The following is a 72089-nucleotide window of genomic DNA, read 5'->3' as shown; positions in this document are numbered from 1 at the left end:
TTCAGCTCAGTCACTTCTTGCTGATTGGCTAATGTCTAGTGAGTCTATGCAGTATCGTTGCATTACTGACGTGGTACCCATCTGATGAGCCAATACTTACCACAAGGACACCATATTCGTCGCATAACCGAGGCGATGCCCCATGGTAAGCACCGTTTTGTAGAACGGTTAACGCACATACCCACGTTATGTGGTTAGCTACCTTGCTATTGTTGTGCACCATGACATAGAGCACGCTACCACGCAACACATACACAATACAAGCACATGAGTCTTGTGGTCTGCTACTCTACAATTTCCGTTTAGAGCGCGCTCCCACACGACCCCCTCACTCCCTCCCATTTCTCGATGTACCTGCGAAGGTTCTCTCTCTCTCTCTCTCTCTCTCTCTCTCTCTCTCTCTCTCTCTCTCTCTCTCTCTCTCTCTCTCTACGAGTCTCGCGGGCCCACCTGGGTCCCCCTTTTTATTATATTGTTGGTCCATCGGGGTTCAATGTTTCCCTGGTGGGCCCACAAGGCTTTTCATTTTTCCTAGCGTGCCCACTAAGAAAATTCAAAAGCCCAACGGACTTTTCGTGAGTTATTACGTCCCCAGTCATCGGCTTAATTATGATTATGTAAAATGTAATTAGATAAATATGATAATAACACATTGTAATCACATAAAATTTTAGGTGATGACGTGATTATTAAATCCCTCGCTGGTGGGCCAACGCTTCCATGGCGGTGGGGGCAATTGCCATGAGGAAGATGGGCTCACTGTGGTCTACCAAATCTTGAAAAAGGGCACCACAAGTGTTCGAGATTCAGTTGCTCACCTTACTAGCTTTGGATGGGGCTGGCTCTTGGTTTTAGTTTGGTGTTGATTTGAGGTGCATCTGTTGAATGGTTTGAGCTTTGCACAAGGATTGTGTCATGTTGGTAAGATGATCCCTTTTTTGGAGTACCCATATGATTTCAGGCAATCATTTTGTCGATGACAATTTCAGGTGCTTTTGCTTCACCTTTGATTGTACAGTGGACATGTGAGGGTGGGGTGGCAGCTCCGCTAACATGGTGGCTTCTGCTTGAAAGTCGGGTTCAGTTGCATCTTTATTGTGTTTGCTAGTTGTAAGGGTGGCTCTATGTAAAGCCATACTCTAGTTCCTTGTTATGAGGGTGGCTTCCTTGTCAGGCGGACACTCATTTGCTTGTGTCATGGCGCGGTTTGAGAATGGTTATGATTATAATTCTTCTTTATTTAAATATATATATATGTTAACTCACTTTATGTGATGTGTGTATTGCAAAAAAAAAAAGCTTTAAGGGACACATCTTTATATTTATTTATTTATTTATTTTGAACGGGGGCTTTTTATACTGTTTTCACTTTTATCTACTACACGTGGAGCAATGTGGTGCAAGTATTCTCTGAAAGTTTACCTGAGCAATTGTTGATGAGTACCTAGCACCACTTTGTGTGGTGGTTTCCCTTTCCTGCAGGTAATGCGCAGCTAGATATACATGGACCACAAGCCACGCATCTGTTTAAAACAGTGTGCTATTCTCTTTTTGTGAGCTGTGGTGGCCCCGAAGCCTATTCCCTAGTCGCCCTAGAAACTAGGAAATGAAGCAGAGTGAGGGGCGTGTCATGACTGATATGCTCTTTCGCCAAAGCTGCGAGTCTGGTTCATTCAAGCTTAAGATATATACAGAGCGTGCCCAGGCGTTCTTCGTGTGTGTGTGTGTGTGTGTGTGTGTGTAATCGTGCCTCATGCAATGCATTTATCTTATATATCTCTGACCGTAGCCTGCAGAGGTGTTAACCATTTCAACTTTTTCACTCAAAAAAATGAGCCGCTTCAACTGCCGCCTTCAGTCCCGTAGCTCAGTTGGTTAGAGCGTTCGTCTTATGAGCCGAAGGTCGCGGGTTCGATCCCCGCCGGGACTACGTCTAGCATTGAAAGTAGCCCCCTTTGCCCTAGAGCTCAAAGTTGGTTTGGAACTTGCCTATCTCTTAGTTTTGTTATATATTTTGTTAGAGTGAAGAGACATCCTATGCGTAGGATGTCTCCAGGCACCAAATGAGGTGCAAAATGCTCAAGGATGTGAATCTTGACTCAAGCAACCATGTGACAAGACAAGCCAGCACACATGACAAGGCAGCAAATAAATTTTTTTACTCAAGCATGTAAAGATACTAGCAGCAACCACAAAAAAACCTTACATTTTGCTGGATCCCAACGATGTTCAACTCGTCAATCTCCCATATCCTGAAGATGAAGCTGGAAAAGGAAAACCAAAATATCCAAGGCTATTAATAACCGGAGACAAAAGATTTTTGAAGTTCCCTTTCTCAAATGACAATTCAAAGCCTAACAAAAGTACATTTGGTGCAAGGTTGAAGGGCATGTTCATGCATGCAAGGATGCAAATTGTGCATCCAACGAGCACGTGACAAGGCAGTCCACATGCGTCAATGCTCCATCTTAGGACATCATGAAAGGAAAAAAAACTGGAAATATATGTTAACGATGCTCCACATAAGAACATTGCAAAAGAGAAAAGCATGTCTTAGAACATCATGAAAGAGAAAAAACTGTAATAATATGTTAAACAACAATGCTCCACATAAGAACATCACAAAAGAGAATAGCCTGGACCAACTTTCGAGAAGGCTAGCACCAGCTTTAAAAGGTTATAAGCTGAATTTATCTCAAGGTTACAAAAGGTTTCCATACAATGTGGAAAAAGGGACTATAGCATGGGGTAAATATACAAAATTTATCGTCGAATCAGCATGGGATAGTCAAAGCAAAACAAGGGAATAGGACTACATGCAAACTCCTATTTTAGGTGTTAACTGGTTGTCCTAAACGATCCCTCCGTCTACTTTAAAGGGTACTGGAAGGTACTGTACTGAAGTTACAGCTCACTTTTGCACAGAATGTCCAAACGGTCTTCTTCATCTCCTCTGCAAAATCATAACAAAGACAAAAATACAACTCAATATTGTTGTGGAAAACACACGCTTTTGCAAAAAGTGTTCATGAACCAAACCCGATGTAAGAAAAGGTCAAAACACCTATGCTCATCCAGGATTCCAAGGAGACTCTGCATCTACCTTATTTCTTTAACGCTTTTATGTCCATAACCGTTTGCTCTCGGATGATCCATATCTATTTTGCACGCATCAAACTTCTCGTCTGCGTCCTGCATGCCGCAAGCGTTAAAGAAATTTAAGCCATTGTGTAAACCATAGTGGTACATAACAAAAAGTTAACCATAAGCTTAACCACTCTTTAATCACTCTAAAGAAGGATCTAAAAATTTAAGCCATTGTGTAAACCATAGTGGTACATAACAATAAGTTAACCATAAGCTATTTGATGGGTTGTCACTACTCTCTACTTCTTTAAACAGTCGCTCTTAGTATAAGTTGGCAAGGGACTTACCTCTATGCATGGCACAGATCTATTACATAGACTACAATATAACATAAAATTACTTGCACACCTCTGACATACTTCCTTGTACCGCTTGCTCTCCTCTTTGTTGCACCTTGTCATAGGGATATAGTCCCTACACTTCTTAACAAATGCTTTACTTATTGTGAAGATTAGTTCGAATTTTTTTGGGGCTAAAGGGCCTCTAAGGCTCTAAGCTATTGTCAATAAACAGGTCATATGCCCCCCCCCCCCCCCCCCCCCCCTCGCGTCCCCGCGCACGCACGCACACGCGCCCGCTGAGACTTTCCTCGAAGAGCCCTTGTCTAGCAATGTCCTCGTACATTCTCTCACCCATGTCCATGCCGATGACCTCGGAAGTGCAATATTTCACCCCACAACCTCCACCGTGGTCCGTTTGCCCTTATCATGGGGAATAACAACATTCAAAGCATTTAATTGGAGGCCGGAGGATGCTACTAAAGATGCAGTCTCCCCTGGCACCTACCAAACAAGTAAGACACCACCTGTCAACAACAAACCTGCCACTTTTGTTAACCTCCACCTTTTGGGAGAAGTTTGATGCACTATTTGGTCCTCATGTTAGCTACACGAGCAGCCAATAACAAAATTGCAGTTGTTGCTTGTTCTACCAACGTACAAGTATGAAACTCCTTTTAAGCAACCAAATTCACTAAACGTAGAAGTATATGTCCACTCTAAATTTGACAAGAAGAGGAAAAACAACAATTGCCCTAGCTTAGACACCATTTGTGTTAGCCTAGATGAGGCTGTATCAATTCCCCTAGCTTCAGCTATGTTGCTCATTAACTAATTGAACCTTCATAGTGAGGATCAAAGATTTACCCTCTTCAAACTTTTGAATGTCTTTGCCATGCACAACACTACTTCCATGATTCATTTGTAGCAGTCGTGTTGCACACATCTTAGAAAACATTAAGCCGATACACCTTGTATCTTGCATTTGTTGTTTCATCACAATTACGATGGGCATTGTCACTCCTTGCATCAGAAGGTGCAAGTACCTACATACAACCTTTGCCTCAAGAAGGCCAAGGATAGCCATCCACATGGACAATCTCATGGTTAGTGAGATCCTTGATCAACGATCACGCATGTGGATGTACTTTCACATTCTCACAATCAATACTGGATAATTGTAGCAACCCCAATCCATGCAAGTATGATGTCACCTCAATGGTATGCACATTCTGCAAAGGACACTGCTTTGCGAGAGAGATATTGGTCACCACCATGCTGCAAAGCTGAACACGCAATGAAGAGGCTAGAGAAGGTAATAGCAATGGCAACTGCAAGCGTAGAGAGCACAACAGCAAGTGAGATAGCAAGGAAAAAATGTGGAAATGCAAATAGATACCCAAGTTAAACCTAAATTTTAATTCACCTCCCAATCCTCCAGCAGAGTGGACATTAAATACATCATATAACCACCATTAACAATGGCTACAAATCTTTATGATTCAAAAAGGGACAGAGAATTTTTTTCATTGTGTGATACTTCCTCATTTGAATCCATTCATTGGGACTCGAAGAATGTTTCCTAATAGATCGGTCAATTTAAATGTATTCGGATCAACTCTTTCAAAAATCTAAAACAGACCAAACCATTTCAATTTTAACTTTCCCAAAAGAAATTCCATTTTGGCTTTAAATACTAGGACCAAATCTCCGTTCTTCAGCACTCTTTTCCGAGCATGCTTGTTTATTTGAGCTTTCCATCAAAATTTTAATTCTTGGCCCACATAAAAAGTCCATAACCTACTTTCTTCCAAATCAACAAAAATGTCCACTCAATAGCCAAGGAATCTTCCAAAAGAAATCTATATATCACGGTCATTTGGAATTTAGGCACCACATGCTTGATCAAGGTAATAGCTTACATGCCAAAGCTAACTTGAACGGTGTTAATTGTGTTGCCACTTTGAACACCATTTGGGAGGCCCACATGCATTGCACTTAGGGAGCTTCTCATCCCAATATTTCATATGCAAATTGACCAAACTTTTCAAGATCCACACAATCTGTTTATTAATTCTCCCAACCCATTTTTTTGTGGGTAGTACAGAGAAGATTTCTTGTGCAACACCCAATAAAATTATATATTTTCACAAGTGACCTTATTCAAGAAATGAGTATTTGAATCACTCATTGATTCAATCAAACATAGTATTTTAGTGAACACATCTATATACAAATAGCATGCCACTACCTCTACTTTATTAGAAGGTAAAGCTCATGCTTCTGTGCACTTTGTACAATACTCTATGGTCATCATAATATACATGTTTAAACCCCATTTTTAGAATTTAAACTCCAAAGATAACATCGGGTGGAGAGGATGTTGATCCGAATTCAAAGCTAGTTGGCCAACTCTTCGCAATACGTGCTTTTGTGCATCTCTCTTAATTGGCGACCACCATAACCCTACTTGTTGCACCTTGGCAGTTGTAACATTCTTCAAAAAATGACCACCCACACCACCTGAATGAGCTTCCTCTAGAGCAGCCTTAATTTCATGTGGCAACACACATCACCATCCACAACAACTACATGAGCTTCCTCTAGAATAGCCTTACTTTCATGTGGCAACACACGTCACAACAGCAATTTTGATACATCTCTATGGTATAGAACATTCGTAATCTCCTCGAAATTCCAATTTGAAGAGCTAATCGATGCCTTTGATCCAAAGCTAAAAATTATTCCATTGATGAAATCTGAGTACCTCATCGTACCAACTCCAAGGTATTGACAAGTTCAACCCATTTACATTGGTCATGCTCATCATGTACAGAGCAACATCAAAAAACTCATCATCCACGCCAATTGATGCTTCCCCACTTTCCAACAAGAACAAATAATCTGCTACAATATGTTCCACAGTAAGCCTATAGATGCATTCAAACTCAAATTCTTGTAATAGTAGCACCGAACAGGCTAATCGACATGTCGAATTCTACTATTGAACTAGGTACAATAATGCGGAATGATCAACATGAAAGTACCTACCTAATAAGTAATATATAAAAAAATTAACTAAGTAGATCATTTTGAATCCTTTACGCTTTGTCATTGTGTAATTCTTCACTATAGCGGACAATCATCTACTGACATAATATATTGGTCGAAACTATCTCCCTTCGAATTCCTGCATCACAAAATTGCCAATCACTACATCAAATGTGTCCACAAACACATGGAATTCTTTTCCCCAATCCAAAGGTGTGATTATTGGAGCTTTAGATAACTAAATTTTCCGAATGCCATAAGCTTTGTCACATTACAAGTCCATACATAATGTGACATTTTCAATGTGTGCCAGCCTATTCAATAAAATATCTATTTGAGTCAAAAACCCTAGATGTCTCCTATGTTATCACACTTGCCCAAGGAACTACAAACACTCCTTCGGTGACTTAAGCGATTTTCCAACATTACTCCCAAAACTTTATTCGCATCAACAGTAATCCCATTTGCAGACACAACATACCCAAGAAGTTTTCTACCTTTCACTGCAAAAGCACACAACCGCAGATTCAGATTGAAATTCACCTATCCACATGGCTGCAAATACATCCATAGATGACCCAAATGATGACCTTTTGTGCCAAATACTTGAAGATCACCAACATTACTATCAAAACTTTACTTCCATGAATAGTAATGTAATGGAATATGACTATGACATGGATAGTAGTGGAATTTAAATAACCATAGTGAACATTTCCTTTAAGAGGGTTCTTTAAGGAGCATAATAAGAGTAATTGATTAAAAGTAGCAAAATGAGCATTACACCTAATTAGCTTGGCATGAACAATACTTGTAGAAGAGAGAGAAAGGATTAGAGAAATTGACAATAGTTGAGGACCACATTTACTTGGAGCCGGTCCCCCCCTCCAAAAGGCTTTTGTATTATAAATTTCCCATGTAGAGATCCTTGAGACCTCGTTGGTGCAATGAAGATGGAAAGATTCATGCACCAAGACTATGTCCTTAACATTCTTACCAAAACATTAACTTGTCCCTGGCCTCAGTCCCAAGACCTCAAACACCTTCTTACCAAAACATTAACTTGTCCCTAGCCTCAGTCCTAAGACCTCAAACACCTTCAAAGGTGGAGAGCGATAATAGGGAATGAGGGTAGGGAAGAGGAAGAAGAAGTAACATATGAGAAATGCCTAGAATCCTCACTTGATATTACTCTTGTTGCTTAGCATAGCATAATAGCATAGTAATGGAGATGAAGGATATGGCAAGCATGCACTTTGGAGCATGGCTCTTGGTTGGATTTGCATTTCATAGCCAAGAGTTGTTGGTGTAGGTTCTCAACTTCTCAATCTTGGAGAAGGAGATGGTGTTATTGCACAACACACTATGAGAATGTGTGTGTGTGTGTGTGTGTGTGTGTGTGTGTGTGTGTGTGTGTGTGTGTGTGTGTGTGTGTGTGTGTGTGTGTGTGTGTGTGAGAGAGAGAGAGAGAGAGAGGGTATATAGGCAAGCACACCCTCTCCTTGCTTGGGTCAACCCCTCTTCTAGCTCTTCTTTGATGGTCATTGGACCTCCTCAAGCCTGGCCAATCACATACTTTGTGCATATCAAGCAATAAGGGTAGCATTAGGACAAGTGTCCTTCTTACTCCTTTGAGAGAGAGGGATTGAATAATTCTTAAAGAATTAATTAAATAAACTAAATTCCCATTGGACTCCTTTAGAGGTCAACCAATAGGCTTTAGGCACTACATGAGGGCAGCATGTGTAGGTGCTTGACATGTGTCCTTGTTTCCTCTTAGGTCTTGGGCTTGCCTTGAGTGAGTGTATGTGTGTGTTCTCTCTCATGCCCCTAGATTCAGGGCTCACCCCCCTTCTTGTAGCAATCGTGTTGACTTTGGAACACCTCACCTCTTGAGCACCTTAGTCATGAAGCCCCTCAAGCACCTTAATCATCAAGCATGACAAGCGCCTCAAGCACCTTAGTCAGCAAGCCTGACAAGCATCTCAAGCACCTTAGTCAGCAAGCATGACAAGCACCCCAAGCTCTCCTCTCCAAGATGAGGATGCTATCCTAGGGGCACCATGGTTCAACCGCATGGATGTCAGCATGAACTTCCTTGAAAGGAGAATTACTTCACTATAGGGAAAAGAGCATGTATATAGATGCTAGTGAGTCCGGTCGTACTATACCACTTGTAAATTGTCATAATAACTAATATCTAATTCTCCTAAACTATTTTCTCATGTTAAACTGATAATTTAATATGGGGAAGTGCCAAGGGAGAAAAGGCTAGAATATTGGTAGCTGGTAGACCGGCCACAGTAGGGATCCAAAGGAGGAAAAATAGGGATCCAAGGGGGGGGACATCTTCAAAAGAGCTATGTGCAACAATGGGCTCCAAAGACCTTAGGGTTCAACCCATTAAGACTTCCAAAATGCTAAGGTTCCAAAATTTAAAGGTTGTGTCCAAAGGTCAAAAGCCTAGGGAAATTGGATGCTTTGTGTGTGTCCCAAAAGTCTTTCTCAAGCCCTACAAAGGAGGGGGAGAGCCCAAGAAGCAGGGGATGAGAGAGAAACTCACACACACACACACACAAGCTTCCTTTGTACACAAGGGAAAAGAGGGACACATGTCAGCTCCCTAGCCCATATGCCCACAAGGTGTACTCAAATCCTATTGGATGGCCTTGGAGGTGGACCAATGAGAACTAGGCTAGAGTAAGTCTAGTTTAATTAATTTAAAAATACTTAATAAAAGAACCAATAAGTATTAAGCTCTCCAAAAGACTATTGGACAGTCTCCCAAGGGGTCCAATGAGCATTCAGCAGCCCAATGGCTTGCCAGATTCCTATTGGCCAGGAGACAAAGGGATCCAATGAGAGTTTAGTTGCATTAATTAATTAGAAAAATCTCTCACAAAAGGGAAAAGGGGGACACATGTCAGAAGGCTGTCACTTATGCTCCTGAAATCCTATTGGCTAAGCCTAGGGAGGTCCAATGGGGTGTCTGCATGAGCAAATAGCAAGAGGGGTCAACCAAGAGAGAGAGGGGGCTGATTTTTTGAAAGGTATTATTGACTTACACACACACACACACACACAATCTATGTGTGGAGCAAGAAAACTCTCTCTCTCTCTCTCCTTCTCAAGCTTTAATGGAAAGCTTACCACCTACTCCAAGCTTGTGAGAAAGGAGGCCTACACCAACAACTCTTGGCTTTGTGATGAAAATCCAACCAAGATCCAAGCTTCAATGCATGCTCATCTCCTCTACCATGCTAATTACTAAGCTAAGATTTAATAATATGAGTGATTATGTGAGGAGATGTACATCTTTCTCGTAAGAATACTCCTTCTTCCTCTCCATCTACTCTCATACCCCGCTAGCTCTCACCATCCTCAAAGGTGTGTGGGGTCTTGGGTTTGAGACCGTGAGGGAATTGATGTTGTGTTTGATAAGTGTTTGTTTAGTGCTTGAAGTTCCCATCTTCATTGTACTAGCTAGTATTGAAGGAACACAAAGAATTGTATTGTAAAATGTCTCTCTTGATGGGAGAAGCCATAATACAAAGCCTTTTGGAGGGGGGACCACATCCATGCAAATCCGGTCCTCAACTATTGTCAATTGTTTAATTTCTCTCTCTTTTGAAGTATTGTTCATGCTATCTAACTAGGTGTTATACTTTTTGTTGCTCTCTCCACCCAAGCACTCTTGTTATTCTCATTAGGAATCTATTCTAATGAAATGCTCACTATGTTCATGCTATTTTCCGCTACACACAAGTTAGTAGGCCATTAAATGTTACATAAATCCTGCTACTTTTGATAAACAATGAAAAGCTCAATTTTGCCACATGATTTTTGTCAAAGAGTCCATAAAAATTCCTATGTTTCTTCATATGTAAATGGTAGGAATCAAGAAGAGTTAGACTTGTCTAATGTTCTAAAAGGATTCCAAGATGTGTTCATCGATGATATCCCTATGGACCTACCTCCAAAACGAGGGGATGATGACCATCGTATTGAGCTCCTTCCTGGAAGCTCACCACCTAACAAGTCTCCTTATCGAGTCTCACAAGCTCAACAAGAGGAGATTATGAGGCAAGTACCGGAATTGGTAGACCAAGGGATGGTGAGGCCTAGTTCCTCTCCCTTTTGTTCTCCAGTCCTTTTAGTGCAAAAGAAAGATGGTACATACCGTATGTGTGTGGACTATCGAGCACTAAACCATATCACTATCAAAAACAGATTTCCCGTACCTCGGGTAGAAGATTTGTTTGATAAGCTACAAGGCTCTACCTACTTCAGTAGGATTGACCTTAAGAGTGGCTATCATCAAATAAGGATAGTGGATGAAGATACCTTAAAGACCATGTTTCGTACAACGTTTGGTCTTTATGAATATCTAGTCATTTCTTTTGGATTGAATAATGCACCAGCCATGTTCAATCGTTTAATGGAGAAAAATTTTAGACCCTACCGCAAATTCACTGGAGTGTTCTTTGATGATATCATCATCTACTCCAAGTCCTTGGAGGAACACAAGCAACATCTCCAAGTGATTTTTCAAGCATTGAGAGAGAACAAGCTTTCTATCAATTAAGAAAAAAAAAATTCTTCAAGAGATTCAATACTTAGGTCATATTATCCTTAAAGATGGTATCCGTATGGATCCATCAAAATTAGAGGTAATAAAATAATGGTCTAATCCAAGGAATCTATGTGAGCTAAGAAGCTTTATTGGTATGTGTGCATACTATAGACGCTTCATATAGCGAAATTCTCTCAAATAGTAGAACCATTATATGACTTAGCAAAGAAGAACGTTAAGTACTCATGGACTGCTAAAGTTCAAAACGCTTTTGACAAGCTCAAAGAGAAGCTTACCTTCCAACCAATCCTTATGCTTCCGAATCCTCAAATCCATTTGAGGTCCAATGTGATGCTTGTGGTGATTGCATTGGAGCTGGTTTTCTTCAAGAAGGGCATTCCATAGCATATGAGAGCTAAAGGCTCAACACGAATGAATGGGTCTTGGGCATTTATGAGAAAGAGCTTTTAGTTGTTCTACATGTCCTAGACACATGGAAGCACTATCTATCGGGGACTCCATTTATTTACGAATAGACCACCATGATTTCCAACAAACAGATGGGGTGGGAAAATTTTCTTTTGCAATTTTAATTTCATATTCTTCACATTGCTGGTAAACACAATCAAGTGACCGATGCACTTTCACGATGACCAAAAGTTAATGCAGTGCCTATAGCCACTCACAATGATCTATCTTCTATGATAGATGAGTATGCTACTAAACCCGACTTTAAAGACATAATGTCAGCCCTTGATTTGGGGAAGAAAGAGGAACCATTTACCTTGCAGGGTGGTTATCTTATCCATGGCAATAGGCTATGTTTTACCCACTCCTTTCGTGAGAAAGTTATGTATGAATCTCATGCTCCTCCCTATGTGGGGCGTAGAGGCATTCAACCTACTCTTTGAGGAGTAGAGACATACTTCTATTGGCCTAGCATGAAAGTGGACATACAAGAGTATGTTTCAAAATTTGTGGTATGCCAAAATACTAAGTATGATAGACGGAAGCAACCTAGATTACTCCAGCCATTGTCAATCCCTAATTCACCATGGGAGATTATATCCATGGATTTTATTTTTGGATTACCTAAGACTATCCATGGGAGTACGGGAATATGGACAATAGTAGACAAGTTTAGCAAGCAAGCACACTTTATTCCTGTCAAAAAGACTATTAAGGTACACCAAATGGCAACTCTCTTCATATCTTAGATTTTCAAACACCATGGATTGTCAACATCCATCGTGTCAGATAGAGATCCTAGAATGATGAGTAATTTTTGGAAAGGTCTCTTTGAAAATCTAGGTACAAGATTAAACTTCTCTTCGGCCTATCACCCACAAACGGATGGCCAAATTGAGATAGCCAATCATACGATTCTTGATCTACTATGTTACAGAAGTAGATCAATGCTCACGATGGGAAAAATACTTACCTCTTGTAGAGTATGCGTACCATAACAATGTCCATACTTCTACGGGAAAAGCACCTTTTGAAATCATAGAGGGAAGACCTAAAAGCCCCTCTCTACTTAAAGTACATGGGAAGATCTTCATTGCCGATGAGTATAGCCATGACCTACAAGAATCTTTTCAAAAGATTAAGGAGGTTATATCCATCTCTCAACAAAGGCAAAAATATGATGCGGACAAGCACAGAAGGACCTTAACCTTTAAAGAAAATGATTAGGTCTTACTTAAGTTTCCCAAGGCTTGATTGAGGCAAACGACGGGCAAAAATGCTACGGGCCATCAAAAGTATTATGCTAAATTAGCAAAAAAGATACTATGGTCCTTTTCAAATCTTGAAGCCAATCAATGAGATGGCTTATCAACTCAAGTTGCCCAACCATTGGCTCATACACAATGCTTTTCATGTGAGCCTACTTAAGCCCTACAAAGGAGAGCCACCAAGAAAACCAATTATTGAAGATCCTCCCAAAATCAAAGACCAAGAAGAGGTGCTACAACCCAAAGCTATCTTTCTGCATGAAGACAAGGTACTACGACATGGTAAGATTATCTAATGGTATCTTATTAAGTTAAAAAATTATCCTTTTGAAGATGCTAGAAGGATGCAAGGAATACAACTTAAGGATAGTATGAACATTGTCAATGCTTACAATGCTACATTAGAGTAAGCAAGTGTACATGTTTCTTTTAAATGACCAATGTTTTTGTCCTATAAGACTAATTCTCTTTTTATTGTGCACAAATTTAAGTGGTATGCATGCTTAGAATCATGTTTGTGATAACGACGTCTCTCAAACAACAAATAGAATTTGTCACTCTACTTTGGGAGAATGAAATGTACTAAAGAGCAGACATGCTTGTGGCAACTACGTCTCCCAAGCACCAAATGGATTGGTCATCCATCTTGGAATGATGTCGCAGGGTAAAAAGGGATCCTCTACCTACTAAGAAACATTGACTAATGACTAAGGCTTTATCTCTTCTACCTCATAGTTGAGGACGACTATGATTCCAAGTGAGAGGTAATGTCATAAAATATGCGAAGCTTGTCATGCACTTTTAGTACTTTTATGAATGCATCCCATTTGGCATAGATATGTTTTAACCAACAAATTGCAATAACAAGCATTTATACTAGCAATCTCTATCTCAAAAAATGAACACACAAAGTAACTTTGTGAATTCAGAGCATTTATGGTTGAAAGAGGCCACCACACTACATTGTTGGTTCCTACTTGCACTGTTAGTGTAGACTAAAATTCATATCCAACATTCAAAGTGACTCAATGTTGCTTCCATTTGTAAATTGCAAACTGGCTCTAGCATTTCAAATTGTGATAGCACTATTAGCACTTTAAATTTGTGCTACCAATGTATAGCGTTAAATTTCAAAAATAGCTCTCCAAAATAATTTATTATGCTTATGCTTTGCTATATGCCACTCAAGGACATGACCAAGAAGGGGTGATAATTTGGTGTGGATACACTCCAAGGTGCTTGTACACTTGAACTTAAGCTGGTTTTTCATTTGTGAAACTAATTACTCAAACAAAAATGTCATATCTTATCATGTAGACCACTATATCACCTTAGGAAAATACTATGTTGTCATTCATATAGACTACTATATTGGCAGAAGCACGAAAAAACGAGAGGAATCAAAAATTTTGAAGTCCATTTTGCAATGCACAAAAGGAGTATGCAATATGTAGGTGTGTAATGCATGGCCTTCCTTGAGATATTTATTTGTAAACGTAGACTTCACAAGCTTGGCAAACTTTTATTATTGGAGAGCATAGAAAACACTTATAACTTATGAATACCTCTAGCTACTAACCTCCTACAATTGTTATAATATCCTATACCAATTAATCACCATGTTTTAGCTCCTCTAGTTGGCTTATTTAGCATTGGATTTTCCATAAGGACTGACAAGTCAGATCATGAATGATTGGGGGGGAAAACTAGGTGTAAAAGGTGGAAATTAATTAGCAAACTTGGTCCTCCTATATTTGTTGACTACAATTGTGTGGTACCATATTCATTTCAATGATTAAAATCAACTAGAAGAATAGAGATTTCATCACTAGAAAATGTGATCCTCTTATCTTTATGGGGTAGGCATACAAGAGTCTAAGTGCAATACTAGTTATTCGTCATAAATAGCTATTGCATATATTTTTGCCAGGGTTCCTTTGTACCCTTGTCCATATCTCTAGATTTTAAAGCCTTTTTCTTGGTCAATGTTCCTTTTTAGTTACATTTTTATTACACACAATCGTTTCAATACATTATTCGAGATGTGTCACATTATTTCTAAAACTATGTTGCTTGATACAAAGAAATACCTCCATCAAACTTCTTAAACTATATGCCCAAGTAACGATGCAAAAGCCCCAAGACTTTCATCTTGAAAGCTACATTCAATATAGCCTTGAATTCAACAATGTGCATCTCATTCGTACCATTGATCAACAAAATCATTTACATGCAAAACAACGATGAGAAATACATCACCCTCATGTTTGACATACAAAGTTCTTTTAGTTGGACTATTACGGAAGCCTTGTTTAGCCAAATAAGTGTTATCTTTCTCATACCAAGCATGACGAGACTTCTTCAACACATATAAAGCTTTAAGATTACATTTCTACAATTTCTTTTCTTGCCCTTTCTTGACCAAATTGTGAGGCTGCATTACATATTATTCCCGAAATATATCACCATTCATGAAAGAAATAACAATGTTTGATTGGTGTACATTCCATCTAAAATAAGCTACCAATGCACAGAAAAAAAAAATAGCGATCACACCACAAGTGGGAGAAAAAGTCTCTTCATAGTCAATGCCTTTCTATTGTGCATAGCCTTTTGCAACAAGTCTAGCCTTGTAGTGATCAATCTCACCATCCGGCTTACCTTTCAGCTTGTAAACCCACTCCATACCAATGTCCTTTTAACATCAGGCGAATCACATGAACTCCATGTTTCATTCTCTATAAGTGCATCATATTCTAATTGCATTGCAATCATTCAATTTTTTGAATTATGTGCTTCATTAAAGAAAGAGGTTTCTCTTCATCACATGAACTAGAAACAACCAAAGCAAAACAATTTGATGCATGTAATGCATGGCAAGAACCTGAACGAGTACAACTAGACATAGGTGCATCTAAGTTACTGTCATGCAAAATATGCACCAACCGTTTTGGCATACCCCTAGCCTTTTCATTCTCAGTCCTTTCCACACCATCATGTACATATGCATAGTTAAAGGCTGATCTGAAACATTTTTGGAATCCCCCATAGGCTGTACATTTTCCTCATTATAACATACATTCAAGTTTCACCATTAAAAGAGGCAACAAAAGTGTCATAAATGTCCTATGAGCTTACAATACTATCTTTAGTACATGATAACAAAGGCTAAGCAGAATCTTCCACAGATACAACATCGCATGAAACCAAGATACGTTTTGTTTGCGGATGGTATAACCTATAACCTTTTCTTTCAGGACATTAACCAACAAAATTCATTTGAAACCCTTATCATACATTTTTTTGTGTTGTATTTGTGGCACCAAAGCATAAGCTAAACAACCAAAGCGCGCATGTGATCAATAGATAACTTCTTATCATGCCATGCTTCATAAGGAGTCATAGACTATATAAGGCTTTGGTAGGACACCTATTAAGTACATAAGTAGAACACATGATAGTCTCAAGCCAAAAAAAATGTGGTAAAGATTGACTCTTGGCAATACATCGTGCCAGCGACCTATTTTGTATTTCAACAATATCATTGATGTTTTATCCCACAACTAGCTATAAAACATTAAATTCGTGAGATATATACTCCCCTCCTCGATATGAATAAAGGGTGTCCATCGTACATTTAAAAACATTTTCAGCCCCCATAACCATGAATTTCTTGAAATATATGAACACATTGGACTTGGCTTTAAGTGGATACACCCCTCCATACCTGGAGTAATCATCAATGAAAGTCACAAAGTACAAGTAATTACCCAAGGATGGAGTTTGCATATGCCCAAAAACATCACTATTATGCACAGTTGTAACATGCATGTAGCCCTAGCTAAACCATCTTTTAGGGTAATCATCAATGAAAGTTACAAAGTACAGGTAATTATCCAAGGATGGAGTTTGCATAGGTTGCACAATTGTAACCTGCATGTAGCCCTTACTAAACCATCTTTTGGAAACTCTGAACTCTACATCTTACCCAAAATTCCACCTTCACAAACATGCTTAGAAGGTGCTTCAAGAAACCATAACATATTTTTGTAAATGCAGGCAAAATTCATATGTCCAAAACATGCATACCAAAGTTTGACATCTGAAACAACCTTCGAATCCACAACTGCATTTGCAAAATTCTAGCCACACTTGTTATACAAAGTGAGCTTATACAGCCCACATCACAAAATACAAGATGCAGCAAATTTCATCACCAAAATTGAGATCGTCAATTGTGCATCTGTCATCCATAAATTTGACAACAATACCAAGTCTTGTGAGTGCAGATACAGACAAAAGGTTCTTTTTTATCCTTGGCATATAAAGTGCATCAACAAGTATGAAAAGAATAGTCATTCGCAGCTGTTAGCACAATCTTTCCAACTCCCTTAACCGGATAAGAGGCATTGTTTGCACAAGTGACCATATTCTTATGAGGGACAGCCTGAACAGAGACAACAAATCACGATGTAAAGTAATTTTCTTTGTAGCACCATTATCAAAGTACCAAACATGTGACTCTACAACAACTGACATACATGCATCATGGATAGAAGGGTCATAAGTACAATGCACTAAATGCCCATTCTATATCTATATCAATATCACAATCTCCATTTCTAAGAGATTCTACAATAGCTTCACTGGTAGGAGATTCAGCCTCTTTCTTCTTGGCTTCTTTTGCCTTCAACTTAGGGCATTGCTCTATCAAGTTATTATTAGCCTTGCAATAATGGCAACGCATCTTCTTCTTGTCTTTTGTACCAAAATTCTCACTCGAGTTGCTGCCAGCAGAAGCACTAGACACAGATGATCTACTACTCACTCGAGTTGCTGCCAGCAGAAGCACTAGACACAGATGATCTACTACTCACAAAAGAGCCACGAGCATTGCTATTATCATCTCCTCTTTGAGCAACAACAAAAGCCTCTTTAACTACAGGTTGTTTAGCTGTTTTCTTTCTTGAAACTGACTCTTGTAACATCAATGTGCATGATGCATCAAACTTGATAGTTTGAGGGTTTCCTTGGGTCATAATTCTCCAAGTACTAGCAAAAGTATGGAAGGAGTCTGGCAACGCACAGAGAGTAAACTGTCAAAAATAACTTCACCTACAAAAATGAGTTGCTCATTCATATCCTTGATACCAACAAGAAAGTGACCGTATCATCTTCCTCTTGCATAATCTTCAAATCCAGCTCTTTATGCAACAATACAATTTTAGCCTCATTATGACTTGCATTAAGACAAGTCAGAGTATCATAATGTGAGGAGTACTATTGTGCTTCACAACTAATGCAATCAATGCATGAGCCTACGTATCTCTTATATCCAAATGACATTCCTCAATCGCGGTCAAAACAACTCTAGTAGCAATAGATCTGACAGAGTCTACAATATCCTCGGCAGAGCATGTATCCACAGAAGGCAGACATACATCAATGTCTTGCACAACATTCTAGACGCCCTTGGACACAAGAACATGCGTCATCATGTAATCCCACATCATTGAATAACTATTCCTGTCCAATTTTTCATCAACAGTAAACATCTTGAAACATCATTTATACTTCTTGGTTAAGTAGACTTTGACCTAGTTATTAGGAGCAAAATGAGTCCCAATAATCTTTGCCACATTTGCTTATAGATTACAAGCAAGGGGATCAATCTATATTCATGTACAAACACACCAAAGGGCTTAAAAGAAACAACTCCAAATATGTCCATAAAAGTTTGGCTATAATCACTTACAGATACAAAGGAGGAGTAAAGCTATTTCACCGAGTGTAAACGATCTAAATAACCAAAAAAAAAAAAGATGTAACAAAAAAAAAGCATGTGCAAGAGAATCGGGATACAAGTTAGCCCCTACAAAGCCATTAGTAACCCAAAGTTCATCCAAAATTTGTAAGAAAGTTACTCCAAGTGGATTATCTCTAGTGAGAGTTCTCTTGGAAATGAGTTATTGTCAACCATAGCGAGTGATTGCACCTAATGTGAAAATTGCTCTGAAAGAGAAAAAAACGAACTAGGACTAACACGTGCTATGTACCAAAACCCGAAGAGCATTGTAAGGGAAGTGTTTGACAAAAAAATTTACTTACAAAAATTTTGCACAAAAGGACAAAATTGCATGTAGAGTTTGTAGTGGAAACGAAGGCCGAAATGAGTCCAAATCGAAATTTCGAGCTACTTAACCAAAGCTCACCTAATTCGGAGAAAGTGAGCATGGGGTGCTGGTGATTATGCTCAAGAGGACGCAACCTACTCTGATATCGATTGTTGAAATTAGGATTGCAGGGATACACACACTTGGAGAAGACAAACAAGCTCAAGGCACACACAAGAGAGTGTGTTGCTGCTTAGCGCGCAAATAGAAAGATAAGTTGGTCCTAGAGTGATGGGCGTATATACAATTGAGGGGGGGGGGGGGGATAACCTCCTAGTAAAGGAAAAAGTGCCCCATCAATCCTAAGTGTGTTCACACACATCACTAGAACACATATATGGTAACAATTATCTTGAAACAAAATGGTTCGCCTATTTCAACACAAGTGCTTTATCCCTTCATTAGAAGGATTATTGGATCAAGATTATAGTAGTTCAAGTCTAGGTCAGTTTTATGAATCTCTTATCCTAAAAGTGGCTTATCGACTACCAATTACTTGTATCAATCGTGTCTTACTTGTGAAGAAGCCACTTTAGTTAGCGACAATATCTGAGACAACGAGTTTCAATAAACAAGGTAAGAGAAACTTTAGGCCTGCAAATAAAGACACCCTAAGCTTTAGGAGCTGGGTGTTAGAAGGCAGTAAATGTTTAGAAGGAGTCAAGTTTGATAGCAAAGTAGGTTTGATGTTTTCTAACGTTGACAGAACTTTAAAAACAACTCCTCTCTCTACAAGACAAATGTACAGAATATTAAGATTCCAACAACTTCATCAATTTTTTATGGTAGAAACTGATTTACTGAGCCAATTTCAAATCCTTTCTCATTGCCATTAAGAAAGAAATGCCACATTTTATTTATATTTATATTTCAAATTAATAGAGACCAGTTAAGTTCCTTCTCATCCAAATTTGAGAGGGTAATTTCTCAGGCTGGATGAAGCAAGCCTATCTTTTCCCAAGCCCTAGTACCTCGTAAGGCGGCATGGCACTCCACCTTTGATTCAACCTAAAAGAGATGCCTGACCAGAGATAACTAATCATAGTCCATTGTGGATCTTGCGCTCAAAGGCACTACTGCGTTATACATAAGATCCAACATGTTAGTATCAACATAGAGGATTGATATCTTTCTCTAGACTTTGCGTTCGATATCATCTGCAGTTTTGCAACACAAGACCGAGTTCTATGTGCAGTTTGGTGTCTACGCTCATAAGTTGTGGAGGTTAAGAGTTAATGAAGCACCTTCCTTTTTTCTTTTTTTTCGACACACCATAGGGCCCACAGGGGGAGGTGCTTATCCCTTCCAAATATTAGCCATGTTACATGGTCGGGCAAGGGCCGCGTACCATCGGGCAAGAGCCACGCGTAGGCATCACCATGGCCACCTAATTGATGCACCACATGCTGGGAACGGCGGAGAGAACTCGTAGCAACCAGCTAGGAACCTCCTCCTCGGGTGACCCACCCGAGGATGAGGATGCACTCGAGTGTCCAAGGGCAAGAGCCCTAGCAACGTGAACACCAGGTGAGCACAAGGTGTCCCTCTAGAGTGTGACCCAACGGGGGATTTGAACCCACAACCCATAGGTTGAGAGGCCAAAGCCTTACCGTTAGACCAACTCTTTGGGGACAATGAAGCACCTTCCTTGCTTCTGACATTGCCCAAAGATCCTGGATTCTCCTCACTATCACGGGCCGATGATTCTACAACAAGAGAAAAACCATAGAGCACATCTTCCGCAAACCCACATGGAGCTCTCTCTCTCTCTCTCTCTCTCTCACCCAAGTGATAGAATGGTATAACCTGAATGGTATAACCTTTCTATCACCCAGGTGTGGTGGATTGGTTACGCCATTTCCCTCTTGAATAACATGTCTTGAGTTCAACTCTCCTCGTCGGATAGATCTTTAAGGTCTCTTGGGGTAGTTTCCTACGACGTTAAAGGAATCTTCTTCTTCTTCTTCTTCTTCTTCTTCTTCTTCTCTCTCTCTCTCTCTCTGTGGAAAAAATAAGAGGAGAATAGAGGCAACTGCTCCCAACTGTACCCCTTTGCTTCATCCAAAACGCCAACATCCACAAGAGTCAAGAGGTACCTTGCCATCATCGTTGTATGCAAATTAAAAAAAAAAGGCATATGCTGCAAGCTCCAAGCTAGGAACAAAATATAGATTAGGAAAAGGATAAAATGTATTTCTCAGCATTTGACATGGTGGAGTTTGTAATGTATTGCTGAGCATTACTACCCTCAAGGCGGTGCTCGCCACAACACAAACATGTCAAAACATTCATATGGGGACACAAATTTTCGCCTAAACATCTATGCATCTGGCATAGCTGTTCATACTTGCTCATCCTCTCGACATGCTTGGCTTTACAATGACTGTATTCAATAAGAAGGCACTTAACTAAGAACATACCTGGCTACCAATGCTAATTGTTTGGGATTCTAGATCTACTTGGCACACCTCTCCACAAGAATGAAAATCAATTATAAAACTACTTAGTGCAAGCAGCAGCCCCCCTTTTGTCGAGCAAATCTTCAAAAAGAACTTCACATGCTGTGTGCGCTAAAATAGTGCTGGACCAGATGTGAGTGACATATGGAGTCTATATTCAAATAGATAAAGAATATAGTTTTGACAACATAAGTACATGATTTAAGGTAGGTACACTTTGAAAAGAATACCAAACAATCGTGCACTTTGCCAAATTCAACTAATTTGACGAAGTCATATAACCTCCAAGAGCTTCATGTTCCTCATTGTATTACAAACGAAATTTCACCATTGTCGAAGTGATCATTGCATTCCAACTGTAATAAGGATGTCATGAGCTTCAGCATTTGAGGCTGCACTCTTTCAAGATGGCTGATTTCAGCAAGTTGTCAAAACGACATGCAATGTCTTCTACAAAACCACACCAGAGCACTGATTAACAGCATATGGCATCCTTATTGCACGAGCATTGATTTATCGTCTTTACACGAAAAAGATTCATCGTCTTTACACGAAAAAGATATTGCATGGTGCTTTAAGATATTTCAGATATATTTACTAGCACATACAGCTATTCCACGCTCACTCGATCACTTAAATCAAGACAGAATTGATGCAACGAAATCTGAAAGCCTTCCATCGGATCATCAAATGCTTCAACATAATGAAACCAATATCAGGTGGCACCCATCCACTCCGCTAAAGTTGGTGTTGAGACGCCCACATTGCGCATGTCAATTAAATTAGCTGCTCCAGAAAACACAACTATTTGAGATAATGGCAGCATTTAATCTCACAAGAACACTTCTTTTTCAATTCAAAAAGGTTAGAAACCAGTTATCTTCAGTAACTTTTCCACCTTCAGTTAAAATACAGCACGACTCCACTACAGAAAACTCTCATGACAACCTTTCATGCCCTAAATGCAAAGGCTCATCTCCTATGGAGCATCCAGAACATACCCTCATGTACTTCAGGACTTGCAGCGCCCGTTGCATCAGATAATACTATCACATTGGGGTAGTCATGTGCCACAGCATCAAAGACCGTCTGCCGGATGCAATTAGGGGTTTGAACACCTGAAAATGGAGGAAACTAATCAAGTTTATTCAATCGATTGTTGAGTTGAAGTAATTCCAAAAGGCTAGAGGAGAGGGTAAGTTGATCATACCAACAACAATCACAGTTTCTATTCCAGCTGAATGTAGGACCAAGTGCATATTCGTCCCAAAAAAAGCACTGAAACGATATTTCACAATGACCTGGTCTTCAGGTTGGAATTCCAGACCATCTACAAGTTCAGCTCCTACTGTTCCTTTCACCGTAGGCCCAGTTTCTCCCACCGCATAATGATGCCGTCGAAATCTCTCAACATCTCTTCCACTCGCATGATGTTCTCGTTTGACCTAAAACATAGTGGCAGAGAAATAAATTTATCAGTAACCCTTGCCAATGTTCTAAAAAACTTGATTTTTTAAGGCAAGCACTTATCAACATAATATACCTAGATGAGTCCAAGGAAAACCTGAGGGAAAAGTCAAGATTGACCTTTTTTGACCCCAAGAGTTTAATCGAAGTTATAGACTCATGGTAGTCATCCACAAGACAATCAAACAGTCTGCTCCATTATGCATAGTATTGACTAAATGCTAAGGCATCCCTACTAAAGTCGTTAATGGACGAGTGGGTGTAGAACTAGGTAGCAACCTATGCTCCCACAGACACACACACACACACACACACACACACACGAGCTTACATCAATATGAACATTGGCATACTGAGTTTCTGTAATGGCTCTAGAGATGGACAGACTTAACAATAAGGAAGCCTAGCACTAAAAGAGGCAGTAAATAGATAATACAAAAATTTGGTAGTCACTAAGGTATACTGACCACTAAAGATAGAAAAATAACCCATAAAAGCAAGTTGTAACTGGGATGAAAACATAAAAATGAGAAATCTGCACGTCCAATACGACTATACCCCCAGTTTGTTAAGTGCTTTGAGGGAGGGCCCACACACCTCATGAAGGATGAGTGTCAAAGGGATCGAAGGCTGCAGCATAGCTAATAATTTTGTTCCAATTTGAATGATTTACTGGTCTCCTTTGTAGACATGATAGATGAGGATGAAAAGCATGCAGATGAAGCATACGCTTATCAAAATGATGATTTGGCTGAAAATGCAGCTACCTACCACCTCCTTATGAGTAAAATGCAAGTCAAAGGTAAGACTCCAAACTGCCACCAAACCACCTCCAGCTGGGCAGCATCAAGCATGCATGCAAGAGCTCTTGAATGTCAACTCCCTGGCAGGCAGGCTGCGAAGAATCCATGTGCAAGGGGTGTTAAGAAAGCCACCTCAGGTGAACCCTGAAGATGAGTTCATAGCCAAAAAATACAAACTTCGGTCCTAAGGGAGCGAAGTAGCATAAGATAATGTATATAAAGTGCTTCTCAAATAGCTGAAGCCTCATCCACATCAATGGGGCCTTTGTCATAACCTATATCCAGCAGTGTAGCTCTCGTTTGCAAAGCACTACCACGCCCCCTAAGCCCAATGAAGTGTTGTGTCTTATACACATCCTATGTAGTGACTCCAAGTGGTAGTCCTGTACTCCGTACGGAAATCTGCCATGTTAGCATATGTGTCCCCCCTCCACTTATTGGCTTGACATGTCATCGCATTTGTGACATACTTCCCTCTAATCGTCCTCGATTACACTTGCAAAACAAACAGTAAACAAAGAAATAGCTCAGTAGACACCGACTCTATGCTTACATATTTGACCACTTCAAACGATGCACTTCCCCAAAGACACAAGTCACTAAACAATCACAATCACATTCACATCACTATATCCCCATCGGCATCTTAGACAGAACCGGGATTATTATGACTTATTTGGCCATCACATCGAGACCACACCAATCATTTACGATGTCTTGATGTACTAAAGCTCGTCACTCCGAATTCACATTACAAGACAAAATGCTGCAGTCATTTCATCATTAACAAATAAACCAAAACAACAATTGAAAGAGTACACGTTTCAATTAGTTCGTTACGCCTAGTGTGCCGTAGCTCTCGGCGTAGTTCTGTGCCCAGAGGTAATGGCCCCAAAGTCTGGCACCCCTTTCGGTATTTATTTTTATATTAATGCTTAGAGCAAAGTTACAACTCCCGCAGGCCCTCTCTGCTCAAAAGCTCGTCAACTAACTAAGGGAAAGAGTGGCCTCGGGTTCATATTTAAAGGCCCTTGGCCTTCAAACTCAAAAGCAGGTAAATGAAAAGCTTCTAACTCAAAAGCTTCTAGCCTAAACGCTGCCAACGTGAATCGCGGAAATCCGTACAGCATGCCACATGGCACAGCCAACGCATTTCAAGAGATTCCGTACTACTGCCACGTCAGCATGCCAACACAATTTGCGGGATCTCCGTACTGCTTTGCCACATCATCGGTATATGTTGCCACGTCATCAATTTGTGACAGACCCGAAAGAGTGGTTCTGGCGGGATCCTTTCTCTTCAGCCGATCACCCAAGAACTCCCTTTTTCCAGTACACAACTCGCTTGGGGCGCCACATACTGGCAGCACGGAGAGGCTCGTCCTACTGCAGCACTTCACTGGTAGGAGGAGGGTCTCACAGCCAAGTTCTTGTCAGGTTTTTGGGAGCGGTTGTGGGACAGAAGGCAGCCGAGGAGAGTTACTATGTTTCAGTGGCTAGTTGCACACAGAGTTACAGTAGTTGGGAGTTGGTTAGTATACAGCAGATTCTCAGCAGCATGTGCAGCTTGCGGCCATCCTCTGGTGTAAGGTGCAGCGGAAGTGTATGTTGAACTTTGCTCAAGATGAGTGCTCCGAACTGTACTCAAGGTTTCCTTTTACTTACGGAAGGGAGAGCCTTCCGTTCCTCTAGTGAGAGAGTGCAAATGATCACAAAGAAAGTGGATAAACACTCTGAGGGAAGGTGCTGAGACTAAGAGATAGAGAGAGAAGAATACGACACCAGTAAGTTGTCAAACCCTCCTCCAAGGGCCCCGCTCTCTATGGCAAGAGAGGTCTACTTATGATTGCACAATCTGGTACAAGATGCTAATGCAAAATTAAGTGGTGCTATGTCGAGGCCGAGGGTGGTGCCAACGATGACGAGACTAGGGCTGAAAACTGAATGCTGAGAAATGCTTTGCGAATCTGCAACTGTCGACGATGACGGGGCCGATCTGCTATGTTCTGGGCTGTTCCTTGTCAGCTGAATTTGCTATATCTCCTGCTGAATATACTGTGTAAAAACGCTAAGATGCTGCTGTCTGCAAATCGCTGATCTGAGGGTACAAAAAACGCTGGCTCTGCTAGGTTTCAAACGCTGGATTTGCAGGCTTGGATTGCTGTGTTCAAAAACGCTGCCACACTGGGTTCAAAAACGCTGGATGGTTTGCTTGAAAACGCTGGTACAGGGGGATGCAATAGCGCTGTCCAAGGGCTGAATTCGCTGGTCCGATGGCTTCAAAAACACTGGAGATGCTGCTGAAAAACACTGGCCTTTGTTGCTAAAAAACGCCAGGTCCTTGTAGAGTCTTGCTTGAGAGAGAGTCAGAGAGATACCTGCTGCAAGTGGCTTGCCTGTGCACTCCTGCCTCTTCTGCCAGATAGTGCTAGCGCTGGTTTTCTTATATATTATCTTACTCATTTTGCCCTACCCAATTTCCCAACAAAAGTCACTTAATAAATAAGTGAAATGTCAAAAATAGGAAAAATAGGTTCTGTGCACTGGAAAATGCTCTTGATGGGTTCTGAAGGATTCTGATGGTGATGTTGATGATCATGCTGTGTGCAACCAAAGGATATGTATCTAATCTAAGTGTCTGGACATGCACAGTCTACGAACACACTCACAAAAGTGCCAGATCACTTCCTATTCTAGATTGACTGACTAAACTGAACCCTGGTCATGTTGTAGCTTGTCCACGGACACATAGGGTTGGATGTGTCACGTGACATCCCCTCCTTTTCAAAGTGAGGTACGGGTACCGAACTGTATGGCGTCGAGGGAGATCGCCAACAGGGTCTGGAATCCTGGAAAGGACTCTTCGCCGGCCCACTCTGATGCGTGGGTCATGCGATAGTTGAACTTCATAAAGGTTTGCAATGCTTGCTTCTATGGACCGCGCTGAAAGCGACAGTCTTCTGTGGCTCCTTCAATGCTTCAACTTTGTCCATAGTCATGCTTCTACCTTCTTCAAGAATCTCCGAGGATGAAAATTCCTGAAACCACTTCCAACACAAAAACATGAACATACCCATTCCATGTAAAGTGACTGGAAAAAATCTCGTCTTCTCTAAAGACTGTGCATGCAATGTAGATGAACATAGAGACGGAATGCCAAACCGTTCATCAAACACACGCAAACAATGGGGTCGAATCTTAACTTGCTGATCTAAATCAATCAAATGTGGCAATTCACAATGGAAATGCCTATGCTTGATGCTCAATCCTTCTTGTGCTCTTTCGAAAACTGTGTCATGCCAAGGAAGAGACATGGAATGTGAATTCTTTGAATGCAAACATTTCATCTTTCGATGAGTAATCCGCATACATCCGTGCTCATTGATGAGTGAATCGTGTTCAACGTACAATATGTTATGCCTAAAAAGGGATCACGTAAGGACGGTGACTAAAATACAGGAAAGCATCACGAATGAAACACTCGAACAATGCGTGCTGACTAATCATTCGTATACATAATACTTCCTATGGGGGTTCGCTGGACCTAGTGTCACGTGACACATCCCAACCCTATGTGTCCGTGGACAAGCTACACCATAGCAAGGTTTTCGTCAAGTCCAGTCAAGTTAGATTAGAAGTGATCTGGCACTTTTGTGAGTCTATTCGTAGACCGAGCATGCCCAGTCACTCAGTGTAGATGCATATCCTCTGGTTGCACCTTGCATAAGCATAAGCATTTCCATCAAATTCCTTCAGAGTCAGTTTGGTGATTTTTCAATGACTTTATCCCATTTTTTCCTATTTTTGACATTTTTCACTTATTTATTAAGTGACTTTTGTTGGGTACTCAGTAGGGCAAATTGGGTAAGTTAATATATAAACAAACCCAAGTTAGCACAAATTGGCAGATGAGCAAAGACACAGCAGGCTTCCCCAAGCAACAGGTGTCCCACCCTCTCTCAGCAAGACCCATCCTTTACAACCCAACGAGATTGTTCTGTCGTAGGCAAAACAACTCTAATAGCAGCATTCCTTGCAACAAGACCTCCAACATCCTCAACGTCGCCTGCATCCTCAGAACTAGGACGTACATCAATGCCCTGCTCAATATTCCAGACACCCTTTGACACAAGAACATGTTGCATCATGTAAGCCCATATAGGATAATTGTCCCCATCCAACCTGTCCTCAGCAGCAAACATCTTGAACACATCTGTGTTGTTGTCAACCATGGTAAATGCTGCACCTAATGTGAAAACTGCCCGAAAAGAGGAGAAACGGAGCGGGAACAACACGTGCTATATAGCACAAACCGTAGAAGATTGTAAGGCACCTATTATGCAAAAAATGGCACTGACAGAAATTTTGCACAAAATGACTACCATCAAGATCGAAGGTAACTTGAAGCACTCCTCGGTGGCGGGCACCAAAACACTGTTGGGAAATAAAAAGATATTGCACGATTGTTCATAAAGCATTGGTACCCCCTTTGTGGTTTGCCAAAGTCCATTGTTTCAGATAGGGATGTTAAGTTTACGTCCAACTTTTGGCGTGCACTCTTTGAAAATTTTGGCACAAAGTTGAATTTTTCATCCGCTTTTCATCCACAGTCAGATGGTCAAACGGAAATTTATAATCAGTTGGCTTTTGATGTGTTGAAGTCTTATGTTCATGATCAGCAGTCTCAATGGGAGCTCTATCTTCCATTGGTTCAGGCTATTCTCAATGATTCCTTATCTTCTGCTATGGTCGAACTCCATATGAGGCAGCTTATGTGTCTCTGGACAAGCTACACCATAGCAGGGTTTCCGTCAAGTCCAGTCAAGTTAGATTAGAAGTGATCTGTGTCACGTGACACATCCCAACCCTATGTGTCCGTGGACAAGCTACACCACAGCAAGGTTCAGTCAGTCAAGTCAAGTCTAGAATAGCAGTGATCTCGCACTTTTGTGAGTCTATTCGTAGACCGTGCATGCCCAGTCACTTAGCATAGATGCATATCCTCCGGTTGCACACAGCATTAGCATCAGTTAGGGGAATTTTCCAGTGCAATTAGCCTATTTTATTATTTTTGGTTATTTTCACTTATTATTTTTAAGTGACTTTCCAACAAAAGTAGGTAGGGCAATTTTGCTAAGTTAATATATAAGCAAACCCAAGTTAGCACTTTCTGGCAGAAGAGGCAGCAGGAGCTTCCCGCTCAACAGGCAACTTCTCAGCAGTACCCCCCAGCACCCCCAGCGTTTGGATCCGCATCCTCGTCGGGCAAGTCCCTATCTCTGGCGTTTTCCCTCTTTGCAGTTACCGCCGGCAGCATCAGGTTCCTAGCATCTCCCCCTTGCATGATCGCCCCATAGTACCATTCAGCCCAGCGTTTTTCATCACAAAAACGCCAGCCTAGACCTCAGCTTTTCCAGCATTTTCAGCCCCAACACCAACGCTAAGATACCTGCAGCTTCAGCAGTGACAAAACGCAGGAATTCAGCCTTAGACACAGAAGCAGAACTCCCCCAAGTTGGTTGCAAATGTTCCCCCATTTTCAGCCATAAAAACGCAGCCAAAACAATCATTTTCAGCCACCAAAACAGTCCCAAAATTCAGCGAATAAAAGAACTCAGATTTCAGCCATCAAGTCGTCGCCGTCATCACCGTCGTCGTCATCGGCATAGTCCCATTGCATTCGCATTGTACACCTTTGTGCAATCAAAGTAGACCACTCTCGCCAACGAGAGTGGGGCCTTCAGAGGAGGGTTTTACAACCTCTCGGTGTCGTATCTCTTCTCTCTCCTTCTCTCAATCTCATTCACTTGCACGCACAATATCCACTCACTTGGTTCGTGATCATAGCACTCTCCATAAGACGGAAAGCTCTCTCTTTCCCTTAGAACTAAAAGGAACCTTGAGCAATAAGGATCACTAATCTTGAGAAAATACAACATTCATTCCACTGCACCTTACATTGGTATCAGAGCTTTGGAAGTGTTCTGCATTACTCAAGGAAAGAACCACAAGAATTGTTTTTGCTTGTTGCAATCGCACGAACCCAAGTTTACTTGGGCATGGCGATTCCTAATCGTGTTTTGTTGAAGAGTGACAGGAATCCCAAGAAAGAAGGGCTTGTCCAACCTCCCCTTGTGTGTGAGGATTCTAGGTACTAATCCTTAATTAAGTACTTAAACTCATGATTAAGACTTAAGAAACTTGAATTGTACTCAAGACAAGACTTAGAAGACTCTGTGTTTGATTGATTGAATGTGTGATACAAGGGCTCCTTATATAGGAGACGAAGAGACATAAATAACGTCTCCTGGTGAAGAGACATGACTTTAGACGTAAAGACACATCCTTTCGGCGAAGAGCTGCAACCATTGGGCGAAGAGTCGCGCCTGTAGAGCGAAGGGGTGTGACCAGTCGTCGAAGTAGTGTGGCTTTTGGCGAAGAGACACGTCCTTTGGGCGAAGGGGTGTGACCATCCAAGCGCAGGGATCCTCCTTGGCATGGCACTTCGCGTATCTGCAACTAGGAGTAGATGTATTGCTGTTAACATAGTCACAATCGTGACACTGTGTCTCTTTTCACTCATTGAGAGCGGACCGTGCACTTAGCGGCCGGCCAATCGACGTAAGGTGGGAAAAAGCAACCTTGGTGTGAGCGCAAGGCCGCCAAGGGGTGCGCCCGCAGAAAAGGGTAGAGCTCGGGTGAAGAGAAGATCCTTCTCAACGCGATTTGCAAGCGAAAGAAACCCTCAAGAACCCCAAGAACCCAAGACCCTCAAGACTCAAGAACCTCAAGAACCTCAAGAACCCAAGATTCTCACGAATCAAGGACCTCAAGACCCTCAAGAACCCAAGTTCCTCGCGAGCTTAAGACCCCAAGATCATAGTGCATGGTCGTCACCCGAAGCGGAATGGATACTTCGCATACAGGTGATGAGCATGAGAGAGGCAACGAAGACTCATTCCCACCCGGAGATGATTTCTTCAACCCTCCCCCTTCGCCATCTATGCCAAACCCTATGGAGGCAGTGGTCAAGCAGATGATGGCCATGATGGATAGACAAGAAGCAAATCGCCTTGCTCTTGCCGCAAAACAAGAAGAAAATCGACTTGCTTTCGAACGCGAGCGCGATGAACGAGAAGCTCAAAGGGAGATTCGTCATCAAGAATTTATTTCCCACATCCTAGCTTCGAAGACCGAACCACCCAAAGATCGTGGGAGTTCCTCTCGTGGTGCAAGCCACGACGCGGATTCCAACCATCCAGTCACAGAAAAGTTGATTTTCAGTAAGTATGACGATAAGATGGATGCTACAGTTATTCATTCTTGGTTGCATCAATTTAATGCTTATTTTGCGACAACTAAGAAGACAGGAAATAGCAAAGTTTTGACGGAAGCTATGTACCTTGCCGGTGATGCCATCAATTGGTACCACGCATGGCAAGAGGCACAGCTAGCCACGCACCTTGAGGCAGCCAACGATTTCACGCCCCTCTCTTTTAGTTGGGCTGATTCCAAGACAAGCTCAAGGCGCGGTTTATGCCACCTCAGTACCTGGCACGATTGAAGGACGATTGGCGCGCTCTCAAGCAAAATGGTATGCCGGTTATGTCTTTTTCTAATCGTGTGTTGCAGCTAGGTACCCAATTACGCATGTCGGATGATGAGCGCAAAGAGGCTTTTCTCTTTGGATTGGACGAGTATATCAAGTACGATGTCGAGGTACTCGATCCAATCGATCTCAACAAGGCGGTAGCGATTGCTCTTGCACAAGAGATGAAGCACAACAAGGGAAAGCCTAAGGAGAACAAGACTTCCACAAGTATCTCGCAGACTTCTCAGAACCCTCAGAACAGTAAGAATGGTAAAAATGGTAAGAATGATAACTCTTCTAACCAATCTACCAACAGTATCTCATCAAAGAATTCTTCCAATGAATCTAAGGGTAAGGCTAACACAACTGCTAAACCTAAGCTTACTCCAGATGAAAAGGTAGCACAAGGAATCGTAGGAGGTTACATCACATCGGAAGAACAAAGCACTTATTCTAAGGAAGGTCGTTGTTTTCATTGTCACATTAAGGGTCACATAAAACGAACATGTCCTAAGCTTGAAACGAATGAATTTAAAGAACCCACAGCACCCACTACATCTGTCAATGCATTGAATGATAACACGATTGTGCCCAAAGTTTCTCAGGAACCTCCCATTGATGATTCTCTCATTAAATGTTATGGTCGTACGTCGGGGCACCGTTTTGTCATATTGGTTGACCCAGGTAGTATGCATGATGTGATCAGTTCCTCTCTTGTTGAGAGAGCCCGCCTCGAAGTTGGTCCGAGATCTCCTATCGAGGTCTTTGGCTTTCGTCCTGGTATGGACGCTCTCATCACAGAGGAATGCCTTGATGTGTTGTTTGCAATCCAACTGACTGCCTTCACTAGAAGATTTGTTGTTTCTCCTCTCTCAGGATGTGATATGATTTTAGGCATTAAGTGGTTTCGTGAGACTGATGCTATCATAAAATTTGAGGCTAACACTATAACTCTCAATGCCGACAGTGATTCTCCTACTGTCTTTCATGGAGTGGATACTTCTCCTTCTCCATCTCTCATTGCCAATATGCAGGACAAGGTTGAAAGGATTCAAGATAAGGAGACTCTCTCAGTCTGTTTTTCTCCACACCATGACACACAGAACTTGCATGTTTATGAGAAGCATGATGATTTGAAGGATAATGATTTGCATGATGATTCGGATGAAAAAGACAAGCATGATGATTTGCATGAAGATGATGTGATTGTTCACAAGGATGATGTGTTAGTTACTGCTTTTTCTAGCGAAGCTAACCTCGTTGTAGATTCGATCAATCACCAAGAATCGATCTTAGCTTTCGAGCCGAGGTCCACAGATCCCCCACTGGAAGATTCGATAGATCCGGAAGAAGCGATCTTGGCTCTCGAGCCTTGATCCAAAGAACCCTCACCAGAAGTATTATGTGTTCGCATGATTGATACGCACGCATTGTTCGAGTGTTTCATTCGTGAAGGTTTCCTGTATTTTAGTCAGCATCGTTATGTGATTCCTTTTCCTAGGCATGACATACTGTATGTTGAGCACGTTTCTCTCATGGATGAGCACGAATGTATGCGGATTGTTCGTGAAAAGTTGAAAAGTTTGTATGTCAAGAAGTCACATTCCATGTTTCTTCCTTGGCATGACACAGTTTCCGAAAGAGCACATGATAGTATGAGCACCAAGCATGGGCATTTCCATTGTGATTTGCCACAGTTGATTGATTTTGATCAAACAGAAAAGATTTGACCTCATTGTTTGCATGTGTTTGATAAACGGGTTATCACTCTGTCTCTATGTTCATCTACATTGCATATACAGTCTTTAGAGAAGACAAGATTTTTTTCCTTCACTTTACATAGAATGGGTATGTTCATGGTTTTGTGTTGGAGATGGTTTCAGGAATTTTCAACCATGGAGATTCTTGAAGAAGGAAGAAACACAACTCTAGACGAAGTTGAAGCATCAAAGGAGCCACAGAAGACTTTGAGTAGCTTTCGGCGCCGCCCAAAGAAGCAAGCGTTGCAGACCTTTATGAAGTTCAAGTACCGCACGACCCACACATCAAAGTGGGACGACGAAGAGTCCCTTCCAGGATTCCAGATGTTGTTGGCGATCTCCCTCGACGCCATACAGTTCGGTACCAGTACCTCACTCTGAAAAGGAGGGGATGTCACGTGACACATCCCAACCCTATGTGTCCGTGGACAAGCTACACCACAGCAGGGTTCAGTCAGTCAAGTCAAGTCTAGAATAGCAGTGATCTGGCACTTTTGTGAGTCTATTCGTAGACCGTGCATGCCCAATCACTTAGCATAGATGCATATCCTCCGGTTGCACACAGCATGATCATCGGAATTCCCATCAAAATCCATTAGCATCAGTTAGGGGAATTTTCCAATGCAATTAGCCTATTTTTCTATTTTTGGTTATTTTCACTTATTATTTTTAAGTGACTTTCCAACAATAGTAGGTAGGGTAATTTTGCTAAGTTAATATATAAGCAAACCCAAGTTAGCACTTCCTGGCAGAAGAGGCAGCAGGAGCTTCCCACTCAACAGGTAACTTCTCAGCAGTACCCCCCAACACCCCCAGCGTTTGGATCCCCATCCTCGCCGGGCAAGTCATAGTTACAAGGAATGGCTATTTTCAGGTCTCCGTAGACGTGAGTATTTGAAACAGGGAATGGCATTACATGGATGTTTCCGTTCCCTGTTCCCTGTTCCGATTTCCCGTTCCGGGTAACTATGGGGCAAGTCCCCATCTCTAGCGTTTTCCCTCTTTGCAGTTACCGCCGGCAGCATCAGGTTCCCAGCATCTCCCCCTTGCATGATCGCCCCATAGTACCATTCAGCCCAGCGTTTTTCATTGCAAAAACGCTACCTCTGCAACAGCGTTTTTCATCACAAAACGCCAGCCTAGACCTCAGCTTTTCCAGCGTTTTCAGCCCCAACACTAACGCTAGGATACCTGCAGTTTCAACAGTGACAAAACGCAGGAATTCAGCCTTAGACACAGAAGCAAAACTCCCCCAAGTTGGTTGCAGATGTTCCCCCATTTTCAGCCATAAAAACGCGGCCAAAACAGTCATTTCAGCCACCAAAACAGTCCCGAAATTCAGCGAATAAAAGAACTCATATTTCAACCATCAAGTCGTCGTCGTTATCACCGTCGTCGTCATCGGCATAGTCCCATTGCATCAGTCCATTGCATTCGCATTGTACACCTTTGTGCAATCAAAGTAGACCACTCTCGCCGACGAGAGTGGGGCCTTCGGAGGAGGGTTTTATAACCTCTCGGTGTCGTATCTCTTCTCTCTCCTTCTCTCAGTCTCATTCACTTGCACGCACAATATCCACTCACTTTGTTTGTGATCATAGCACTCTCAATAAGACGGAAAGCTCTCTCTTTCCCTAAGAACTAAAAGGAACCTTGAGCAATAAGGATCACTAATCTTGAGAAAATACAACATTCATTCCGTTGCACCTTACAATCTGGCACTTTTGTGAGTCATCGTAGACCGTGCATGCCCAGTCACTCAGTGTAGATGCATATCCTCTGGTTGCACCTTGCATAAGCATAAGCATTTCCATCAGATTCCATCAGAGTCAATTTGGAGATTTTTCAAATGACTTTATCCCATTTTTCCCTATTTTTGACATTTTTCACTTATTTATTCAGTGACTTTTGTTGGGTACTCAGTAGGGCAAATTGGGTAAGTTAATATATAAACAAACCCAAGTTAGCACAAATTGGCAGATGAGCAAAGACACAGCAGGCTTCCCCAAGCAACAGGTGTCCCACCCTCTCTCAGCTAGACCCTCTCCAATCCCTTGGTGAGGCCCTCCCTTCCCTTGGCGTTTCCAGGATCAGCATCGCCATCCCTCAACACTCAGGCCTGGCGTTTCCATTCTCCACTGGCAATAGCCCCCCCAAGAACTACTAACGCCAGCCAGCAGTCATCAGGAGTAGCGTTTTCCCCCTTCAAGCTTACAGCAGCCAGCGTTTTTTGGGATCGTTAAAGATCAGCCCTTGCAGCGTTTTTGCTTCACGCATTATAGCGTTTTGTTGTCAACCACAGAAGACCTGCAGCCAGCGTTTTTCTCAGCCCTGGAACAACCCAAAACGCAGCCCAAATCTGCAGCTATGTCAGCGTTTTTTCTTCACCAATTCAGCCCCTACAGAGACAGTCAAATTCAGCCGACAAAACAGTCATTTTCAGCCTTAGGACAGCAGTAGAAAACAACCTATTTCAGCCCCCAACAGTCCATGAAAATCAGCAGATAGAAGATCCCAATTTTCAGCCACGAAGTCGTCGTCGTCATCGCCGTCGTCGTCATCGGCATAGTCCCATTGCATCAGTCCATTGCATACGCATTGTACACCTTTGTGCAATCAAGTAGACCACTCTCGCCGACGAGAGTGGGGCCTTCGGAGGAGGGTTTTACAACCTCTCGGTGTCGTATCTTTTCTCTCTCCTTCTCTCAGTCTCATTCACTTGCACGCACAATATCCACTCACTTTGTTCGTGATCACAGCACTCTCCATAAGACGGAAAGCTCTCTCTTTCCCTAAGAACTAAAAGGAACCTTGAGAAGTAAAGATGACTAATCTTGAGAAAATACAAGTCATTCCGCTGCACCTTACACCTAGGCTCGAGAGCCACGATAGGTTCTTCGTGATCGATCGAATCCGCCTGTGGGGGTGCTGTGGACCTCGACTCAGTGTAACAGGGAACGGGGGAAACACAGCCCAAACGTTCCGAAACGGCGTTCCGGACGAGTCTCGTTCCCGAAACGAAGATGGGAACGGAACGCCGTTCCGGAACGAGGTGTAACCGGAACAGTGTTCCGGCGGTGTTCCGAATGGGGGGAACGAGATGGAACATGAGGCAGAAAGGCGGAACGCGGGGCGGAACGGGCAAAAGTAGGCATTTAGGGAAAAAAAAGTGGGCTTTTGGGGGCAGATTTGGGGTTGTTCGGGGAACATATTTGGTGCACTTTGAGGGCAGGTTAGGGGGCAGTTTTGAGGTTGTTTAGGAGTTTATTTGGGACTAAGCTGAATGGAGATAATTCAAGTCTTAGTTTAGGTGGACCATTCCGGCCCCGTTCCCGTTCTGCCCCCCCTCCTCCTCCCGGTTCCCATCCCGTTCCGAACCCTCCCATTCCCGTTTCGGGTAACTATGCCTCGACTCAAAAGCCAAGATTGATTCTTCCTGAGGGGGTTCTTCCTGAGGGAGTTCTTCCTGAGGGGGTTCCTCGGACCTCGACTCGAGAGCCAAGATCAGTTCTTCGTGATTGATCGAATCTGCAATGAGGTTAGCTTCACTAGAAAAAGTATCAACTAAACCATCATCCTTGTGAACAATCACGTCATCTTCATGCAAATCATCATGCTCGTGAGAAATCACATCTTGATCATCATGCAAATCATCATGCTTATCCTTATCATCCAAATCATCATGCTCATCATTCTCATTCAAATCATCATGCTTATCATTATCAAGCAATTCATCATGCTTATCATCATGCAAATCCTGTGTGTCATGCTTTGGAGAAGAGACTGAGAGAGTCAACGTTTCCCGAATCTCTTGAATCTGTGCCTACACACTAGAAAAGAGTCGGAACAACTCTTGCACCTATTGGGCTCTCTGTTTGGCCGCCAAGCGCGATTGCTCACGCTCACGCTCAAAGTCACACTGTGAATGAAAGTGCTAAGACTGAGAGATAGAGAGAGAAGAATACGACACCAATAAGTTGTCAAACCCTTCTCCAAGGGCCCCACTCTCTATGGCGAGAGCGGTCTACTTATGATTGCACAATCTAGTACAAGATGCTGATGCAAATCTAAGTGGTGCTATGTCAAGGCCGACGGTTGTGCCGATGATGACGAGACTAGGGCTGAAAACTGAATGCTGGGAAATGCTTTGCGAATCTGCTTGTCGATGATGACGAGGCTGATCTGCTTAGTTCTGGGTTGTTCCTTGTCTGCTGAATTTGCTATATCTCCTGCTGAATTTACTGCTGTAAAAACGCTGAGATGCTGCTGCTGCAAATCGCTGAGGGTACAAAAAACACTGGTTCTGCTGAGTTTCAAATGTTGGATTTGCAGGCTTAAAAACGCTGGATTGCTGTGTTCAAAAATGCTGCCATGCTGGGTTCAAAAACGTTGGATGGTTTGCTTGAAAACGCTGGTACAGGGGGCTGCAATAGCGCTGTCCAAGGGCTAAATTCGCTTGTCCGATGATGGCTTAAAAAACGCTGGAGATGCTGCTGAAAAACACTGGCCTTTGTTGCTAAAAAACGCCAGGTCCTTGTAGAGTCTTGCTTGAGAGAGAGTCAGAGAGATGCCTGCTGCAAGTGGCTTGTCTGTGCAGTCCTACCTCTTCTGCCAGATAGTGTTAGCGCTGGTTTTCTTATACATTATCTTACTCATTTTGCCCTACCCAGTTTACCAACAAAAGTCACTTAATAAATAAGTGAAAAATGTCAAAAATAGGAAAAATAGGTTCTGTGCACTGGAAAATGCTCCTGATGGGTTCGGATGGATTCTGATGGTGATGCTCATGATCATGTTGTGTGCAACCAGAGGATATGTGAAACCGGCCCGTAGGGCGGTAGGCGTTGGCTTTCACCCGAAATTCTTTACTTTAAACACACACAGAGCACTTTGCAAAGAGAACCTGCGACGGGAGTTAACACTTGAATTCACACACGGCTCGGAAACTAGAATGCTCCAAGCAGACGCCGACAACCTGTAGGCCCCAAAATTGGCGCCCCTTTCGGTATTTCTTTATTCTTTAGGAGGGTAAATTACAAGGTAAGGTCCTGGGAATCCTTCACGTGTATCCACCTAGATACCATTTGATTTGGCCAAATTTCGACAACATAACAACCCCAAAACTTGCGCGAAACCAATTCCCCTGCTAGAACTCGCTTGCACTGGCGTATACCCTCTGATTCCTGTCCAAAAACAGTAAATTCAGCACGCTGTATTTACTGCTTTTTGCCCTGTTTTCAGCCCCAAACAGTCCCCTAACTGTCCTCTGCCAATGGGGCATGATTCCCAATGGTCCTGGCGTCCGTACGGCTGAAAAACAGTGAATTTACAGCGCATACACAGCGCTGATTTTGCACCTGTACGGTGAGGTTATGACCCTCACCAGTGCCTGCTTTGGAGCAGCAGTTAGCTACCCCTGTTCCTGCTCAAGGAGGCTCTTGCCTCAGCACAAAAGCATGAACCCACACAAATGTACATCAGTCAAATGAGTAGCCCTCTTGTGGGGCATCACATAACTGCACGTAGGGGGGGGAGAGAGAGCAGTGTGTAGTGTGCAAGGCATCACTCCTAGCACCACACTATACATGAGAGGGGAAGGAAGCACTCTATAGCTCTTAACCTGTGACAAAAGCTGAAATGAGGCCTCTCCCAGCATAAAAATCAGCGCCCATTTTTCTGCAAGAGGAAAGTTCACGAAAATGTGACACTTGGCGCATTTTCAAGCATTTTCTCGTTTCGGGTTCACCGCTTAAAAATATCCCAACCGACGCGTCAATTGACTTCACGGCAGAGTTATAAAATGTTCCCCTAGTCATACCGGAGGTAATGACGCGAACACATTTCACGGCCCAAAATAGCAGTTCCCTAAATTTTAGGAGATGCTTCCGTTGGGCTCCCACTAGTCTTCTGACCATCTATCCTCATTGGAGCCGCATCCAAAAGTGCAATGTGGCCCAACTGTCGGATACTTTTTGTTGGTAGTCCCACCTTGACTTTACGCCTTAATTGAGTTCACTTCCTAGTATCCACCAACTTGCTAAGTGCGACGGGGGGACCTATATGATCTTGCTCTGAGCCTAGACATCCTCTTACCATACGAATTCCAGTGCCGACCACTTCCCGTCTGCGGGTGAATCTACCGTTCACATTGGCCATACAATGTCCGACCGTTTACTACTTCAAAAAGAGGGTCTCAAAACAAATAAAATAAACCCCATTGGAAAGAAACCAACAACCAAGGTTAGCAGTTGCCACATCTCTGTGACATGGTTAATAACTGCCACGTCCTCGTGACAATATGCATCTAATATAAGTGTCTGGACATGCACGGTCTGCGAATAGACTCACAAAAGTGCCAGATCACTTCCTATTCTAGACTGACTGACTGAGCTGAACCCTGGTCATGTAGCTTGTCCACGGACACATGGGGTTGGATGTGTCACATGACATTTGGAGAGTCAACGTCACTATCTGTGGGACTGCCCCATGGCACAACAGGTTTGGCTTCGAGTTCTTCGGCTGATGCCAGCTCTTTCCACAACCCGATAGTACACTTGGGTGTAACAAACTGCCGACGTGTCAAAGCCTAAAGAATGGAGCCAACTTACAGATGCCGGCCAAGGGGCCTAAACCCTAAGAAGAGCAAGTAATAGAAGAAGTCCTACCAACTTATGGGGACCCCGTCCGATGGGGCCCCAAGTGACAAAGGATTAAAATAAAGCAGGACCCACACGCACAAGAAAAAGCTGGCAGATTTTTGAAAATTGCGCTGGCGTGATGACGTGGCAGGCTGTACGGATTTCCACGTTTTGCGCTAGCTGATGACGTGGCAAGCTGTACGGATTTCCGTGATTTACGCTGGCAGCTTTTTGGCTTTGCTTTTGGACCAGATGCTTTTGAGTTTGAGGCTTTTCACTGTAATTGCTTTTTAGACCAAGGGCCTTTAAATATGAGGTGAGGGCTCATTCTCTGGCATGCTTCCTGGAGAAGGTGCAGAGTCTGGAGTACCGGCTTGTACTGTGTTGATGCAATATAAAGAAACACCGAAAAAAGGGGCACCAAGGTTTGGGGCCAATACTCTTGGGGGTGGAATTCCGCCACTCGTCGCGTGTCATCTCTCTCTCTCTCAGTTCAGTTGTTATTGAAGTGCTAAAAGTCTGTTTCAGTCTGTTCTTTTCTATTGGCACGTGGTGCCCGTCTTGTGACATGGGGCACGGAAGCCTAGTCCACTCTCACGAGCCCTGCACTCCACTTTGAGTTGGCTTCCACCAATAGGATGATAGTGAATCGTGATCCAGGGGGGTCGGCCTAGGTCCTACACTCCAGCTTGCCACAGAGCTTACCCCCCATGAGTGGTACAGTGATAGAGAGTGGTGTAGGGAGCTCGTTTGCGGCTTGATACTCTGGTTCATCTAGCAGGGCCACTGCTTTCGCATCTTTGATGCTTGTTCTATTCCACAAGCAGAGACTGTTTGTGACTTTTGGTGGCTCATTTCGAGTAACTATGGAACCAAGCCTAAACCCAAGGCTAAACATGGCTAGACAAAATCCAACATGAGAAACCTAACTCACACCGACCGGGCACAACCACAAAACAGCCCTCACTCCCTAGCACCTGTCCGCGGGAGAAACTAGGACCGACTGGATGAACCAAGAGAGATGGCTGAACTCCAACAAACGCTCCCCAGACGACCGGCCTGCCTCATTCAAAGGTTTCACGTCAAACATGAACACTCCTCTCAGAAAAGTAGGAGTCGAAGATATTCAAAAGACAGCATCAAAACCAAGTATTCTCAAGTCGGCACCAACACGTTCAAAATAGATAAAATCCATTTCAAGCAAATTCCAAACAGAATTTTCAAACAATTTCTCAAGCAAAATTTCAAACAGATGATTCTGCTCATTGCAACAGTGGATGTTTAGCTCCTTGCTCCCAAATGCTTTCACATGCATGTTCCTCGCTCCTATTACCTATTATTTGCACACAAATAACAAGAGCTTCCAAAAACATTAATTTTACACACGCTGAGATTTTTTGCACAAGCCCTAATTTACTGCTTTATTAACCCTAATTTTCCACGGTTGTCGGAATCAAAACTCCGCTCGCAATAATGTGTAGGGCTCGTCGAGAGGATCAACTTTGTCTTCTGCCTCATATCCAAATTCTCAATCATTGAAGAGATTTTTAGAGACCTGTACAAAATAGAAATACATCAAAAAGCATGTTTTTTGTGCTTTTAAGGGTAAAAACGAACACCTTCTCCATCATCTCCTCCTTCTCTAAAAAACTCTAAATTCATGAAGCGCCATCTTGCTCTATCTGCTCTTGAGGGACCGGCATGCTTTCACACCTGAAGCTCTCATACCACTGTAACGGGACGGCACCATGTGCCAACGGAAAAGAACACGTTGAACAGATTTTAGAGTTTAGACGGTTCAAAACAATTGAATTGAAAGAGAGACACTTCACACGAGACACGAAGTGGGGTAGTTCCACCCGAGAGTGCACTGATGATACCGGCCCGTAGACTCACGAAAGGGCTGATCTTTACTTTGATTAACTTTACCTCTACTTTACAACATAGAGGAACTTCACAAATAAACTCGAGACTGGAATTCAACACTTCAAACAAACCACAACTTCGCAGCTAGAGTGCTCCCAAGTAGACAATGACACCGCATTGGCCCCAAAGGTTTGCGCCTTTTTCGGTATTTCTTTATTTCGATTAAACTTTGGAGAAAACCTATACAGTCCAACGTGCCGTCCCACTTTTACTGTGCTGAAAATAGCCTACTCTAGCCCATTTTCGGCAACATAACGACCATAGAAGGCTTCACATACAAAATCCCCATGAAATAGGTGGCTTTCCCAACGCATTAGAGCACTTCCCTACACCTGGTGAGAAATCACAGCACGCTGAATTCTCTATTTTCAGCCTCTAAAATGCACCAGAACAATTGTACAACGATTCCCTAGCTTCCGCAAAGCTCCTGGGACTGTTAGGCAACAAAAACAGCCAAAACTCTTAAGCTGCAAAAATACACAACAGGCTGTAATTCACTGTTTTGGGCTTCGTTTCGTGTGCCGGTCGCATCCGTAGCAAGCCCTCGAGTTCCCGCACTAGTAGTGCTACTTGCCCTTTGAAAGATTTCTCGCGAGAAATCTCTCCGAATCAACCTGTGCCTCCGGGGGATTAGCGATTAGCTAATCCGGTACCTCTACAAGAGGTGCTTGTCTAGGCAATCGCGCATAAACCCACAGAATTGTACATACAGATGGGTAGCCCTTGAGCTAGGCATCACATTTCTATATTCAAAAGGGAAGAGAGGTGCACAAGAGCGGAATCATCGTGCTACATAAGACAGAGGAGAAGGCAAGCTTTCCATTAAAGTTGTGATCACCTGCACCAACTACTCTCACACACAGTAGGCACTTAATGATCAAAGTCAGCCTTCTCTCTCAATTTTGGGTGCCCCAGCTGATGTGTACTTGCAGATGCATCTATAGCGGCCAAGTGTCCCCTTTGCCCTTTTGGTTTAAATTCCTAGTACCCACCAACTTATGAAGTGTTGAGTGGGGCCTAAATGACTTTGAACTGAGCCAAGCCCGAATTCTAGTGCAAATCGGCCCAACTATCTCGTGGCGACCTGGCCTTCACTTAGTACTAGTCATCGACCATTTCAGACTGGCCATACAATGTCCAGCCATTTGTAACTTCAACAAGAGGTCCCCAAAAATTAAATAAAAATCAAGGGAAAGAAACTAACAACTAGAGTTAGTGATTGTCACAGCCTCATGACAACTTGCCCCAAATTCTGGTGCCCCTTTCGGTATTTCTTTGTATTGCTTCAACGAGGTAAGACACTAGAGACTCTGCTCTGCATCTCCCGTGGGTAGAATAATGCCAGAGAGTGAGCCCTTAGTTCATATGTAGAGGCCCTTCGCCATCCAAAAGCAGTTACATGAAAAGCATCTGCTCCCAAAAGCTAGCACCCAAAGGGTTTTCCGTACAATGCCGCCATGCAACAGTCAACGCAATTTGCGAAAGATCCGTACAACTGCCATGTCATCATCTCTACGCAAGTTGGTGTGCGTGTGTGTGATCTTCTACCTTATTTTTAGGGGTTTAGGCCCCTTTGCCAATTCGATAAATTATTGGGCGTTTGGATTTTTAATCCTAACCCTGTTTGTTATTTGGGCCACTCGGCGAGAATCTGTAAGCTGACAAATCCTTCTGCCTCTTCTGCTTCTGCCAGGGGTTAGGCCCCCTTGGATGGGATCTGCAGGTCGGCTAGGGTCTTCCATGGCTTGACACATTCCGTAGTTTGTGAGCTTCACTTGTAAACCTATCCTCTTTTCAACCAAAACTCTTAAGAGTTTACAAAGAATACACCTTCCTTGATCCGTTATAAATCCATGATATATAAAATATGTAGCATAAGACTTCCTCTTTGCAAGACCCCATACACGTGAATGCACAACTTGAGAACAACTTTCTACATATCATCAACTTTGAATAGTAATGAGCTTGTCACCATCCTCTTACTCTCAAATTTAAATGTCAAATCCCTTTAGGCTAATTGGTTGTATCTTCAACCCCTCCAGTACCATGCGCGAACACCTGCAGCTTGTATGTCTGCCATGTTTTACATTCATAGTAAACACTCCACCCATTCTTTTGGCTCTTGCAACACTTACCATTGAAAGCCCCCACAAAGCATCCTTCCAGGTTATAAAATGTAAAGACCATAAACTTTGCTAAATCATGTGCTCATAGAAACAAAATTTTCAAAATCTTTGTACTTGGAATGCATCTGCAAGGCTTCTGACCTTCCAAAACGAGACATCACTGAAATGACCGCCAAATCATCACCACTTTTTACAGAACCTCGTTCTTTCAGATAGTCCATTCCTTCCAGCATTTACCATGATTACTGATGTGATTCAAAGCACCCAAGCCCATATTCGATGGGTCATCACTACATTTTTGACACATTCTCAACCCGAATTTAGTAAATGTTGCAGAACAAACGTTTCATTGTCCTAGCAACTTCTAGTTCTCTGCTAGAACTTCCTGGTAGATTGATATGCTCTAATTGTGTAAAATTAGAGCCTAATATTTGAGAAGCGAGATGGTTTCAAAGCTGAAAATAAACAATTAAATTGTGTACAAATGCACATAATTGTACTAATCAGAAGACACTCAAAGAATTCATGTTAAATCTCTTCGGTTGAAGAATGTAGTGGCAATGCTTTTATTTTGTGTTGAGTCACATGTCAGCAAACAAGTGCATGAAAATACAGCCCTCCCCGTGCCCACGCACACAAACAGCTCTGCATTATGAGTAGGAAGTGACAGTTGAGGAGACCAACCCAAATAATGAGAGTGCCTTTCTCTCGAGCGAAGGTGATCGCACGCTGGACGGCGGGAACAATTGCTGCACCACCCTTCACCCACATGGGACCACCCGGAACAATGAAATCATTCTGCAGCTACATACGTAGGTATGAGAGAAAAGACTTATTACCTGTTTGATTGGAAGGGAGAGCGAGGTGTACTTGCCTGCATATCGATGACAAGCAGTGCACTCTTTTGCCATTTGGATGACTCATCGCATCCATTCTCTCGACCTTCAGCTGACATGCTTGCTCCAAAAATGGCCTTCTTTGCGTGGGGGCAGCCAACCTTAGTGAGAGCCTTCGATGGCGTGGTCTCTAGAGCCCCTTGACTTTAACTTCAACGGAACGAATAATCTCATGAATTGTAAAATCATGAATCTTGGCGAGACGCCTCGTAGCAACAACGCCACAGAAAAACCCACCCACCCTTCGTTTTTCAGGATTCCCCCTCTCTCTATCCGTACCCGTGTCTCTCTCTCTCTCTCTCTCTCTCTCTCTCTCTCTCTCTCTACGATTGCCCCCACCGCCTTTGAATCTTGTCTTTCATTGCGACTCCTGTACGCTATTGATGTTGCCTCTTTAGGTATTTTTGAGGAGGGGGAGGAGCATGCTCCTGGTAGGGGTTTTTGAGGCAGGGGAGGAATTGTTCGTGCATGTAGGTTCCAAGGGAAGGAGGCGAATTGCCTATAGAAGAGCTCCATAGGAGGAGGGTGAGGGAAGAGAGGCAGGGGAGGGCGAGCAAAGGAGGCGGGGTCGATCGATGTGCAGGAGGGGAAGGCCTTTGAGAAGATACTATAGGTAGAGAATCTTGGGAAATAATAGGGTCAATATATTTTTCACGGAGCCAATAATATGTGTGCACCACAGTGAAAAAACATAAAATCGAATATGCCCTGTGGAGATTCTCTCTCTCTCTCTCTCTCTCTCTCTCTCTCTCTCTCTCTCTCACTCAATTGGAGGCGAGGACTCACGGCCTAGGGGAGCCGTCTCTCTCTCTCTCTCTCTCTCTCTCTCTCTCTTTCTCTCTCTCTCTCTCTCTCTCCGCATTGATGTAAAGACATAAATTTTTAAAGTTATGTAAGGCGTTTTTGTAGCAGCATTTTTGAAGTGAACAGGTTCACGAAAGTTGATTCTCATCTCTTATTTTACATATGTCTTTTAGCACTCACAAGGGTTCTTCTTCTTCAACAAGGTCCACAACCATTGTAGAAAATGATCCAAAATCTCCTAAGTGGAGAGAGCAACACAACCACTTAACCAACGACATCTGAAATCATGATCATGACATACTTGGTATCATTGCAAGAGACCGTAAACAAACAAGGTGAAGACTTACGGTCACTTGCAATGGAGAATGGCACGCTAAGGGTTCTTGTGGTTGAGACTGAGAATCTCAAGAGGACATTTGAGATGCAAACAACATGTTTGATGCAACTGGAAGAGAAAGTCAAGGAATGTAAAACGCTCTCTTGTGGACTTGAATGCTTTGAAGAAGTGCATGAGCAAAGTAGAGCATGACCATGTATTGAAAGAGGAAAAATTTGACACCATGAGCCGGGATGTATTCAATATGAAAAATGTATGCACAAACAAGTTTTAAAATTATGACACCAAAAAGAGCACCCATTTTTGTAGCTCATTGCTACATTCCTCATCATGATTCTCCCTTTTATGCTTACATGGATAGAGATCATCCATTTTTTTATTTAGAAGAGGACATTGCTTATTTCAAAAACGAAGGTGATGTTATTGTATTTGGGGATATGAATGCTCTCACAAAAACATTGCAACATGATACTCAACAATTTGATATGCCATACATTTTAAGGGAGTTCAAGGAAGTTCACTTGTATGATCGTACTTCAGTGGATAAGAAAGAGCCGGATCACTATGGAAAGTTACTTTACACATGTGTAATAGCACGGGTATGCTCATTGCCAATGGTGTATCTTTGTGGAGTGGAACCAATGGATTTACATGTAGAAAACATAATGGGGATAGTATGATTGACTATATGCTACTCTCCAAAGCCATCATGTATCGCATAAAGAGTTTTATGTTTGGCCAGTGGACCCCGGAATCATACGATCGGACCTTCTGTATATGACCTTGCATGTGGAGAAGCAACTAAGCATGATAATCTCAGCCAAAGTGAAGAGAAGTTATCACTATGTATGGATTTCGAACGAGCACCAATGTACATCGAAATGGTTGAGCAAAAGTTATGGATGACAAAGCTTCAATATGACGCACCATTGGAAACTAAATGGGAAGCTTTCAAAAAAGTTATTTGTTTTTGTGCTGAAGAATGCTTTGCCATAAAGCATCTCCATGGTATCAACAAAGATAGATTACGCAAAAGGTGGTTTGATAAAAAATGTCAAGATGTTCGAAAGTCCTTGATAAAGCTTGATGCAACTATGGACAAAGACAACTATCAAAGTCATTTACATACATACAAAGCATTGATTCAAAAGAAGAAAAGAAGATGGGAAGTAAAGCAACAACTTTTTCAAGTCCAAGAAAAGGCACATTCATGTGGAAGATTTTGGAGAAACTTGAGGGACAAGCAGGTTGAGAATTTTGAGAACTTGAGTTGTGGAATATGTACACACATTGTAGGCAATTATATGAGCAATCAAATGCTGAAAAAATATCATTTTATGGTTCACTCCCATGTATGCCCTCTTTTTTTACTATCGAGGATGTATGCGGTGGGCTTGAAAAGTTGGCCACTCGCAAAGCGAGAGATCTTCAAGGTATCAAGCCAGAGTACTGATTGGGTCAAGCCTTTGCATAAAGGAGGAGATGCAAAGAATGTAAACAACTACCGGACTATAATAACTGGGTCTCTTATGGAAAAGTTGTTTGGATGCATAATGGAGATGAAATTGAGTGATTGGGTTGAAGAGAATGAAAAGCGTGCAAAAGGACAAGCGGGTTTTCTTCGATACCATAGCACCATTGATCATCTTGTCACTCTTTGTGTTCTCATGGAGGAAAGTCGATTGTATTGTTGTTTTGTGGACTTTAAGAAAGCCTTTGATATGATTCCACGTAACGATTTGTGGAGAAGGATGGAAGAACTCCAAGTGCCAAGTGAGTTTATGCTTGCGGTTTCTCGAATCTATAAGAAGGTGATGTGTCATTTGCGCATGGGAAGAGGAATTTCAAAAAATTTTGTAAGCACTATTGGGGTTAAACAAGGTGTGCGCGTCTATCGCACGTGTCAATGCAAGGAACTTGCCGATACACTTTGTGTGAGCCCCAAATGGCTCCAATCACACAACAAGCCTAAACTAGTAAGCTCAAAGATGGTGATGGTGTGTCACTCACCGCTCTACTCTTGCTGCCGTGGAGGATTCCTCGCCGCGAAGAAGAGGGAGACGCCGCTATGCCACGCTCAACCGTCTCGCGGCCGTCGTGCCGCCACAATGCTCGATCGCACTCTCTCTCTCTCACACACACACAAGGAGATGAAGAAGAAGAAGATGGAGATGGAGCAAGAGCACTCTTTAATTGCACAAATGAGAGAATAAGTGAATTTTAGGTTTAGTTGACTTTTATATGAGCTCGCCCCATTCACACTTGGGCGCCCATGCTTAGCCAACTAATCCCTTAAATGTTCCAGTTAGAGTGCGCCTCTCATTGGCGATCACTCTTACCCTTTTCTTGCTGGACCGACAAGCCCGATACCTGACTCTACCAAATAAATAATACAGCGCCCATTGTAGGTGATAGGAATGTGCGTGAGGGTTAATATGCATCCCTTCCTGATGTAGATTCCGTCCTCGGAAGCTATTGAGTTGAAGCTGTACGTTGAGGTGGAAGAGCATTTAAGATGAATGTCCTTAGCCTTCTTCAGTCATTGCAAAATCAAACAACATTGACACAATAATTGCATTCTCATATACAATTAAAAAGCATATGCAGTTTTAGGCAGACAAATTGATTGGTAGCATTATTCTAAACCATTTATCAGCAATAAACATTAAATTTCAATATAATAAAACGCATAAACATTTGTAAAGGTAAAAATTAAACAAGTCTGGGGTCGCTAATTTAACGGTCGAAAGGCACTAAAGATCGACTATTAATACCATGGGCAAGCTTCTCAATTTTCTCTGGTCAATTAAGTTGTTTAATCGCGAGAGCCAAGTATTTTATGTCCGAGGGCTGACTAGAGGCTATACCTAGAAGACCTTGTAGTTAAGCTATGATAAAAGTAATTGCTCATGAAATCATCACGTGGCTTATTTCCTTGTCTTTGACCCCCCAAAGTCTTTTCACATTGTTTCAATTTTGATGTGTGTGCTTATTTTGTATGCCTTGGGTTTTTTGCTTTTCAAGAAAAAGCGCCCACACTGGGAACCTCTAGGACTCTAGTACCATAGGCGATACATGTGAGTGGAGTACCAAATCAAGCTGAGGTTTCTCTTCCAGCTTAAGATTTTATATTGTGGCACTTTGATTTTTTGTTTGTTCGTTTTCAGCATTTTAATTTTGTAACTTTGGGGGGTCATATAACACTGTTACACCTCCCTAGGCTCATCACACTAGTAAACTCCCTTTATAATACTTAAGCTAAAGGTCAATAGGGACTAAGCCCACTAGAAAGCCCTAGTACATTTCACACAATGCTGCCTAAATCGGATTAAGAACCTAAGTAACCATTGATTATTAGGAAGGCATTCCCCATGGTATTAAGAGAAGATCTCTAACACCTAGCTTGGTCAAACTAGCTTAGTCGGACTGCTTGATTTTTAAACCTAGACAAGTGATTATGACAAAAAATTAAATTGAATTTAATGTTTAATACTAAGCAAATGTGTTGAATATTATGCTACCAATCACAATTAAAGCAGACAAACATGGATGCAAAAAGATAAGGGGCAATGCTAATGGACAAGAAACACCTGTTTGTGTTGATGGTCGTGCTTGATTTGAAAAGTGGATGAGAAAAAGATTCCATGAAGGTCCAAATCCTAACCACAGCAACACGTTCATGTACACACTAAGAAACACAAAGAATACCTCTAGGAGGCACATCAATGGGAAAAAAGAACTTTGTTAATCACTCAACTCTAAAACAGAAACACTCCTATCATACTAATCCTACCTACCCTTCAGCACTCGAGTGATGAGGATCAAAGGTGTTTTATGACATAGGTTTCTGTTTCAGTGTACCGAATGTGAATGTGTAGGTCTGGGTCAATGTTTTGACTTTTATTGTGCACACTTGTTTGCTAATTGCTCTTGCTCTTTACTATTTTTTGTTTTTTGTGAGTATAAGGCTTTATATATACATTCCCTAAGATTGGTGATTGAGAGGTCAGGGAGGAAGGTTGAGAGAGGAGTGAGTGAATGATGACTGTCAGCAAACACTCCCCGCTTCCTTGGGTAGATTATACCTTTTGGAATGATGTCGTCACCTTTTGAAGCCAATTGTTCCAAGTTGTTATGGGTGAAGGCTTTAACCAATAGTTTTTGACCGCCCTATGCGTTTCATCTAGTTGCAAGGGTGGTAAGGTACTCTTCTATGATTTTATTTGCAACATTGTTGTAGGTGGTGAACTTACAACGGGAGGTGCAAACTCTTTCTTGCTTGTATGGGTATGTACAATGGTAGGTGGAGGGAGGTTGTGTCGAAGTTTCTATTTTTGTATAAGAACTACACGAAGAGCAAGAAGCTTCATTTGATTTCCCTGTTCCTGAACTAGGTGGAACAAATCGTTCTTTCTTCGGTACCCAAACTAGCTTTGGAGCGGGTGTGTAGCATTTCGTGATTTCTTTCTTTTCACAATCGTCAATTCATTTTGGAGCTACAGGATTGAGCTCACATGGGTCAGGTGACATGTAAAAACACAATCTACGTTTTGGCACCCAGATTTGATCATTTCCTTGATAGTAGCCTTGGGCTTCCAATAACCGTTTAGGAATCCAACGCCACGTTTCCTTACATTTCTTGGAGCGAGTGGGACGTTTCTTACAAGGCTTTTGTTTTTTAGCACTAGCTATGGTCGCTAAGAAAGCTTTAGGGACCCACTTGTATGTTTTCTTCGTTACATGAGGATGAGTCTTGTCAGAAGCTATATGCATTGCTTGCAGCATATTTAAGGGTACGGGCATTTCATCCCCCTCGTGTGTTACCAAAGTCGTCCCCCTATTTCCCCAAGTGTCTATGGTTGTTGTTAGGTGGACCCAATCCACATTGTCCGACTCAGTCATCCCAGGTAGAACCTCCATATAAGGAGAATCTTCCCCAACATCAGTGTCCGCAATGGGGTCGAGTGAACTGTGTATCAGATCTATGATCAATTATAAACCTGTTTTCTAGAGGATGTGCTCAACCAGTTACAAGATCCACTTGAATGACAGAATCTTGAAACTGCAAGTAGACATGGTTTTTAGACCAGTCATGCACCATTTTTGCTTCCCTCATGAAAGGACGTCCTAAGATCATCTCCGATGCCATAGTGTGCTTCGAGAAATCCATAACAATGAAGGTAACTCTTATTTTATGTCCAAAGACCTTGATCTTGAGATCTTCTAGCATCCCAATAGGTTTAACAATAGACCCATTGGCCATCTTCACTACTATGGTTGTGGTCGCAAGGTGAGGTCTCCCCATAGTTTCCAAGCAATTTTTAGTCACAATGCTAACTCCAGCGCCACCATCAAGGATTCCCTTCACAGTTAATCCCTTGGTAGTGATTGGTATGGTCGCATTGGATTCATCACCCTCAAAGTATTGTCCCAACTTGTTAACAGGTATTTCTATAACAAGGTTCTCATCTAGGTTGGGTTGTGGATCTAAGTGTTCCTCCTCTATTGGCATCTCCCCAGCTCCATCCATCTGTGCAAATTGTGGTAGCCCAAACTTTAGTTCTCCATTGAGGAAGGCTCGAAGAGCTGAGAGTAGCTCAGGGTCTTTATATAGTTTGGACATAATGGTGGTTCTAACTTCTGAAGACATGAAATCCATCAATTTGGCAATGTCTAACGGCACCTTTTGGACTGCAGTCCCTTGACATAGAGAAGATGGGATTTCCATTTCTTCGATAGGATCAAGTAGCCCCTCTGTAAATATTCTTTCCATCAAGAAGTGAGTACGCCCACTTTCCCATGACTTTAAGTCACTTTCTTCTTGGATGACACTAAGTATGGCTAAGGGTCTATGGACTTGGTGAGATTGTTGTTGCGTAGGGAACACGGTGTCTGTAATTTGGATCTGCCTAGGTGCCGGTTCTAGATCCCTTTGGGTATCTTCTACCAAACTCCTTAATTGCTTGACTCACTCAATCTCCTCTGTAGGGTTTGGATAAGTTGCTATCTTCTTCTTGGATCCTGGCCATTGTGGCTCATGAAGGTCTTCCTTGTTGGTTTCTATCTTAGTGATCGTTTTGGTCTCCATGGTTTCACCTGAATCAGAATTTCCTTCAGCGTCGTTCATATATACGGGGTCGTCATCAGTCCCTATGTTGGTCTTTGAACTGGGGTCTGACTTCGCTTCTTTTTGCGATCTCTTCTTTCGTGTTTTCTTCTTTTTCTAAGATTAGGCAATTGATGCCGTGTCTCTTTCCTCAAGAATATAATTTTGTTTTTGGAGCATCAATCGTGTGAGTACGTTTACTTGTACCACATGTGTACTTTGTGATGGCTCCTCGGTAACTTCAATCAAGTTAAATGGCGTGATCTTTGGTGCATTTGGATTATTTGGACATTGGGCAATCAAATGATCTATGCCACATCGATTACACATGAGTATTGGCATTGTAGACGTGCTCGCTTGATTGGTTTGCATTATTGTGCTTCAAGCACATCCATCCCATAGGCAATATTAGGATCTATATCTTCCTCACGGCCTTCCAAACAAGCAATAGATGACTCACAACCCACTTGATTCATAGAAGTGATTCTCGGATGTAGTGGTTGTGGTCCTAGCACTGGAGGTGGTAAGGGTGTTGTTTGAACAACATTTTGGGCCCTAGGGACCATGTGTTGTGCTGTTTGTTCAAGAGGTGGGGCCGGCATCAATGCAGGCACTCGAGGTGTGTCTGTCCATGCTAAGGTTGGTCTATTGGCCATCGCACGCTTAAATACTATGCAATCCTTAGCTTGATGACCATACCTCCCACAGGCATTGCAGTTTCCATTGAATTTTACTCTAAAAGTAGGGCATTCACTGGTACTATGTGGTCCATAGCATAATGAGCACCATTGTTGTCCCCTTCTTGGATACATATGATTGTTTTGCGGAGCACGATTGTCTCTAAGACTCTCTTGAATAGCCTTGGTGAGATCTGTTAAAGTCATCTCAGATATCTTTGGCTCCTTAGCAATAGGCTTTAGGGTCATTGGTTGATGCCTTGATGCTTGCGAGCTAATAGATTCAGGCTCAACAAACACTCTTTCTCCTTGAATCATTAAATTATCCTCCAATTGGATCGCATTGGTAGTGACTGCTTCCCAAGTGGTGATACCTCTAATGACTAGGCCATTGTAGATATCCTCATGTCGTAATCCCCTAATGAATCTATCAAGCAATTGATTATTATTGAAGCACTCATTTGGATTACAACGAGAATTCAAATTCTTCAAGCGACTAATAAAGTCTCTCACCGACTCTCCTTCCTCTCGTTGGGTTTTTTGGAGTCGAGAGGCTACACCCCAAAGCACTCCCTCTCGTATGTATTCTTTCAAGAACAATCTCCTAAGAATAGGGTAAATCGTTTTTTCTTCCACCCTTAGGGTTCTATACCAATCCCTTGCTTTTCCACTTAAGGTAGGCTTAAAGCATTACTCTTATGTAGGTCATTGTGTTCTCCAATCACATATTTGTTCAAACACTTCGATATGCTTTCTCGCATCCCCGTCTCCACTAAATTTTTGTGTGAGCTTGGCTATTTGCACTGCCTTACTTCTAGGCTCTCTATCAGGCGTGTTACGCATATTCTCAGCAATAGATCGACCAATATATTGAGCAAATGTTGCCAAGTCACCTAAGTGAGCAGGCACCATGGGTGAAGGCGCTCCAGAGACTACATGTGGAGTAGGTATTAGCATTGGGCTTGGTGCATAGGAAGCCCTTGGGTTTTACATTTGGTACGGTGTTGTGCCATGTGACGGCCCAAAGTTCATATGTGTGGCCCCAGGCATAGCAGACGTCGGATGTGACATGCTAATGCTAGCCGGTATAGTCCCATGGAAATAAAAGCTTGGGTGTTGTGGTTGTGGAGCAGAGGTTGTTGAAACAATGGGAGGGGTAGGAACTACATGAGTACGAGGACCCATGGGTGTATACGATTGGTACACACTTGTAGGTACTGTTGCAGGCATTGAGCTACCATGTAGCGGTGCTTTACTAACAAATGAGGTCCATGGCGTGTTTCTTGGCATGCCCATCATTGGGGTAGGCATGGTAGCCGTGGTGTCATCAAGAGAAAGATGAGCTAGACTTGGAAAAGTAAAGCTATCACTTGTAGGCTCACATTGCACTGAGACACCTGGCGAAACAACATATGGGGGATCCATCGGACTTATCGAAGGAGTCTCCATTTGCGATAAGATCGGTTGTTTAGCCTTTCCTGTATCTAAGAATCTCACGAGACCCATTGAAGGCTTGTTGATCCCGTTGTTCTGTCTGTTTAACTCATTGTCCCTATGGATGACCTCACAAACTCTTTGTTTTTGATCCTCCACACTAGTAGCACCCATTGTGGATTGTAGGACATCTAACCAACCCATGTGATAGGTGTGACTTGTGTATAGGTCGGTTAGAGTTTCCGTTTGTAGTTCGTAATCCCAGATCTCATTTAAGAACGCTCCATCTAGGCTTGAGGTGCTAGGGGTGTCCTTTGAGCTAGATGCAATGTTGCTCTCTGTGGGTTGACCCTTAGTGGTCGCTAATTCAAGAGCACTCGATTGCTCTCCTAGCAAGGATATTGACATAGGAGCTTTTGATTTTAACTCTCTTCGTTGCTCCGCCTTGTGTAAGCTCTCGATTTCCTTTTCCCTTGTTGCAAGAATATACCGCTCAACCTCTTGCACTTTGGCAAGGCTTCTACCATCAGGTAATATAACATCAAAGGAGAATAGTTCTGAAGAGTCAGGGGGTGCAGTAAATGAAGTATTCATGTGCACATTCTCTAAGGGCATAGAGTCTACGTTGGTCATGAATGGAGAATTTACTTCCCCACCCCCCTCATTTACATCATTAGCTCCATGTTCGTAGCAAGTGGCTCTACTAAAGGTTTCTTTCAAGCGGCTAAGCACTCTTAGCCTGGACTGTAGACCCATGGCATGCATGTCTTGGCTTAATCTATCGAGATTAGGCATTGGGAAACCCTCCATGACGTTGTAGTTAGAGGAAGAGTCACTAGCCGCTATGTTCGGATCTTGGTTTGTACTACCTTGGGTCCCCGCCGAGGGCCCGGAACCTAAGGTAGGTGGATAATGAGAACTCACGTAAGTCGAAATTCTCTCTAGTTGCTCCGTCTCTAGCACACAACTAGAACGCAGATGCATGTGCCTTTGACACCCTACAAGCGTCGGCGAATAACCTTGAAGGTTAACCGCTTACTTTTTTAGGTGTCCGTTTTCACTCGTTTTTTTATGTTTTTTAATGATCGTTTTTTTTTAAATTAAAGTGTGTGATAGCTCAAAACGAGCGTATCACTCAGAGGGTCACGGTGTGCTTTACAGCACAACGTGAAACTCCGTTGGTCCTCAAAAAAGTCGATTTTTAGCTACGTGCGAAGCTAAAATACGAAATTTTAAAGGCCTGAGCCTGAGCGTGAGCTTGGGCTTGGGTCTGGGCTTGGGTTTGGGAGATATTCCTGATCCCGGTCCTACCTTTAAAATTTTTATTTGTTTTTTATTTTTATTTTTTAGTTTTTAGTTTTTTTTTTTGGGATAAGGTCGCCACGGCCTGCGCACACACACACTCTTACTACCTACTTCCAACTAATACACCTACTGTTACACACTAACACACTTCATTAGCTCTCACATATCTACTTCCTACTTACTGTACTTTACATTACACAGAACTAACAACCTTAATACTAATACCTTAGCACAGAGAAAACACAGTAACCTTTCAAAACTTCATTAACAAAGAAATACACAGTAGCAACACAAAATCCTTCTTCTCAACACACACACCTTCCTTCCCTACCTTTCCTACAATTGAAATTGCACCACAAAAGAAGCACAAAGTGCCATTCAAGCTTAGTGTATGGCATTCCCCGGCAACGGCGCCAAAAATGTGCGCGTCTATCGCACGTGTCAATGCAAGGAACTTGCCGATACACTGTGTGCGAGCCACAAATGGCTCCAAGCACACAACAAGCCTAAACTAGTAAGCTCAAAGATGGCGATGGAGTGTCACTCACCGCTCTACGCTTGCTGTCATGGAGGATTCCTCGCCGTGAAGAAGAGGGAGACGCCGCTACGCCGCGCTCAAATGCCTCGCCGCCGTCGTGCCGCCGCAATGCTTGATTGCACTCTCTCTCTCTCTCTCTCACGCATACACACACACACAAGGAGATGAAGAAGAAGAAGATGGAGATGGAGCAAGAGCGCTCTTCAATTGCACAAATGAGAGAATAAGTGAATTTTAGGTTTTGTTGACTTTTATATGAGCTCGCCCCATTCACACTTGGGCGCCCATGCTTAGCTAACTAATCCCTTGAATGTTCTAGTTAGAGTCGGTGATCACTCTTACCCTTTTCCTATTGGATCGACAAGCTCTGTACCTGACTCTACCAAATAAATAATACAGCGCCCATTGTAGGTGATAGGAATGTGTGTGAGGGTTAACACAAGGATTTGCATTGTCACCAACTCTCTTTGGTCTATGCATCAATCAATTGGAACAAATGGTACTTGACTTTACGCAAGAAGAAGGCATTGAAGAGGTCACTATTTGCAAAGAGGTAATCATGCTTTTGTTGTATGCGGATAATGTAGTGCTTCTAGAACACACTTTAGAAGATGCACGAAAGCTTATGGTTGTCCTTGAGAACTTTTGCTTGAATGAATCCAAAACTAAGGTTATGCTTGTGAAAACCAACCATAAGGAGAAGCCATGCATTGTGTACCTTGGCCTTGAGGTTCCATCCAATCACAAGTGGCATGAATGTGCTATGCGTCGTTTGGAAGCGGGAAAGAGATCATATTATGCATTTGAGAATATGTGTAATGCCGAAACATCAAGTGTTGGGTTCTCAAGAAGTATCCTTTTGATGCATTGGTGACACCGGTTCTTCTTTATGGAGTTGAAGTGTGGGGCGGGAGCATCTCAAAGTCTACTTGGAAAGAGTTTGAGAATGTCCAAAAGAGTTTTCTTACAAACTTCTCCAAGTTAAGACACAAACACCATATATGCTCCTACTTTTTGAGTCTCGATCTTTTCCAATTGAGATTATGGGCATGAAAAGGGTTGTGGAGTACATGATAAGATGCGTCAAAACCCCTCACATCGACTTTGTACAATTGCATGGGAAGCAAGCAAAAAAGTTCAAAAGACGCATAAAAGCAAGATCTTGAGCACGGGATGGATGCAAGACATAAAGAAGTGGTTTGGGAGATGGGATGCATTACACTTGGTACATGATGCTTCAATTGACTCCCAAGTGAATGAAGCTTTTCTACAACGCCAATGTATTACGGCTTGGGAGAAATCCGATGGGTCATGCTTCATACATTATACCACCCATATTCCCCCCAACTACAAAACCATGTTCTTCGCTGAAAGAGGAAACCGTACTCATACTTACATGCTTGAGCCTATCCTCTTGTTGGCGATATGCACTATCACAGCTATTCGGCTTAGCTCCCATTCCCTTTGATGAGAGACATGGAGTTGGGGCAATGGATAAGAGTCAAATCAAATGTGCATGTTATGCTCACTGCAAGTTCGAGAGTTTGAGTACCACACACTACTAGAGTGCTCAACTTTTGGTCACATCCGAACTTGCTTCTCTCACATTTTTAGCCATGAATTAGACCTACACACTTTCCTCTCCCAGTCACCCATGGTGTGGGCTCTCCATTGCGACTCTCATCACGGAGCATCAAGATTCACTCAATCAGCCACACACATACTACATTACATGGCAAGGTAGCAGATGCCGGTGTGTGTTGGAAGGCAAGATCGGGGGTAGGAACCCCAATGCTCCCCCTTTGTGCAGCAAACACTGCCTTGCTATCCAAACACATAGCAGATCCCAAAAACGTAGATCTAGCTGAAAACGCAGATGGAGCAAAGGGTTTTTTCGGCGAACGAAATGTCCCAAAAGGGCTAGCGCTTGCAACCAAAAGGTGATCACCAATGTAAGAAGAAAAAAACATAGGTGGAGGGGGTCCTCCACCACCAAAAAGTTCCAGAGTCCATTGCATGCCTGGCTTTTGCAAAAAGTTGGCAGATCTACAGAAAACGCTGTCTGATTTGATCTTCTTCTTGGGAGGAGAACCTCTACAGAGGTGAAGCGCCAAAACTTGAAGAGCCTGAAGCTCTGATACCATGTGAGAGTGCATATGTGCGGAAACATGAGAGAGGACAGGGGAGAGAGAGAGAGAGAGAGAGAGAGAGAGAGAGAGAGAGAGAGAGAGTAGACCACAAATGATAGATGTAGGAAGAGGGGGCGATTAGCTCCCCATGACTACCAGAGCAGAAGACCCAATACAATGATCAAATGATCTATCAGACTGAGAAGTGGGTACCCCCCCGGCCCTGTATATAGGTGCCCAAGGGGAGGTAGGGCAATGCATGAGAAAAATCCCCCACAACCCAACAAGAAATAAATGAAATAGGAGGATGCATGAACAAGGTGGGCATTTGGCCCAGAAGTGGGCGGGTGGACAATGCAACCTATATGCATATGCAAAGGGTGGGCAATTTGGATACACACTAGCCATACATGTATGCCCTAGACCTCTGAAGCAGCAAAGTGGTGTAAGTTTGACAGTCTAGTCCTGTTTTTTTGGAAAGTGACTCTTGCAACAACAATGTGCATTATGCATCAAACTTGATAGCTTCTGGATTTCCTTGGGCCATAATTCTCCAAGTACTAGCAAAAGTCTGGTAAGAATCTGGCAAAGCATCAAGAACAGTCTACACAAGGGAACTGTAAAAAATGACTTTGCCTACAGAAATACGTTGCTCAATGATATCCTTGACACTAGCAAGGAAAGTGTCCATATCATCTTGCTCATGCATAATCTTTGACTCCAACTCTTTATACAACAATGCAATATTTGCCACATTGCAACTTGCATAAAGACCAACCAAAATATCCCAAGCCTGTTTTGCACATTTCACTGAATGAATGTGAGGAGCAATAATGCGCTTCACAGATAACACAATCAATGCATGAACCTGCGCATCTTTTACATCCCAACTGAACCAGGATGTACGTCAATACCCTGCACAATATTCCAGACACCCTTTGGCACAAGGACATGTTGCATCATATAAGCCCACATAGGGTAATTGTCCCCATCCAATCTATCCTCATCAACAACTAACATCTTAAATACATTTGTGTGGTTGTCAGCCATGATAAATGTTGCACCTAATGTGAAAACTGCCCAAAAAGAGGAGAACAAAGCGAGAACAACACGTGCTATATAGCACAAAACGTAGAAGAATGTAAAAGACCTATTATGCAAAAAAATGGCACTGACAAAATTTTTGCACAAAATGACAAAATAGCCCCCGTAGTACTCTATGTAATGGGAACGGAGGCCAAAATGAGCCCGAATCAAATATCTGAGCAGACCAAACTCTACGAGTTATTTTAAAATGTTTTTTGACCTATGGATGCTCGACAAAACTCACAAAATTGGACAAAGTGAGTCGGCGTGTGTTGGAGCTGCTGACAACTAAGCTTAGGAGGACGTAGCCTGCTCTGATACCAATTGTTGGAATTGGGGTTGCAAGAAAACACACACAACTTGGAGAAGATGAAGGAAGCTCAAGGCACACAACAGAGAGTGTTTTACTTAGTGTGCAATGGAAAGATAGATAGCCCTAGAGTGATGGGCGTATATACAATGCACGGGGGAAAAAACCTCCTAGTGAGGGAAAAAAGGCACGAGCGGTCCTAAGTGTGTTCACACACATTACTACCACATGTATATGGTAACATGAAAGCAAAGCTGATTGCTCGCATATTTAGTTCTCAGCTTGCTTTGGTCAAAGCCCTTCCTTCTCTTCTCAATTCCGTGCTTTTCGAGGCCAACCATTTCCAATTTCCTTTTGAGGAAAAGGATTTGGCAAAGTATGGCACATACAAGGCCTAAAATGCCTCTTATAATAGGTTCTTGGAGGCTGACTTGAAGGATAGGTGATGAAATCATATGGTCACTTTTTTTGGAGGAATCTCCAATCTTGAGCGAGATTTTCCGAGAAATCCCTAAAATGACCAAGACTGGCCAAGCCAGACTATAGAAACGACCACAATTTTTTTACAGAAAAACCCCCTTGAACAAGGGTTTGGTAGAGTGTTTCCTTTGATGGGCTAGAACAATTGGAACCCATACAATGACATGTTGATATTACTCTTCTTGGAACTAGTTTCCCTCAGATATTGGAAGCTCATTTCTACCACCATTGATCCTTGTTGGGAATAGTGGCACCATGATTCCAATGGATATAAATCTATTCCTACCTCCGTACATGTAAGACCACGAGACTTACACTAAAAGAGTAAGGTTGTTGCCACTCAAACAAATCTCATGAATAAGGAGAGTTTGGGAGCTTGAGCTTCTCTTCACTTTTTCTTCTTCTTCTTCTCCTCTCTCTTGCTCTACCTCAAGTTATTGTGGGTTGATGTACGATAACATACTATGCATTTTAAGTTACACTAGAGAAAACAATGGAAACTTGAAAATAATTATATTATTTCAATGGGGGGCTATTCTTTTGAGAAAATCCACATCATGGTATATATTAAAGTTTGGATCACACCATCATAGGTAGCCTTCTAGCAGGGGGGGGGGGGGAGTGGAAGTTAGTGGTGTTGCCAAAGGTGGTGGCGACAAACGTGTCAAGGGAGGTGGTAATGGTGGGGGATTATAAAGAGTGCTTTGATAGAAAATTACGCAAGGTTGATAAAGCTATGAACAATTTTATTATGACAACTTTGTCCACATCCTAGTTCTCTTTCACCTACCCATATCGATAGAAACCTAGATTTAGTGTAATTCCACCTACAAATTTTGAGATTCATCTTCAAAATTCAAAGTGGAAGGTGAATAAACCTACAAACTTTAGAGAAATTTATTGTAAAACCTTCTCTTAAATTTTCCATGTTTATATCCTAGACTGCTTGGGGTTCCTAGTCTACTGAGTTGTCCGTCATGCCTCGACCTAGACTACTCACCCAACATGTGATGCCCCTATGCTGAATACACTTCTTAGATCCATGGTGTATGATTGCCATTGTGCTCCTTTGAAATGCTTTTCCTAATGAGGCTTAGCCCTCCATTTTTGTTTGTACTCTATCTATTGTTTGGGAGTTGTACATCCATCAATGCCTCATAGCAATTCAAATGGATGGTAGTCTAGCATTGCATTTGTCATCTTGCAGAATGATGTGGCCCAAACCTCGGTCTTTAGCACCCCATAAGGTAACCCCCTCCAAGGGGTAACTGGGAGGTTGGTTGTGCTACAACAAACAACATTGTGCCACGTTGAGACAACTGTGTTGGCTAGGAAAGCTAGATCTCAGGGTCCCTAATCATTGACAAATTTGGTTTTGAAGGAATAGGAAACTCACAATAGATGAAGCAAGAAGGTCCTCAAGTTTAATCGGCGTCATTTCAACAACTATATAGTATAAACAAAACCCTTCAAAAAATCTCTTTGAAAGAGACGCAAACTCTTTCACGTACGGACAGGGACCAATGCCCCGAAAAAAATTTGTTCTGAAAACTTGTCAAACCTATCTATGAGAATTTTAGTGGTAAACTGACTAAATGTGAAGGTTTTTACACCAAATGATGCTAAATTTCTCTAAATGTTTTTAGGTTTTCTCACCCTCAAATTTAAAATTTAGAGGTAAATCTCAAAATTTGCAGGTGTGATTACACTAAACCTAGGCTTTTTTTTCAACCCCTCCCCTTCTCTTTCTCTCTCCTCGCTCTCTCTCAATCTTGTTCAAAAAAAAGTCTCTGAAAAAGCCCGCACCAACGTGGAATTTTTTTAAAAAGAGATTGAGAGAGATGGAGGAGAGAGAGAGAGCTTTCTCTCTCCTCGCTCTCTCTCAATATCGTTTTAAAAAAAGTCTTTGAAAGAGCCCACGCCAGCGTGGACTTTTTTTTAAAGAGATTGAGAGATTGAGAGAGAGAGAGAGAGAGAGAGAGAGAGAGAGAGAGAGAGAGAGAGAGAGAGAGAGAGAGAGAGAGAGAGAGAGGGGATCGTATAAGGGCGAGGGAAGACTGGAAGGGAAGATGCTGAGGAGGTGGAGATCGTGCATGATGTAGGATCAACATATTTGTGCTGATGTGCATCACGTGACCTTGTACTCTGTCACATGTAGAGCTTTTGCATGTTGACGCAGCCCGACCTAATCTCTTGTCCCACCATCGTTTTTGGTGTTGCAGTTTGAGTAGGTTTTCCCCAACCCATTTAAGCATCCACTGTGAAGAATCGTGGTGTTGTTGAACTAAGTGACAGGGAGAGCATGTGCTCCTGCGAGGCAAGAGTTCAAACTTCTTTGGGGATAGGTAGAGGCAGCAAAAGGAGACCTCCGGAGAGGCGCAGTTGCTAAATCGCACTTCTCTCTCTCCTCGTCGGCTAGATCTTTAAGGTCTCTTGGGATAGTTTTTACGACGTTAAAACTCTCTTCTTCTTTTTCTTTTTCCCTTTGGAAACAACATAAAAGACATAGTAACAGTCTCGACAAGAATAACCAATAGTAAAAGAAAGAGATGGGGGATAATTGCAAAATGAAAACCCTTTTAGGCTTGCAATAGTCATGCTTTCAAGAGTAAAGCAAAAACTGTATCTCATTACACAAGCTCAAAGGTCCAAGTTTCTATTTAAGTACTATCAAGAAACATCTCTTAGCTAAATCTTGCTATGCCGCTCACTTCTTGGACTTCTTGGTGGCCTCAAGGGCAGCTGCAGGGATGGCTGGTGCTGCTTCCGTACTCAATCCCTGTGTCAAGCACTCTTCCCTCCTGGCACTTTTCCACTCTGCCCTAATAGCTTTTCCCTTAGCTCTACGGGCTTCAAATTGATCAAACAGTGTGTTCTCATGAGCCTTCTTAGCTTTAGACTTGTGAATACTCTCCATGAGCACGCACTTATTTTTGGACATGTTACTTTTGACCTTCATATACATATCATCATACATATGCTTGTCAATCTTCTTAGCCTCCTGGTATTTTCTCAGCAACCGGTGAAGCACTCCCATCCACCTCAACCAGAGAACTTTAGAGGGTAGCATGGCCTCCCTAGTACCCCGCCTCTTACCATATCCTGAATGAAGGCCTTTCATTTTAGCCTCCAAAGCACACTTTGCTCTTGCCTGCGAGTGTATCTTGGTTGGTTTTCGAATCACAAAGCCATCCTTGACCAGCTTTTTGATATTTTTCCATGAATTGGCCATAGAGATTTTGTTGACCTCATTGGGATCAAGCTAGACCTTGTGCTTCCCACACTCTAGCGCGCTAGCCACGAGGCTCTTCTACAACTTGAGGGACACCGTGGTCCCCCACTCTCACGAAACCTTGATGGAACAAATATGCCGATGGGGACAAACTTACAGACAAAGCTTCGAGCTACTTCTTAAGAACCTTCGAACTGCTTGTGGAGAAGATCGAATTGTTACCATATACATGTGGTAGTGATGTGTATGAACACACTAGGACCGCCAAGGCATTTTTCCCCTCTTTAGGAGGTTTTCCCCCCCGTGCATTGTATATATGCCCATCACTCTTGAGAACCTTCAAACTGCTTGTGGAGAAGATCGAACTGTTACCATATAGATGTGGTAGTGATGTGTGTGAACACACTAGAACTGCCGGGGCATTTTTCCCCTCTTTAGGAGGTTTTTTCCCCGTGCATTGTATATACGCCCATCACTCTAGGGCTATCTATCTCTTCTGTTGCACACTAAGTGACACACTCTCTATTGTGTGCCTTGAGCTTCCTTCATCTTCCAAGCTGTGTGCATTTCTTTGCAACCCTAATTTCAACAATTGGTATGATCAGAGCAGGTTGCATCCTCCCGGGCTTAGTCGCCAGCTGCTCCAGCACACACTTGCTCACTTTCTTCGATTTCATTGAGGTTTGGCGAGCATTCGTAGGTCGACAAATATTTCGGGTGAGCTCGTAGAGCTCAATCTGCTCAGATTTTTGATTCGTCATTTTGTACAAATTTTTTGTCAGTGCCATTTTCTACATAACAAGATGCCTTATTGTCTTCTACGATTTGTGCTATATAGCACGTGTTGTTCCCGCTTCATTTCTCCTCTTTTCGGGCAGTTTTCACATCAAGTGCAACATTTACCATGGCTGACAACAACACAAATGTGTTCAAGATGTTTGCTACCGAGGACAGATTGGATGGGGACAATTACCCTATGTGGGCTTACATGATGCAACAAGTCCTTGTATCAAAGGGCGTCTGAAATATTGTGCAGGGCATTGATGTACGTCCTGGTTCTAAGGATGTAGGCGATGTTGAGGATGTGGCAGGTCTTGCTGCAAGGATTGTTGCTATTAGAGTTGTTTTGCCTACGACAGAACAACCTCGTTGGGATGTAAAGGATGCTCATGCTCATGCATTGGTCGCGTTGTCTGTGAAGCGCACCATTGTTTCTCACATTCATTCAGCAAAATCTGCAAAACAGACTTGGGATATTTTGGCTAGTCTTTATGCAAGTCGCAATGAGGCTAAAATTGCTTTGCTGCGTAAAGAGCTGGAGTCGAAGACTATGCATGAGGAAGATGATATGGACACTTTCCTTGCTGGTGTCGAGGATATCAATGAGAAACTTATTTCTGCAGGTGAAGTCATTTCAGACTGTTCCCTTGTGCAGACTGTTCTTGATGCCTTACTAGATTCTTACCAGACTTTTACTAGTACTTGGAGACTTATGACCCAAGGTAATCCCGAAGTTGTCAAGTTTGATGCATTATGCACATTGTTGTTGCAAGAGTCACTTTCCAAAAAAAACAGGACTAGACAGCGTGTAGTTGAACATGCTTTTATTGCTTCTCAAAGAAAGGGTGGTAACAACAATGCAACCACTTCTTATGGTTCTGCTGCGAGTGGCAACACTTTTGTTCCCAATGCTTCTGCTGGTAGCACTTCATCTGGAAATTCTGGTGATAAGGGCAAAAAGAAGATGCGTTGCCATTATTGTAAAGCTAATGATCACTTGATCAAGCAGTGGCCTAAGTTGAAGGCCAAAGAGGCTAAGAAGAAAGAGGTGGTTCCACTCCAAATGCTGGTTCCACTGCAAATGCTGATTCCACTACAAATGTAGCCATTGTTGAGTCTTCTATGAAAGGAGACTGTGATGCTGATGTTGATGCAGAATGGGCTTTTAGTGCAGAGTGCACTTACAATCCTATTGTCCATGATGCATGCTTGTCATTTGTTATAGATTCACATGTGTGGTATTTCGATAGTGGTGCTACAAAGCACATTACCTCACATCGTGAATTGTTCACCTCTCTCGAGTCTCTCGCTCATGGGAATTCAGTAACTTGTGCCAACAATGCCTCTTATCCGGTTCAGGGAGTTGGAAAGATTGTGCTTACTACTGCAAATGGCAGTTCTTTCACACTTGTTGATGCACTTTATGTACTTGCAATCAAGAAGATTTTTTTTTCTTTATCTACACTTGCTAGACTTGGACTTGTAGTCAAATTTGTGGATGACAGATGTACAGTTCATGATCTCAGTTTTGGTGATGAAATTGTTGCATCTGGGCTTTTGTGTTGTGGGTTGTATAAGATCACTTTGTATGACAAGTGTGGACAAAATTTTGCAAATGTAGTTGCAGATTCAAGGGCTATTTCAGATGTAAAACTTTGGCATGCACGTTTTGGTCATTTCTGTTTGCTGCGTTTGCAGAAGTCTTATATGGTTGCTTCTTCGCCGCCTCCTGAAGCACCTGTCAAAAATGGTTGTGAAGGTTGTATTTTGGGTAAAATGCAACATTCTAAGTTTCCAAAGGATGGTTCAGCTAGGGCCACATGCAGGTTGCAGCTTGTGCATAGTGATGTATGTGGGCCCATGCAAACTCCGTCCTTGGGTAATTACCTTTACTTCATAACTTTCATTGACGATTACTCCAGGCATGTTACCATATACATGTGGTAGTGATGTGTGTGAACACACTAGGACCGCCGGGGCATTTTTTCCCTCTTTAGGAGGTTTTTTTCCCCCGTGCATTGTATATACGCCCATCACTCTAGGGCTATCTATCTTTCCATTGCACACTAAGTAACACACTCTCTATCGTGTGCCTTGAGCTTCCTTCGTATCCTCCAAGCTGTGTGTGTTTCTCTGCAACCCTAATTCCAACAATTGGTATCAGAGCAGGTCACGTCCTCCCGGGCTTAGTCGCCAGCTGCTCCAGCACACGCGTGCTCACTTTCTCCGATTTCAGTGAGCTTTGGCGAGCGTTCGCAGGTTGACAAATATTTTGGGTGAGCTCGAGGAGCTCGGTCTGCTCAGAATTTTGATTTGGGCTCATTTCGGCCTCCGTTTCCACTACGGGCAGTACTGCACAGGCTATTTCGTCATTTTGTGCAGATTTTCTGTCAGTGCCGTTTTCTGCATAACAGGTGCCTTATAGTCTTCTACGGTTTGTGCTATATAGCACAAGTTGTTCCCGCTCCATTTCTCCTATTTTCGGGCAGTTTTCACATCAGGTGCAGCATTTACCATGGCTGACAACAACAACACAGATGTGTTCAAGATGTTTGCTGCTGAGGACAGGTTGGATGGGGACAACTACCCTACGTGGGCTTATATGATGCAACATGTTCTTGTGTTAAAAGGTGTCTGGAACATTGTGCAGGGCATTGATGTACGTCCTGGTTCTGAAGATGTAGGCGATGTTGAGGATGTTGCAGGTCTTGCTGCAAGGATTGCAGCTGTTAGATTTGTTTTGCCTACGGCAGAACAAGCTCGTTGGGATGTTAAGGATGCACAGGCTCATGCATTGATTGCGTTGTCTGTGAAGCGCACCATTATTCCTCACATCCGTTCAGCAAAATATGCAAAACAGGCTTGGGATATTCTAGCAGGTCTTTATGCAAGCCGCAATGAGGCTAAAATTGCTTTGCTGCGTAAAGAGCTAGAGTCGAAGATTATGCATGAGGAAGATGATATGGACACTTTCCTTGCTAGTGTCAAGGATATCAATGAGCAACTCATTTCTGCAGGTGAAGTCATTTCGGACAGTTCCCTTGTGCAGACTGTTCTTGATGCCTTACCAGATTCCTACCAGACTTTTGCTAGTACTTGGAGACTGATGACCCAAGGAAATCCTGAAGTTGTCAAGTTTGATGCATTATGCACATTGCTCTTGCAAGAGTCACTTTCTAGAAAAAACAGGACTAGGCAGCGTGCAGTTGAACAGGCTTTTATTGCTTCTCAAAGAAAGGGTGGTAACAGTAATGCAGCCACTTCTTATGGTTCTGCTGCGAGTGGCAAAAATTCTGTTCCTAATGCTTCTGCTGGCAGTACTTCGTCTGGCAATTCTGGTGATAAGGGCAAAAAGAAGATGCGTTGCCATTATTGTAAAGCCAATGATCACTTGATCAAGTCCTGTCCTAAGTTGAAGGCCAAAGAGGCTAAGAAGAAAGAGGGTGGTTCCACTGCAAATGCTGGTTCCACTACAAATGCAGCCATTGTTGAGTCTTCTGTGAAAGGAGATTGTGATGCTGATGTTGATGCAGAATGGGCTTTTAGCGCAGAGTGCACTTACAATCCTGCTGTCCATGATGCATGCTTGTCAGTTGCTGCAGATTCACATGTGTGGTATTTCGACAGTGGTGCTACAAAGCACATTACCTCACATTGTGAATTGTTTACCTCTCTCGAGTCTCTCGCTCATGGGAATTCAGTAACTTGTGCCAACAATGCCTCTTATCCGGTTCAGGGAGTTGGAAAGATTGTGCTTACTACTGCAAATGGCAGTTCTTTCACACTTGTTGATGCACTTTATGTACTTGCAATCAAGAAGATTTTTTTTTCTTTATCTACACTTGCTAGACTTGGACTTGTAGTCAAATTTGTGGATGACAGATGTACAGTTCATGATCTCAGTTTTGGTGATGAAATTGTTGCATCTGGGCTTTTGTGTTGTGGGTTGTATAAGATCACTTTGTATGACAAGTGTGGACAAAATTTTGCAAATGCTGTTGCAGATTGAAGGGCTATTTCAGATGCAAAACTTTGGCATACATGTTTTGGTCATCTGAATTTTTCCAGTTTGCTGCGTTTGCATAAATCTGATATGGTTGCTTCTTTGCCGCCTCTTGAAGCACCTGTCAAACATGTTTGTGAAGGCTGTATTCTGGGTAAAATGTAGCGTTCTAAGTTTCCAAAGGATGGTTCAGTTAGGGCCACATGCAGGTTGCAGCTTGTGCATAGTGATGTTTGTGGGCCCATGCAAACTCCGTCCTTGGGCAATTACCTGTACTTCGTGACTTTCATTGATGATTACTCCAGGAATGCATGGGTATTTCCGCTTAAAGCGAAGTCCGAAGTTTTTATGTGCTTCAAACAATTTTTGGCTATGGCTGAAAATGTCTCAAAATGTACTATGGGCACCCTCCGTTCCGATCGAGGGGGGGAGTATATGTCTCATGAATTTAATGCATTTCTGGCTAGTCGTGGGATAAAACACCAATGTACAGTGCCTTATACACCTCAGCAAAATGGTGTTGTTGAGAGGAAAAACAGGTCACTCACAAAAATGGCACGATGTATGGTCAAAAGTCAAGCTTTGCCGCATTCTTTTTGGCTTGAGGCCATCATGTGTGCCACTTATGTACTTAACAGGTGTCCTACGAAAGCTTTGCAGTCTATTACTCCATATGAAGCATGGCATGATAGAAAACCTTCTATTGAGCACATGCGTGTTTTTGGCTGTTTGGCATATGCTTTGGTGCCACAAGTGCAGCGCAGAAAATTGGACTATAAGGCTGTCAAATGTATTTTTGTTGGTTATAGTGCTGAAAGCAAAGGTTACAGGTTGTATCATCCGCAAAAAAAATGTATTCTGGTTTCACGGGATGTAGTGTTTGTGGAAGACTCTGTTCAGCCCTTGCTGTCATGTACTAGAGACAGTAATGTAAGCTCACAGGACATTTATGACACTTTGTTGCCTCTTTTCAGTGGTGGAAATACGAATGTAAGTTCCAATGAGGCAAATGTACAGCCTATGGGGGTTTTTGAAAATGTTTTAGAACAGCCTATTACTGATGCAGATGTACATGATGTACTTGATGAGGAAAGGGCTGAAAATGAGCAGGCTAGAGGTATGCCAAAATGGCTGGTGCACACTTTGCGTGACAGTAAATTGGATGCACCTTTATCTAGTCGTACTCGTTCAGGCTCTCGCCATGCATCTTATGCATCAGATTGTTATGCTTTGGTTGTGTCTAGTTTACATGATGTTGAGGAGCCTCTGTCTTTTGATGAAGCACAGAATTCAGAAAATTGGATTGCTGCCATGAAATCAGAATATGATGCACTTATAGAGAATGACACATGGACTTTATGTGATTTGCCTCCTGGTAAAAAGGCCATTGGTACGAAGTGGGTTTACAAGTTGAAACGCAAGCCGGATGGTGAGATCGATCGCCATAAGGCTCGACTTGTTGCAAAGGGTTATGCACAACAAAAAGGCATAGATTATGAAGAGAATTTTGCTCCCACTTGTCGTATGACTACTGTGCGTTTTCTATGTGCATTGGCAGCTCATTTTGGTTGGGATGTACATCAATCAGACATTGTTACTGCTTTCTTGAATGGTGACATATTTGAGGAAGTTTATGTAACGCAGCCTCGCGGTTTTGTCATAAAAGGACAAGAGGACAAAGTGTGCAAATGTAAGAAGGCTTTGTATGGGTTGAAGCAATCTCCTCGTGCTTGGTATGAGAAAGCTGACACTCATTTGGTTAAACGAGGCTTTTGTAACAGTCCAACAGAAAGCACATTGTATGTAAAGCGTGAGGATGATGTATTTCTCATTGTGATTCTTTATGTTGATGATTTGTTGATCACTGGACCAAATGAGAGACATATTGCTGAATTTAAGGCTGATTTGAATGCTAATTTCAAGATGAAAGATTTGGGGCTGTTGCATCATTACTTGGGTATACAGTTTAAGCAGTGTGATGGTGGTATTGCCTTGTGTCAGAAAAGTTACATAGAGACATTGCTATGTAAGTTTGGACTTGAGGATTGCAAACCTATTGCCACTCCCATGGAAACAGGTTTGAAGTTGAGTCTACATGATGCTGGCGATCCTACTGATGTCACTCTTTACCAAACTGCTGTTGGCTGCCTCATTTATGTATGCAACACGAGGCCAGATATTCAGTTTGCAGTCTCGCAGGTCAACAGATTTATGCATAGCCCAGGGTCTAAGCATTGGTAGGCTGTCAAGAGGATTTTCCGCTACCTTAGTGGCACTTTACATCTTGGCTTGTTTTATCCCAAGGGGGGATCATTGCCGCCAGACTTACATGCTTTTTCGGACTCAGATTGGGCTGGTTGTTTTGACACGCGAGTGTCCACAAGTGGTTTTTGTTTCATGCTTGGCAGTTCATGTATATCATGGTTGAGCAGGAAACAACCTACTGTGGCCACTTCGAGTTGTGAGGCTGAGTACAGGGCAGTCTTCACAGCTACGGTTGAGTGTGTATGGCTCAGACGCCTTATGGCTGACTTGGGTGTTGAACAGGACACTGCCAACACTATCTACACTGACAGTCAGAGCGCATTGGCAGTTGCGAGGAACCCAGTTTTTCATGCTCGCACAAAGCACATTGAGGTGCATTACCACTATGTCAGGGAGAGGCTCTCATCAGGAGAGATCAGCTTGGCTTATGTGCCAACACAGGACAACCTTGAAGATCTTTTCACAAAGGCATTGTCTCGTGAGAAGCTTGAAGCTTTCCGCAAAGCTTTGGGCTTACTCCCCTTTGTGGACTGATCCTGTCCTCAAGGCATGGCACTTCCTTTTACTCATGTGCCAGCTCTCGTTCACCGCATCACTCCAGGGCGGATTTGTTACCATATACATGTGGTAGTGATGTGTGTGAACACACTAGGACCGCCGGGGCATTTTTTCCCTCTTTAGGAGGTTTTTTCCCCCGTGCATTGTATATACGCCCATCACTCTAGGGCTATCTATCTTTCCATTGCACACTAAGTAACACACTCTTTATCGTGTGCCTTGAGCTTCCTTCGTCTCCTCCAAGCTGTGTGTGTTTCTCTGCAACCCTAATTCCAACAAGGCATGCTTGGGTATTTGCACTTAAAGCGAAGTTCGAAGTTTTTATGTGCTTCAAAAAATTTCTAACTATGGCTGAAAATGTATCAAAATGTACTATGGACACCCTTCGTTCCGATTGAAGGGGGGAGTATATGTCTCATGAATTTAATGCATTTCTGGCTAGTCGTGGGATAGAACACCAAACAATTTCTAACTATGGCTGAAAATGTATCAAAATGTACTATGGACACCCTTAGTTCCGATTGAAGGGGGGAGTATATGTCTCATGAATTTAATGCATTTCTGGCTAGTCGTGGGATAGAACACCAATGTACAGTGCCTTATACACCTCAGCAAAATGGTGTTGCTGAGAGGAAAAACATATCAAAAGTCAAGCTTTGCCGCATTCTTTTTGGCTTGAGGCCATCATGTATACCACTTATGTACTTAACAGGTGTCCTATGAAAGCTTTGCAGTCTATTACTCCATATGAAGCATGGCATGATAGAAAGCCTTCTATTGAGCACATGCGTGTTTTTGGTTGTTTGGCATATGCTTTGGTGCCACAAACACAATGCAAAAAGTTGGATGATAAGGCTATCAAATGTATTTTTGTTGGGATAGTGCTGAAGGTAAAGTTTACAGGCTGTATCATCCGCAAACAAAGCGTATTTTGGTTTCACAGGATGTAGTGTTTGTGGAAGATTCTGTTCAGCCCTTGCTGTCATGTACTAGAGACAATAATGTAAGCTCACAGGACATTTATGACACTTTGTTGCCTCTTTTCAGTGGTGGAAGTTCGAATGTAAATTCCAATGAGGAAAATGTACAGCCTATGGGGGTTTACAAAAATGTTACAGATCAGCCTATTACCGATGCAGATGTACATGATGTACTTGATGAGGAAAGGGTTGAAAATGAGTAGGCCAGAGGTATGCCAAAATGGCTAGTGCATACATTACGTGAGAGTAAATTGGATGCACCTTTGTCTAGTTGTACTTGTTCAGGCTCTCACCATGCATCTTCTGCATTAGATTGTTATGTTTTGTCTATGTCTAGCTTACATGATGTTGAGGAACCTCTATCTTTTGATGAAGCACAGAATTCAGAAAATTGGATGGCTGCCATGCAATTAGAATATGATGCACTTATAGAAAACGACA

The 72089-nt window shown here is 42.5% G+C and overlaps 1 protein-coding gene, 1 non-coding gene and 1 pseudogene across 4 annotated transcripts; 1 reads left to right on the top strand and 2 right to left on the bottom strand.

Moving 5' to 3' along the window:
* The first annotated feature begins 1856 nt into the window (after positions 1–1856).
* Positions 1857–1930, top strand: TRNAI-UAU (transfer RNA isoleucine (anticodon UAU)). Its single transcript has one exon. It is a non-coding gene; the product is annotated as a tRNA-Ile (tRNA).
* A 19621-nt stretch (positions 1931–21551) lies between these two features.
* Positions 21552–44839, bottom strand: LOC147456831 (Isochorismatase family protein). 3 transcript variants are annotated; one of them, XR_015188039.1, is made up of 6 exons: positions 44603–44837; positions 44413–44526; positions 22628–22862; positions 22419–22535; positions 22026–22203; positions 21552–21867 (listed from the first exon to the last, which is right to left on the bottom strand). XR_015188039.1 is itself a non-coding variant. In XM_086511950.1 (5 exons), the coding sequence occupies exons 1-5, from the start codon at positions 44681–44683 to the stop codon at positions 21797–21799; spliced, it is 618 nt and encodes a 205-aa protein (XP_086368076.1). In that variant the 5' UTR covers positions 44684–44839; the 3' UTR covers positions 21552–21796. The 3 variants fall into 3 exon arrangements, 2 of the variants coding, with proteins under 2 accessions (XP_086368076.1, XP_086368075.1); XM_086511950.1 differs by lacking the exon at positions 22026–22203 and having other exon boundaries at positions 44603–44839; XM_086511949.1 differs by having other exon boundaries at positions 21552–22203.
* Positions 44840–62518: 17679 nt separating this feature from the next.
* LOC147456830 (large ribosomal subunit protein eL19y pseudogene) lies at positions 62519–63077 on the bottom strand (annotated as a pseudogene).
* Positions 63078–72089: the final 9012 nt, after the last annotated feature.

The sequence above is a fragment of the Adiantum capillus-veneris genome, chromosome 5 (assembly GCF_014529385.1).
Source record: "Adiantum capillus-veneris isolate H3 chromosome 5, ASM1452938v2, whole genome shotgun sequence".
NCBI classification, from domain to species: Eukaryota; Viridiplantae; Streptophyta; class Polypodiopsida; order Polypodiales; family Pteridaceae; genus Adiantum; species Adiantum capillus-veneris.
This window is presented reverse-complemented; position numbering and strand designations above follow the sequence as displayed.

What these genes read in the sequence shown, in the direction of transcription:
- LOC147456831 (XM_086511950.1), bottom strand. Translation starts at nt 44,683, where the DNA reads ATGTCAGCTGAAGGTCGAGAGAATGGATGCGATGAGTCATCCAAATGG. An exon ending in TGCTTGTCATCGATATGCAG is followed by an intron (nt 44,527 to 44,602) that starts GCAAGTACACCT and finishes ATGTAGCTGCAG; the next exon opens with AATGATTTCATTGTTCCGGG. An exon ending in AAGGCACTCTCATTATTTGG is followed by an intron (nt 22,863 to 44,412) that starts GTTGGTCTCCTC and finishes ACTATGTTTTAG; the next exon opens with GTCAAACGAGAACATCATGC.